This window comes from Pinus tabuliformis, chromosome 4_1, assembly GCF_031772625.1.
Source record: "Pinus tabuliformis cultivar Carrire ecotype Pingquan chromosome 4_1, CPIR1, whole genome shotgun sequence".
Taxonomy (NCBI): domain Eukaryota; kingdom Viridiplantae; phylum Streptophyta; class Pinopsida; order Pinales; family Pinaceae; genus Pinus; species Pinus tabuliformis.
This window is the reverse complement of record NC_142303.1, coordinates 238,719,867-238,791,955: the sequence shown is the minus strand read 5'-3', so window position 1 is coordinate 238,791,955 and position 72,089 is coordinate 238,719,867. Positions and strand designations below refer to the sequence as shown.

The 72,089-nt window shown below is 36.2% G+C and overlaps 1 protein-coding gene and 1 pseudogene across 1 annotated transcript; both read left to right on the top strand.

The window, feature by feature from the left end:
• Positions 1 to 16,643: 16,643 nt before the first annotated feature.
• LOC149175145 (pectinesterase 2-like) lies at positions 16,644 to 64,291 on the top strand. The gene is made up of 4 exons (XM_089421055.1): positions 16,644 to 16,804; positions 16,998 to 17,912; positions 62,664 to 62,752; positions 63,518 to 64,291. Exons 1-4 carry the CDS (start codon positions 16,644 to 16,646, stop codon positions 64,201 to 64,203), a joined length of 1,851 nt encoding a protein of 616 aa, XP_089277181.1. The 3' UTR covers positions 64,204 to 64,291.
• LOC149175146 (protein DETOXIFICATION 33-like) lies at positions 55,299 to 56,759 on the top strand (annotated as a pseudogene).
• Positions 64,292 to 72,089: the final 7,798 nt, after the last annotated feature.

Sequence of the window (72,089 nt, the reverse complement as noted above, 5' to 3'; positions counted from 1 at the left end):
CAGCCAGACTTTGACATGAGTACTTCTCGACCAGATTTGGGAATCAGTCCTTCTCAACAGGATTTTGGTGTCAGCCCAAGGAAAACTACACCCGAGATAGACCCAAATCAGCAAGAAATGTATGATTATATAGAATCCTTGGAAAAAACAGCCACAGGTCCAAGCACTTCATCCACTCGACCTCACACGGCACAAGAAGCTCTAGTCCAATCGTTGAAACAAGAAGTTTATGAATTGGAGGTCTTAAATAGACATATTAAAAATGAAAATGAAGCATTAAAGGAACAAAGCAGATTGGGCAAGATCATTCATGACAACACTATGTTACAGCCGGGGCTGTGGCAGAGAAAGAACAGAAAATTGAAGAAGAAGTGCAAGAGGTTGAGTAAAGCACTTATCAACCTCAAATTCAGATGCTTGCTGAGGAAGCTTAGAATGTTAGCAGTACCAAGGAAGAGGAGAAGAGGGCTGGATGTGCTGGGAGAGGTGTCAGAGCATATGGATTGAAGAGAGGATGATCAAAATTTTAGTTGCATGGGGACATGCAACACCTTCACAGTGGGGGTATGTTGAGCCCTGAACTTGCATCTTTCCTATACACTTTCCTAGACTCTTTCCATTCACCTGGACCTCCTAAGCTATCAACATCATTGCATATTAACCATAAAACAACATTTAAAGTTGTTTTTAACTATGTTTTGTGTCTGCTGTTTGAATTAGATTTTTGCTCATTGAGTAGCGGAATCTTGTCACTTTCCACATCTGCTTCAACTTTCCACAGTCGTTTTTGTTAAAGTCTACATTGCAGGTGTCTTCAGGCAAAGCGAGCCACATGGGCAAGTTGGAAATGCCGTGGACATGGACCGAGTCCTATTGGCTCAGTCGGATTCATCAGAGGAGGCCATGGTCAACAGTGGTCAAGCGGTGGTCAAACAGAAGAGCCCTTTACGGCAACAAGACTCCGTTTCCAAGCACGTGAAATATTTTCGTGGCCATTTCTAGATTTCTGGAGACACGCTGACACCTGTAGGCTGTCCACGATGTAAATCCAATAAGCTATCTTCAATAGATTGCATCACCTCGGCAGCCATGATGCTAGATCCATGGACGCTGTCATTCACGTGTTCTCTATCAGCATAGTTTATAGGAAAACAGTTATGTAAACTTTTGCTATAAATACTGCGTTTCTATACGCATAGTTGTTAGTATTTTTGAATATATTTTTGCTGTTAAAAAACCCACTGTGCCATGACACTAGTTTCGTTGTTATGACTGCGTTTTGAAATAAATGAGAAGACTCTGTTTCTAAGCATAATTCTTGATTGATAGTTGTTGCCCGAGGTTGTGCAGAGGGCCCCTGCACATGCTGAGGTTTTATTCTTTTGTTGTTGTACAGATTTATGTAGTGTTTCTTTAACTCTATTACATATATTCCACAGTTATTCACTTATGTACATTTCATTTACCATGGTACTAACGCTTCATTCTTGTTCATAATTTTACATGTTTTGTACATTGCTGTTAATGATAATCAGTGTTTATGTTCCAGATTACAGTAGCCACCCCGGGCATTTGCATAAAGTTTTCACAATGACTAATGACATGGAATCAGTCTTTCTGCTGACTTACTTTTCTTAGCTTTTAATTTCAGTTCTGTTTTGTTTATTTTAGTTCTGTTCATTGGCTTTATTAGTTAGCTTAGATATTAAATTGCTCATATCATTGTCATTTACCTCCGAAAGCCATAGCGAGACTAATGGCGAGGGATTGAAGTATGAGTGTGTAATTTGATATTAGTTTACTTTTCTGCAATTAGATATCAGATTTCTCAAGTTGTTGATGATTACCTCCGAAAGCCATAGTGAGACTAACTAGCGAGGGGTTAGAATATGAATTGATGTAATTTGATTTTAGCTTTACTTTACTTGCAATTTTTTGGATTTATTTGAGTACAATAGCTTAATTCATTTCTTTTGTATGTATACAGCAACAGGGATAATGGTTTCATGATCAATAGTTCACTGTTTGCTTGATTAGAATAGTGGCATATTTTCATTTTCTTTTGAGAAGTTATTTCATCATTAGTGTGTTCTAAGACCCTCTAAAGTTTGAGGTTTTGGGAAATCATTATAAAGGACATAATTACCTTGAAAATTCATATCCATACTTGTCTTTTAGAATTTCCATTCCACATCAGGAGATAAACAAAGATAAAAACCCCCAAAGCAAAATAAAAAGTCAAAAACGAAAAAAAGTAAGAAGTAGGTTATCTTGCACATATAGTGCGCCACACTTCAATAGTTTACGACTACCAGATTGAAAATTAATATAGCAATTTAATACACTCTAAATTGACCAAACAAAAATCTCATATTGGCTCTATTCACACCGATAATGGAAAAGAATACACTTCAAATGAATTTGAAAACTATCTTCGCCAACATGGGATCAAACATCAAACAATTGTGCCTTATAATCCCCAATATAATGGAGTAGCTGTAAGAATGAATAGGACAATCTTAAATATGGTTCACTCCATGATGTTTTTCAAGAATGTAAAATTGATATATTGGGCTGATGCAGTTCTATGTGTTGTATATGTAAAGAATAGATGCCCATATAACGCTATTAGAAACAAGACACCTTATGAAATGTGGTATGGGCACATTCCTTCGGTACAACATTTCAGGGTCTTTGGTTCCACCTCTTATGTGTTGATACCAAAGTTACATAGAAACAAAATTGGTGCAAGGAGTCATAAATGTTTCTTCTTGTCGTATTCAAACACCTCAAAAGCATACCGTCTCTGTGATGAAGTCAATAATTTTTTTTTTTTAATCTAGAGATGTAATCTTTCTTGAATCATCCAAAGATGATAATGTTATTGAGTGACAACTTGATTTCTTTGATAGGTTCACAAATGTGAAAACATTTCAATAATTTTCTAATCAGATTCCACATCTTGAAGGGGGTATTCCTATACTGGATCAACCTATGGAATCTTCTTCCAAAGCACTCTCTTCCCCACATGAAAATCCAACCACTAATGATACTTTGAGCAATGTGATTGACATAATTGGGAGACTTAATCTTGATTTAGTCCCAACTCAATCAAATGAGCAGCCTAGACCATCTCAGAAAGGTCCCCCAAAGTGGCTGACAAAGACACTTGAAAGTTTTCATCTTGATGAGGTTGGAAAGACAGGAACAATAAAATCAAAAAGGAAAAATGGAGGTGATGTAGATGACTCTGATTCACCTGTTGATATGGATGTTTCTTATGGTTGTGAATTGAATTTGTCTACAGATTTTGAACCAACTTCCTTCAAAGAAGTTGCTTCTCGTGATGAATGGAAAGGAGCGATGCGAAAGGAGTATGATGCCTTGATAAAGAATGGAACTTGGAAGCTGATTGATTGTCCATTGGGAACAAAACCAATTGGCTGCAAGTGGGTCTACAAGAACAAGTATAAACCTGATGGATCACTTGACAAGCACAAAGCCAGGATTGTGGAAAAAGTTTTTGCACAGAAGGAAGGGGTCGATTATGAGGAGACATTTTCCCCCACAGTAAAATGGGCTACCATCTGGACACTCGTTGCCCTAGCATCTCAGAACGGTTGGAAAGTCCATCAAATGGGTGTAAAAATTGCTTTCTTGAATGGAGATCTAAAAGAAAATGTTTTTATGTCCCAACCTAAAGGATTTTCTGTGAAAGGACATGAAAATAAAGTATGCAAAATTTTGAGATCCTTGTATGGCCTCAAGAAAGCATCGCGAGCCTGGTATGAGAAATTAATTGAGCATCTTCTGAAACTCAATTTCAAAAATTATGATCTTGATGATGCAACTTTGTTTGTCAAGAATGTTGGAAAAACGGTTGTATATCTTGTGGTATATGTAGATGATATTTTGATGAGAGGGAACAATGAGAGCTGCATTGCATCCATAAAGAAGGAATTCAGGAAAGGTTTTGAAATGATTGGTTTGGGCTATGTTCATTACTATCTTGGTATTGAAGTATCTCAACGTCCAAAGTCTATATTCCTTTCTCAAAAGAAGTACATTGGAGATCTGTTGAACAGTTTTGGCATGACTGAATGCAATCCTCTAACTAATCCAATGGAACAAAACTTAAAGCTCACATCCATTGAAGGAAAATAGTTTGAGGACGCAACAAGGTATAGACAGCTTGTAGGAAGTCTCAACTACCTGACTACTACCAGACCAGGCATTTCGTTTGTTGTTAGAATCCTCTCCAGGTTTATGAAAAATCCTTGTGAGGGACATTGGTCAGTCGTAAAAAGTGTTCTAAAGTACTTGAAGGGAACTCAAGACTTTGGACTCAAGTATAAATAGGTGGGAAACTTTATTTTTATTGTATACTTTGATTCAGACTTCGATGGAGACAAAGAAACTGGGGTATCTACTTCTGGTTATGCTATGAGTCTTGGATCAGGAGTTGTCTCATGGAGATCACACAAAAAATCAGTTCCAACGGATTCCACAACAAAGGAAGAATATGTGGAAGTAACTGAGGCAACAGAAGAAATTGTGTGGCTCAAGAAAATTCTGGAAGATTTGCAGGTAAAACAAGTACATTCGACTCCACTCATGATTGAAAACACCTCTACAATAAAGTTGGCCAAGAACCCAAAGTTCCATGATCGAATGAAGCACATCAATACAAAATACCATATGATTCGACATCATGTTGAGGCCAAAACAATCCATCTTCGCCATTGTTCCACTGATGAGAAGATTGAAGACATATTCACCAAAGCGCTTGGAAGAGAAGAGCTTGAAACATTCAGAATGATGCTTGGACTCACCAACATCCCTTTAGATTAAGGGGGCGAATGTTGACACCTAATCATAGGGATTGGGTAAACATTTGTCAATAGTGTAAATAATAAGTAAGGGAAAAAGAAGAGTCATCGGGAGATGAAACTCAAGAGTCACTCCCTCATGTATATAATTATGAACATCCAAAATGAATAAACAGATTCTCATTTGAGGAGTTACCTCCTCACCTGACACTAGCCATTCATGATGAGATTCATTGAACCAATTTGATATAAGGAAGGATAAGGAAAAGATGGATTCTTCCTCATATTTCCTTGACAAAGCATCAACCATTGTATTTATTTACATTTTTTATCCATGATCCCATAATCATATTCAAACATCCTCATGGCCCGCTTATGCTACTCTAAGGACAATAACCTTTGTTCTAGAAAAAAATCAAGCTACAATGGTTGGTTTTGATTTGGAAGTTCCTTCCTATGAGATATGGGTGACAAGTCTAATTGCATGAACGATGGCATCATATATTTCTCATAGGTAGATTCTATCAAATTACAATCACACAACTAATTACTAGTGAATGCAGATGGATGTCATTTGTGCATCAACACCATGCTAATACCTTTTACAAAGGCATCACATTCCAAGACAAAAGTCTTGGTGAAGTTACACACTACTTAAACTAGAGAAGTGTATATGTTATACTCTAAAGTTGACAATGCCTACATAGTGGTTTTGCTGCATTCAAAGGAATAAATTTATAGTGGGGTTATTAAGGAGGTAACACATTTTCCATAACTTACGACATACTTCTTAAGTAATAACTAATAATTATAGAGAAACCATAAAGCTCCTTAAGATCTTGAAGCATGATATTAAGCTCTAAACAAAGCCCCTTCAATCAAGCTACCTTGGAATTTTCACTACAACTAATTTTTTGGAAAGCTTCAAATATATTTTTTTGGGGAAAATGAAGATAAATATCTAGGTACATGTGGTAAAATTTCAAGTCATGATCCATTATACTTTTTGAGATATAGTTTGTAAAAGTTGAGGTTTGTGACTACTTTTGAAATCAATGTCAATAGCCATCTTGAAATTTTTGTTGTAAATATTTTATGGAGAATTTTCAAACTGTCATATTTCATTATCTTGAGTAGAAATAGAAAATCCCCTGTGATAAAAAATTAGGTTTTGTTTCGGTGTACCTTCTAACATATAATTTATGGAAGTTCACACTCTTGACTAGTCCTAAAATTAGTATGAAATGAGTTGTTTGAAAATTTATGCTATAGCATTCTTTTAATGCAGATATATAGACTTTGAAATTTCAAAATTTTAATAAAACATATCTAAGGACATATGGTAGAAATGTATTTTTCTAAGATGCTATAATTTCTTAAATATAAATTGTGGAAATTAGGGTCTTAGTAACTAGTCCAAAACCTAGTCTCAAATAGATGTTCTTGGTAAAACTATTATGTATCTAGAACTTAGAAAGTGAAATTTGAGCTCCATTGGTTAATTTGAATAAAATATGTAGTATAATATTTTACGTCAAAAATACATAACTATATTTGAAATATTGAACAAGTGGCAGTCCATACAGGTTCACTATTTGGAAAGGGCCAAGAATCAACAAGCCTTGAGAAGTTACCATAAATTTCAATTGGAACATAAACGTTTGTCTAGACCTATGGTATTGTAGAGATGACATATTCAAGTACTTTTGGGAAAAATTATAGACCTAGAAAGGCATAAATTTTAGAGATACATCAAGAGAAATTTTAGCTTCATAAGAATCTCGAAATCAGGTTTTTAAAGATATGTAAATTACCATCAACATAGGTTTTGATTAGAAGATCTATTTTTTCTCCTTAAAAATGTGATAAAGAGTAAAAAGAGGATTATTATTATTATTCTTATTTCACATGGTAAAGCGTGCTAAAAAAAATTATACTCTTGATAAACATTTACAGATCTCAACCATGACTCAGGAAGAAAGAAACTATATTTTTTCACTAGCTATCCAAATCGAAGAAGCAATTTAATGAATTGATTGTTAGGTCAATACAAATTAATGATTTGAATGATAATAAGGAACAAATGGATAAAAATATGGATGAAAATATTGATTATATGGACAAAAAATATGAAAGAATTGAAAATGTTAATGTCCCTCACGTTCTTGTGTACTATAAAAGACATATTCCATAAAGGAGATATACGAATGTAAGGAAATTATGAATATTTGTAGGACATAAATAGTGAATCTTATAACCATGGTTATTCATCACCTATAGGTCCACATCATTAGAGGTTCCATGCAGGAGAAGGGAACTACTTAAATCCCATGATTAATATGAGGAAATTTGATGGTAAAGATCCTATGGCATGGATATTCTAGATGGAACAATTATTTTATCCACATGAGGTTCCAAATTTACAAAATGTAACTATTGTAGCCTTGTATTTGGAACCTAATCAATTTTTTTGTACCAATGGATTTTTATATATAAAAAAAGTCTCGGTCTCTCATGATCCATTTTTATGGATGAACTAAGAGAACATTATGTGGATATTAAGTACAACACATTATTTAGTACATGATAAATCCTTGAAAAAAATCCAATTACAAGGAACATTCAACAAGTAAAAAATCTTATTCTTAGTGTCAATGATATTCTAAGGGATAATTGATTAGATCTCTTTTGGGCACATTAGTGGAGAACATATAGCATGAGGTGCATCTCTTCAAGCCTACATTCCTACAACATACTTTTAGTATGGAAAGGAAAGCAAAAATTAAAAATATGTCTAGTATAAGGCCTAGGGGGATTCACTCAATGAACCTCTAACATATCACATGCACTCATGGAATACTAAAAAATACCTTTAATTTGACTACATATTGGAAAATACCTCTAAAACTCAAATTATTTAACCCTGTACCAATACGAACCCAATACACCTTCCCGATTTAAAAAACCCCTACTTTATCTTGAGTGTGCTACATGAAGGAATTTGGAAGGCTAGATCTGCATTCACTAGTTTTGTGACCAAATTTATTGCATATGAAACACTCAATCTCACTCATTAGTGGAGAAAAATAATTATTTCCATTTGCATGCAAAATATTTGGACATTGAGTAACTCTTGATCTATCAACATATCTTCTAGGAAACATCTTCAACCTACAATTTATGGCTTTGTATCTAAAAATATTACATGCAAAACAATAACCATAAAATAATGTAGGATACCAGACCTTTTGTTGCCATGATGGAGGTGTGAAATTTTAGGATCTTGCTTGCTTCACTTGTTGATTTTATGATTTGACTTCAGCTTCATTCTTTTGCTCATTCTTGCTATTTGTTGCAACAATTTTTGTTTGATTTTCTTTTCCTTTCAAAGCATATGCATAGTTGGTACTTGGCTGATCTTTGACATTTTGTAGAGGGGGCTTAAACCCCAAACCAATTTTGTCCTCTGGTGACCTTTGCATGTTGAGGATATTTTGTAAGGTTTCATATCCCTTGACGAATTTATGATTGGGGCATGCTTTAGTTTTTTTTTTGTTAGATTGGCCTTTAATGCAATAATTTCTTCCTCAAGTTTGTGACAATTCTCTTTAGATTATTCTAGCTGATTGGTGAGCACATTCTCCTTCCTTTTTCTTCTTCCAATTCTCTCTTTAAACATATGATGTCTTCTTCATGGGTGCATGCAATGGGAGCTCCTCCAATATGTTACTTCAAATATTCATTTTCTTTCTCCAACTCAGCTAGATTATTTTTTTTAGCCAAAATGTTTTGCAACAAATTTTCCTTGAATTTCTTAAGCTCATCCAACTGGGTCTTCAAAGAATTATCAACCAAAGAAGGTTTATTCTACTTTATCTTGCGTATTTCTTATTTCAGCAGCTTGTTTTTGTTTCTAGATTTGCGTATCTCATCAAGTGCATTAATGAGCTCACCTTCATAATCAATCTCTCCATCCTCAAAATCTGATTCATCTTTGGACTCAAAGCCCATAAGAACACATTCAGTGTTCTCTTCTTCTTCTGATGAATATTTCTCACTAATTTCATCTGAAGTAGTAGTTTATTCTTTGGAGTAGTAACTACTTCTCTTTTGAGATTTAACTTTTCGAAATTTCTGAGTTTTATCCTTGCTCTTCATATCCTTCTTATTTTCCTCCTTTTTTATTTTCGTGTGTGGAAATTTTGCAGCAAAATGCACAACTCCTCCGCATTCGGAACTCTTGAAAGGAAGCATGCCTTTATATTTTCTGGAACCTCTCTTTAAATTATTGGAAAACTTAGAAAATTCTTCATCAGATTCACTACTGGAGTACTCTTCTTCTTCCTTGATTTTCTTTGGAAGTTTCTTGATATTTTTGGTAATACCCTTAACCTTCTTATAGGCCTTGAATGTATCTTCACTAGATTCAAATTTCTCTTCTACGATACACAACTCATAAGCGGTATGAATTCCAAGCAATTGCTCCATAGTGAGAGTACTCAAATCAAATATTTCCTCAATAGAAGAGACCTTAGGGTTAAATATTGCTAGTAAATACCTCAATATCTTTTGAATAATGACTTCGTCTTCAAATTTTGCATCAATGCTCTTGATCATATTGTTCATTGTTTCAACTCTTCGAAATTTTTTTCATCTTCTTTAATTGTTAAGCTCTCAAACCTCATCCTATAGGATCAGAGCTTCACTTTATCCACCTTCTGATCACCTTCATAGCTATTTTCAAGTTTGACTTTTATCAGCTCATTGTCACCAAGTGTTGCAATGAAGTCATTTATGGCTTTAACATTGTTTTGAAAATTCTTCTTTTCATCAGTGTCTAAATAAAGAACATCAAGAACACCATATCTAGATACCACATCAGAGAAGACCTTACAACCTAAACTCATGTGATGCCCCTACATTATCATCTTCCATACGTTATAGTTTTCAACAGAAAAAAATGGATCCATAAAAAATGATAGATGTCTAATCCTCTTAACACCATTCTAATTCAAGACTTCATAAACTGTTTCGATAAGTTGTGGAAAGGGCTAAAATTACAAGACTAAGTATCTCCTCATGCACTCTAGGTCACAAAGATGGGTCCAATGGTGGATATGAGCTCGATGATTTCAAGGTATTACGGGAATATCGAAATAGAGGCTAAATATTTAAGAATATAGGATGTTTTCCATTTTACCATAAATTCATAGGTGGTAATGATAAAGTCATGCTAGAATTCATAATTTCTTTAATCGAATTAGGGCACAAGTTGGTGATTATGGTTACAAGTGACAAAAATATGTATAGTTGGATCTACATAATTTTGAAAAAAAGGGGGAAAGTGGTTTGATAACCAGGGAATAAAGGAATACTATTGGAAACAATTGTTAAAAAAACAAGATCAAGCAATGAGATATATAAAGGGAATTATAAGGAAATTGTTGAAGAGGAAATGGTGAGTCATCATGTTCATCTTCCAAAAGAATAACTTGTGAAAGAAGTCATGGCCTTATTTTCTTTTACCAGATGAGGTTATTGATGCATTTTTAAGCAAACAAGAAGACCCATTTTCTATTTTATCTATTGAGTAATCTATATAAAATTGCTAAAGGAATCCAAAGACACCTTAGGAATCAAAAAATAATTTAATATCATTTTGGCTTAGTAAAAGTCATAATTGAAGATGATTTACATAGAAAAAGTGATACATGGGAGGATTTTTTTTGTAAGAATTCACTTTATAAAAACTCTTGTTGAAGCATAGCAGCAAGATGGGAACCTTGGTTTTAACATGTTTGACGTTTCAAAACCAAAAAAAAAGAAACGTAGTTTCAAAAAAGGAAGAGTTAAAAAATTGAACCAAAAAGTGAGAACAATGATTTGAAACCTGAGGAGATAAAGGTTTCAAATGTTTGAAAAACTATAAGTCCAAAAGGAAAAGGCTAAGGATTTGAAATCAACAGTAGAAGAAGAAAATAAGTGTTTTAAACCCCATCCTATAAACAAAGAAGTGATTAAAATGAAAAATAGGAAATACCCCTTTGATGTCATTCCTTCTATTGACAGAAGAGCCACAAGAAGCATTACGAGAAATAGGGGAAAACAAAGGAATGATGAAAGCTATGTTTAAGATAACTAGGGTAATGATATTGAAGGTTTTTTAGAGTAATTGAGCATAAAAGCATAAAAGGGTGATAAATTTACTAAAATATTGGTGAATAAATTCAGGACAAAGTCTACTTCAAACACTTCATGAGGATTTGTTAAATATATGACAATAGATATAGATGAAAATAGAGTAATATAACCTAAATATTTCACAGTAGTAGACCTTGTAGAAAACTTTACAAATGAAGAACCCATTGGAGATTTTCCAGTTGAAGAACCTATTTAGGAAGAAGACGTTTTATCCACGGCATCAGAGGTACATAAAACAAGTAAAATTAAATGATTGAAAATATAGACTCGGGAGTTAGAATTACCATACGTGTACTTAAAGAATCAAAACGCAATGCTCAAAAGTAATGTTGAAATGTTATAAAGAGAGAAGGAAATACCCCTTTGATGTCATTCCTTCTATTGATAGAAGAGCCACAAGAAGAATTACGAGAAATAGGGGAAAACAGAGGAATGATGAAAGCTATGTCTAAGATAAATAGGGTAATGTATTGAAGGTTTTTTAGAGTAATTGAGCATAAAGGCATGAAAGGGTGATAAATTTATGAAAATATTGGTGAATAAATTTAGGACAATGTCTACTTCAAACACTTCATGAGGATTTGATAAATATATGACAATAGATATTGATGATAATAGAGTAATAGAACCAAAATATTTTACAGTAGTAGACCTTGTAGAAAACTTTACAAATGAATACCCCATTGGATATTTTGTGTTTAAAGAACTTATTTAGGAAGAAGAATTTTTATCCACTGCATCAGAGGTACATAAAACAAGTAAAATTAAATGACTGAAAATATAGACTTAGGAGCTAGAATTACCACACATGTACTTAAAGAATCAAAACACAATGCTCAAAAGTAATCTTGAAATGTTACAAAGAGAGAAGGAACAACTGAAAGCATAAATGAAATCATTATCTAAATAATTCAATAAATGGTGCAAGAAAATCCAAAAAATAAAGATAGGAAACAAGAAACTTAAGATTAAGATGAATATACAAAAACATAAGAAGAAAGTTGAAACATCTCGCTTGGAAATTATAGTTAATGCTTCAGAACATGTTTGAAGTCTTGATATAACGAATTTTTAAGTTTTGTAGAGAAGGACAAAGTATTTTTGGGATAAAATAAGAAACTTTGTTGTGTGAGGAAATTAAACACCTTCCATGTGGTGGAGATGCTGGGTCCTCATTTTCAACACCTTCATCACTCTTTTTTCCACAATTTTGTCTTCTGAACCTATAACATTTAATGTTTCATAACACATTTTCACTCCATTTTGTCATCATGCCTTCCATTTACAAGATAAGATACCAGGAAATAATTACAAGGTGAATTGTCTATTTTCATACAATTTTCATCTTTTCATGTATAATTTAGGTTATAAAACTTACTAGTAAGTCACTTCAAGAATATGTGATTCTCTATTGGTCATCTATTTTAGAAAATAGTTTGTGGCGGATTCATTATCTTCTATTGTTGTGGATATCCAAAGGAGAGAAAATATCTTCGAGGAGATCATAAATGATATGAAGATGGACATGTGTTCTTCAGCTAGTTTCTAGAGTAAATAGATAAGTAGAAGATATCAGGTAAAGCCTAAGTCAACAGGAATTTCAGGAAATACAATGTACCACATCTGCATAGATCTGATTATAGAATCACCTTAAAGATTTATATATGGACTTGAATCAACCAATCATAAATATCATAATAGAGGTAATGATTTTGTGTAATTATGAAGGAAATTGAAGAAATATTTTTCTCTATTTTTATGAATACTTTGTTCTATAGTTGTGTTTAGTTTGTAAATTTGTAGGCTTTGGGATGACAATGATATTGATAGATCAGTTTAGAAAGAACTTGAATGCTTTATGAAAAATATTATTAAACATTAATGATAATATATCTATCTAAGAAGTCATTTTTAGTATTGTTAAAATTATGTACTTTGTTTCCTGAATAATTTAGTACAAACACAATGATTCATGTTTTTCATATGTTTCAATTCTGAAGAAGTGTGCTAAGTTAAGTTGGGTCTATAATGTTTCTTACAATGAAACCTGAATGGGTAGGGACCTCTATGTAATGATACTCATTTCTTAATTGAATTTTACTTAATTATTGATTTATGTTGTAGTTTGTGTTCATGTTGTAGCTTTGATGTATTTATTGTTTACAAATTGATTTGATGAATCTTTACAATTTTTTTATTTCAATATTGTTTTATGTTTTTAGGAGAGCTACAAGAAAGTTGATATATGGTTGCAATTGAAAAAATTACTTTTTTGTTATTGTAAACTAAGTCATCATTTGTATTATATGATTAAAAGTTGTTGTGGGATGTTAAGCGAAGTAATTATGTACATGACAAATTTGATTAAATCTTCTAGCATGTTATCCTATTGTTTTCAAAGTTACCATTGAGTAATTAGCCTTTAGAAATAACTACATCGTACACAGATAATGTTACTTTATAATATTATGATTCTATTTAATAATTAGGTGAAAGGAATTCAAAAGCAATTAAGCTAACAACCATACATTGTTAAGAAATAACACACATACCTAATAGGGAGATACTTGAAAGTAAAAATAGATCATGATAATTTGAAGTACTTCTTAGAATAACAATTATCTTTTGAAGTGAAACAAAGAGGAATTACAAAGAAGCTAGGTTATGACTTTAAATTTGTCTAAAACAAGGAAAATAAAAGATTGTGAAATATGCACTTTAATAAAAAGAGGAAGACATAGAGGGTTTGGTATCCACTATTTCCATTCCATAATTAGACTAGGTGGAAAAAGTAAGCACAACTATAGGAGGATCTAAGTGTGTTAGATAAATTCATGTGGAGGAATGATTTGTTGTCGTATCATGACCACATATAATTATGCAAGAATTCCATCTTAAATAGAATGTCCTTTTGGAAATTCGTTGTTCTTCAAAACTTATCATTGTATTAAGAAGGTCTTCTTCTAGAAAGGTATTAAATGTTATGTTCAAAAGTTTGTAGTTGAATATGTCATTTTCCATAAGAGAGATGATCAATACCCTAACACTCCTACAACTACCAACCATACCAACTCTACGTTAGCTTTTGGCAGAGAATGATACCCATGTCATGTTTTCTCTGAAACCATTTTTTGCACTCCTCTATTTCTACCATTTCACCGGAAAACCATGGTTTAGGATTCTATGTTGTTTACAACCCTATCCATCGAATTCCACTTTTTGTTGGAACATTGATGTGTATGATTCTATTTGTTACAACCCTATGCATTTATTTCCCTCCTTCCTCTCCTTCTCTCCACCATTACTACAACTTTAGTTTTAAGTTGTCTCATTTCTGTGTGTCGACCACCAGAGGAAGAGGCCATTTCTCTTAGAGATCACCCCAATATACACCTAACATTTGGATCCATGAGTTGGCTTGAATCTACCTTAATGAAGGCTTATTGAACCAAGCCCCTCCTATTACATTTTTACGTGACAATTGGAGTGTTGATAACCCCTCACATATAACCTTACAAGCACTCCTCTATTTAAGATGTCCTAGGCACTGGTCTACAATCAATCCAGAGGCTATCTCTAGGGAGCTTTCTTTGTCTGCTGCTGCACGTGTAATATTTAGCTACAACAAGATCGGTGAAGCAAACAAGATTTATTTTACTTTGTTAGATTGAAACTACCTCACAGTGATATTGGTTCATGTGTGATATGGAATGAAATTACAATCCTTAGATCTTGTAATCCATGTGTTAGTTAAAGAATTGATTAAAATAATAACATCACATAGTAGATCTAAGTTTAACTTATATCTGAGCATGTATGCGTATGGGATATATATAACAAATTTAGCATATAACCTAGAAGTAGAAGCACATAAATAATTCTACAAGTGTGAAATAGCTTTTCTTCCCTTCTTCTCACATTCCTTTTTTATTTGTATATTATCTAAATGTTTTATTATGAGCACATACATATTAATTCACATGAATTTCACTTTCATGTGCCACATGCACATGATCTATAAAAAAAGACATTACTGAGCATTAACAATTTACTTATTAGCATTAGAAGACTCTACTATACTTTTTTCCAGTTTGATTTAGGAAGTTTTTGATTTGTATATTGTCTAAATGTTTTGTTATGAGCACATACATATTAATTCACTTGAATATCCCTTACATGTGCCACATGATGTGTAAAAAACACTTTAATGAGCATTAATGATTTATTTATTAGGATTAGAAGACTCTACTATACATTTTTCCAAATTTATTTAGGAAGTAGATGAGGGGTGCCATCATAGAAATTATTTATCTAACATGAACATGTCAAGGTCTCTTTGGTCGAGTGGTTAAGGCATGTGTCTGCTAAGTACATGGGTTTTCCTCGTGACAATTTGAATCTCTTATGTAGTGTTTTCATGCTTTTCAATAGTTCAGATCAGTAATGACACAATTATATTAGATATTTATTTATTATTTTTTTATATATAGATATCACATTATCGGAATTGGTAAAAGGCATTGGTAACCTTTGATCTCTCAAAAGAAGATATTTTGGGAAATCACAATTCTTGGAATATAGGATAATTTCGTTAAACGTAATTCTCACTGTCACTTTTATGGTAGAGAATATTGTTTTTTGTATGTTGATTAAGTAATCTTGTTAAAATGCTTCCACGTCATAATTCTCATTAGCACAAAGTTCTCATGGGGGTCTATCATTTCTTTTTCAATGTTTTACATTGTAGGCTTCGAGAAAAGACAAAAGATAAATGATAGGAAATATATATTTTCCTTCTTGTCCCTTTGTATATTTTATTATATAATGCATGTCTTTAACACATATTCATTAACCATTGTTTTAGTTATATATTTATTTGTATTTCTTTTAATTATACTATTTCGCTCCTCTGCATACCTGTTGCTAAAGTTTCAATAGAAGTATAGACAAGTAAATAACTTTAAGTCTTGCTCTTGAAATACAATGGTGATGATATATGGCTCACTATGCATCAGGAGAGAGGGAGAGTGGAAATGGGAGGTCCCCTTCATGTAAAGGGCCAAACATATTTGCGTACTGTAGTAAGCATGAGTAGTGAGCATGAGTGACAATTATGATAGATTCTAACTTACTCAATGATTCATGCAAACAAAGTTTTGGTTGCCCCAATGTCAAGATACATTTTATGGCAAGGTAGGATCAAATACTAACATGTGAGTCAGTATCAATCGGTAGTGAGCACCAATTCCACATATTTTGACTTTTTGATTATGGTTCCCCCATGTTTTGGTGGTCAACATGTTATTATAAAAGTGTTTGGTGAATAAAATGTCAGGCTAATGTCGCATTAGAGATTTCTTTAGGGAATGAGAGAATTCAAAGTAGGTTGGCGGCTACTTATACAGATACCCTTACTCTGCATTTTCAAGTCTGGTTTTGGCAAATGTGTTAGGCATGAAATTTCTATTGGCGATGCCGTGTTAAAACGTCAAACTGATGAGTGTACGATATCAATGAAAGTAGAATTGGTAGACTGCGCCATCAATATTTGTTTGAGGTAAAAGAAGACAACTGGATGAGGAGGAAGATAATCCATCCACTTGCGTCTGTCACATGGAGGGACCTGTGTGGAGGCCATGGATATGGTCACAATCTTCTGCGTTGTCAGAAAATATTCTGATGCGTGGACGGGCATGTGTGGAGGCCATGGATGTGGCGATGGAAGACGCCCAAGGCAGTGCAAGATATGTGCCGCCTCAGTTGATGTGGCATCGGTAATCGATCCGTGCAATGATTCGGAGTTGGTGAAAAGCATATAGGTTATTTGTTCCAACATCACCTCTTGCATATATATATATATATGTGTGTGTGTGTGTGTGTGTTTTGTGAGAGAGAGTGAGACAACAGTTTGTTGATACATTACATTGCAATTAAAAGAAAAGTAATTCATTCTGCAATGGCTTTTAGATTTAGGTTTAAGGCTTTGGTTTTCTTTATCATATGTCTCGTGTTTGTCCATATTGAATGCGATGAACTGACTCATCGTGATTCTCTTAAATCTACTAGCGACGTGACATTGGATCCGAAATTCTGTGTTTCGACAATGTCGAGCCTGTTTACTGGATCACTACAAGCAAATTCCATAGATCTCGGTAGGATGGCTCTCAAGCTAGGCATTACTGAAGGAAAAAAAGTGTTGCAAATATTTTCTCGTGTGCCACGATTGGCATTCAAAGGCAAGCAACTCGATGCTATTGAAGATTGCATGCAGTTGTATGATCTAACGTTGGACGACTTGAGCAATTCCTTGTCGAATGTTACTCCTAATTCTTTGAAATGGAGGCAGGTAGTTGACATTCAGAATTGGCTTAGTGTAGCTCTTATTAATCAAGTTACCTACCCCCAAAGCCTTGAGGAGGCTAGTGGAAGCCTGCAAAATATTTTGACTAAGTGGGTGCTTAATATGTTGCGAGTTGTGAGCAATGCTTTGGCTCTTGTCAAAAACATTTATGTCGTTGGTAAAGATTCCAATATTCCTCCTGCACACAACCGACACCTGTTATCCAATCCAAAGAGTCATGATCAAGTTGATGTAGTCGATGATGATGAATTTCTTTCACATTATGGAGTCGTTAATGATGGATTCCCTTCATGCTTGTCTGCTTCAGACCGAAGGAGCCTTCTTCAAACCTCTGAAGAAGATGACGGTGCTTTAGACGAGAATGTCGTCACCATGGCTCAGGATGGCAGTGGTAATTATACCACAATTACTGACACACTCAATGCTGCTCCAAACAAAAGTTCAGATAGATATGTGATACATGTTACAGAGGGAGTCTACCAAGAATACATTGAGGTGCCCAAATGCAAAACAAATATTATGTTGGTGGGAGATGGTGTTGAAATGATAATTTCAACTGCAACAAAAATTAAATAGCGACAACAAACTCTTTTTCTCTTCCTTTGCGATGTGATCTTATCGCATATCGCAAATCGCTGCATGCCTCGTTGTTTTTTTGTTACGACCTATGTTTTCTACGATTGCGATCTTGTGATGCGATCGCAGATCACATATCGCAACTTTCGCCCATTGAGCGTTAAGCCCTCCGCTTTTGTATCCGCCGATTGTGATACTGCAATACAATATCATCGCACATCGCACATCGTCGCTTCTCACCTCACCTTATCCCCCGATAACGTTTTCTTTTGCGATGCAATCCCACCGTTCATCTGTAGATCTAACGACTGAGATTTGTTCTCGCTTGTGTTCGCCACCGCCATGCCTTATTTATGTTTTAACCTATTTTTGTGTTCCCGAAGAAGAAAGAAGGCCTTGCGCCATAACTGCTCTCCAACAACATTAAAGAAGAATGGCCGAGAACACGAGGGACGAGCCTCGAGCAGCCAAAAACATTGAAAGGTTATGGGTTTCATTTACTTTTTACTGTGTCTACCCCAGAAGGACAGCAGAGCACCAGAAAATGTTGATTTGTATCAGAGGCCCATGTTAGATTGTAAATGTGGTTGGTGGTCCATTATGACACCTCCACGCATAACCTAGCAGAGATATTCTTTTTAATAGATCATATATATACCTAGAACAACAATGTAACAAGAGGTTAGAAAGTTAGTGGTGAGTTGATGAGAGTTAGAGCACAACAGTGTAGAACGCAGCAGTGTAAAGAAACGTTTTACACAGTAGTGTTGTTGTAATCCCTCTGATAGAGGAAGACAAAACCTTTTGTAACAACAATCTTTTAATGAATACAAAGTTTTTCTGTGTGTTGTTGAAAACTTTGTTCTCTAGCAAAACAATTTTTTTTAGTTTTCGCTGTGTTAAGATCTTGTGTTCAAAACAGAGCATTGTTCTCTGTTCAGTCCTTTTGTTTTGGAATTTACAAGAAAATTCCCAACATTGGTATCGGAGCTTGTCTAGGCTCTTTGAAGGTGTCAAAGAAGCTGAAGGAAGGATTTTTTGCTACAGCAACTTCTCCAGCAGAGTGAAGACTCAGTCAAAAATCCAAGCTATTCCTTAAGCCAGTTATTTAAATACTTGATTGTATTTGAAGCCTAGCTTAGAGTGCAAGAATGGCTGACTCCAGCACCAGCACCAGCAATAGCATGGGTATGCAGCTCCCACTATTTGATGGAAAAAATTATGACTATTGGGTTATAACAATGAAAGCCCTGTTTGCTTCCCAAGATTTATGGGAAATAGTAGAAGATGGTTTTAAAGAACCAGCAAATGAAAATGAGTTCAATAGTCTAACTCAGGTAGAGAAGGATCTGTTGAAGAGCTACAAGAAGAAGGATTCAAAAGCCCTCTTCTTCTTGTATCAAGAAGTGCATGGAAGCGTGTTTCTGAGGTTAGCAGCAGCTAAGACATCCAAAGAAAGGTGGAAAACTCTCAAGACAGCCTATCAATGCATGGAGAAAGTGAAGACCGCAAAACTACAGTTGCTAAGGAGAGATTTTGAAAAGTCTATGCATGAAGGAGTCTGATAATATTGAATCATTCTTCACACATGTGATTGGCCTGGTCACACAGATAAGGACTCATGGAGAAGTTCTTGAAGAAAGGACGATTGTGGAGAAACCATTGAGGATCCTACCCTAAAAGTTCGATGTGATTGTCACCACCATAGAAGAGATAAAGGATCTCACAAACTTTTCAGTTGATGAACTACATGCATCACTGATAACACATGAGCAGAGGTTGAGTAGAAATGAAAACTCATCTCTAGAACAAACCTTGAAGACCCAGATGTCATTTGGAAGAGAAAGACAAGGCAGAGGAAACAAGAGAGGAAGAGGCAGAAGCCAAAACAGAGGTGGAAGAAACAACCCAGCAAATGCTCAATAAAGGGGCAGCAATCCAAATCAGAACCAAGGCCATGGTAGCAGCCAACAAAGTGGACAACATCATGCTCAAGGACAAAGGTATGAAAAACCCAATGTCCAATGTTATTATTGTAACAAATATGGGCATTATGCAAATGAATGTAGGAAGAAGCAGCATGATATGAACAATAGATCTAGTGCAAATATCACTAGAGAAAATATCAGCCAAGATAATGTGTTGTTAGCTTGTAATATGGCTGAAACAAATAGTGAAGATATATGGTTTCTAGATTCCAGTTGTAGTAACCATATGACAGGAAACATAGCCCTATTTTCTGCTTTAGATCAGAGTGTGAAATCACAAGTCACACTTGGGACTGATAGTAAAATTTCTGTTATGGGAAAAGGAGAAGTAGAAATATTTACAAAGAAAGGTGAAAAGAAAACCATAGCAGATGTCTATTATGTTCCTGGAATGAAGTGTAACCTCTTAAGTATTGGACAACTTGTTCAAAAGGGTTACAATGTTTTCTTTGAGAATGATGTATGCACCATTATGGATAGACCACCCAACAAACGTAGTATTGCTGAAGTAAAAATGACGAGGAACAGAATATTCCCTCTCAGAAGAAGGGAAGATTTGAAAAATAAAGAAGTAATTGCAGCAGTTACCCAAGAGGCTTTCCAAAGCATACCAAAGGATGAAAATTGGTTGTGGCATTTGATATTTGGGCATCTCAACTTTGGATGTCTTAGCTTGTTGAGCAGAAAAGGAATGGTAAGAGGATTACCATTGATAGAGAAACCGGACAACCTTTGTGAAGGTTGTATCTTGGGGAAACAACATAGAGAAAGTTTTCCATTTGGGAAAAGCATAAGGGCAAAATCACCCTTAGAGATTGTCCACTCAGACTTATGTGGACTGATGCAAACACCATCACTAGTAGGCAACCAATATTTTCTAACATTCATTGATGACTTTACCAGAAAAACTTGGGTCTATTCCCTAAGAACAAAAGTGAAGTGTTTGAAAAATCTCGAAATTTCAAAACACTTGTAGAAAATCAAAGCGGGCTGCATATCAAAGTTCTAAGAACTGACAGAGGAGGTGGGTATATCTCCAAGTAATTCCTACGGTTTTGTAGAGAAGATGGAATTCACAAGCAATTTATAGCTAGGTACACCCCGCAGAAAAATGGAGTAGCTGAAAGAAAGAATAGGACAATCATGGACATGGCGAGGAGCATGTTAAAGGAAAAGCATTTGCCAAATGATTATTGGGCTGAAGTTGTACACTGTGCAGTATATATTTTGAATAGATGCCCAAAAAAAGCAATCATAAACAGAGTGCCGAAAGAAGCATGGAGTGGGAGAAAGCAAGGAGTCACCCACATGAAAGTTTTTGGATGTGTGGCTTATGCACACATTCCAGATCAGCTAAGGAAGAAGTTGGACAACAAAGGGGAGAAATGTATTTTCATTGGATACAGTGAGGAATCCAAAGCATACATGTTGTATATCCCATCTACCAAGAAGTTTTTTGTGAGCAGAGATGTTTAATTCATTGAGGAGGAAGCTTGGGATGGAAGCATAGAGAAAACAGTGAATGTTAAAAACTGTTTGTCTCATGATGAAAATGATGAGGAGATGGCTAAAATACATCCCCAAATAGCAGCGCCAAAAACACAAGGACAACAAGGGACACCCTTGAGGAGAAATGAATGTTCTTCTCCAAGCACACCACAAGGAGGAAATTCAAGTGCTTCTTCAAGCACTTGTACACCAAATGAAAGAGGTAAGAAATTCATAAATTTAAGTGATATTTATGATGAAGGTATGAATTCTTTGTTTGCTTAATATTGTCATGTTGATGACCCTATTCATTTCGAAGATGCAATTAAGGATAAGAAATGGATAGAAGCTATGGATGAGGAGATCAATGCCATAGAAAGAAACAAGACATGGGATTTAGTTGAACTACCAAAGGCAAAAGAAGTCATTGGAGTTAAATGGGTCTACAAGACCAAGAGCAATGTTGAAGGAAAAATAGAAAGACACAAGGAAAGACTGGTTGTCAAAGGATATAAGCAGCAGTATGGGAGAGATTATGAGGAGACTTTCACACCGGTTGCTAGAATGGAAACAGTGAGAGCAGTGTTGTCCATAGCAGCAAAAAACAAGTGGAAAGTTTACCAAATGGACATGAAGTCAGCATTCCTAAATGGAGTTTTAATGGAAGAGGTTTACATTGAGCAACCTCTAGGCTATGTAAGAAAAGTTCAAGAGCACAAAGTGTGCAGATTGAAGAAATCTCTTTATGGGCTAAAGCAAGCACCAAGAGCATGGTACAATAGGATAGATTCCTATCTACTGGAAAATGGATTTGAAAAATGTGAGGGAGAACCCACTCTCTACATCAAAGAAAATGATGGTAAAATTCTAATTGTTGTGTTATATGTTGATGATGTTATCTTCACAGGTAATGATGAATATCTCATTGAAAATTTCAAAGCAGTCATGAAAGAGGAATTTAAAATGACTGACATGGGTTTGCTGAGATACTTCTTAGGAATAGAAATAGATCAAAATGAAAATGGAATTTTTATTTCACAAGCAAAATATGTTAATGAAGTATTGGAAAGATTCAACATGTAGGACAACAAGGCAGCAATCACTCCCACGGTGATGGGATTAAAACTCATCAAAGAGGATAGCAGCAAGGATTTTGATCCTAGTTTGTACAAGAGCATAGTTGGCAACCTAATGTATTTGACTGCAGCTAGGCCAGATATTATGCATGTTGTTAGTTTAATTTCCAGATTCATGGAGAGGCCAAAAGAAACACATTGGCAGGCAGCAAAAAGAATTCTGAGGTATGTTAAAGGTACTATAAGATTTGGAATTTTATATACTACTTCAGAATGTTCAAATTTAGTTGGATACATTGATAGTGATTGGGCTGGAAGTGTAGATCATCAGAAAAGCACATCCGGTTATGTTTTTCACATGGGTTTAGGAGCCATTTCATGGGCTTCTAAAAAACAACCTATTGTAGCGTTGTCTACAATAGAGGCAGAATATGTGGCAGCTACAGCAGCAGCATGTCAAGCAGTTTGGATGAGAAGGATGCTTATACCAAGAGCAAACAAATGCAACTGTGATTTTTTGTGACAATAGCTCCGCTATAACATTATTCAAGAATGTTGTGTTTCATAAGAGAACAAAACACATTGACACAAGGTTTCACTACATCAGGGAATTGGTAAACAATGGAGAAATCGTTTTAAAACATTGCAGAACTCAAGAAAAGGTTGCAAACATTCTGACAAAGCCACTGGAACATAAAAGTTTTGAGTATTTGAGGAAATGTCTGTGTATGACTGATAACCCAGCAGTTGAAATTAAAGGGGAGTGTTGAAATGATAATTTCAACTACAGCAAAAATTAAACAGTGACAACAAACTATTTTTCTCTTCCTTTGTGATGTGATCTTATCACATATCACAAATCGCTGCATGCCCTGTTTCTTTTTTGTTACGACCTGTTTTTTTTCCATTGCGATCTTGCGATGCGATCGTAGATTGTGTATTGCAACTTTCGCCCATTGAGCGTTAAGCCCTCCACTTTTGTATCCGCCAATTGTGATATTGCGATATGATATCATTGCACGTCGCACATCGCTGCTTCTCACCTCACCTCATCCCTCGATAACGTTTTCTTTTGTGATGCGATCCCGCCGTTCATCTGTAGATCCGACGACTGAGATTTGTTCTCGCTTGTGTTCGCCACCGCCATGCCTTATTTATGTTTTAACCTATTTTTCTGTTCTCGAAGAAGAAAGAAGGCTTTGCGCCATAACTGCTCTCCAACAACATTAAAGAAGAATGGCCAAGAACAAGAGGGACGAGCCTCGAGCAGCCAAAAGCATTGAAAGGTTATGGGTTTCATTTACTTTTTACTGCGCCTAGCCCAGAAGGACAGCGGAGCACCAGAAAATGTCAATTTGTATCAGAGAACCATGTTAGATTGTAAATGTGGTTGGTGGTCCATTATGACACCTCCACGCATAACCTAGCAGAAATATTTTTTTTAATAGATCATATATATACCTAGAACAACAATGTAACAAGAGGTTAGGAAGTTAGTGGTGAGTTTATGAGAGTTAGAGCACAGCGGTGCAAAACGTAGCAACGTAAAGAAAAGTTTTACACAGTAGTGTTGTTGTAATCCCTCTGATAGAGGAAGACAAAACCTTTTGTAACAACAGTCGTTTAATGAATACAAAGTTTTCTGTGTGTTGTTGAAAACTTTGTTCTCCAGCAAAACAATTTTTTTTAGTTTCCACTGTGTTAAGATCCTGTGTTCAAAACAGATCATTTTTCTCTGTTCAGTCATTTTGTTTTGGAATTTACCAGAAAATTCCCAACAGATGGCATAAACTCCACTATGATCATTGGAAATAGGAGCGTTGTGGATGGACGGACAACATTTCGCTATGTAACAGTCGATAAGCTATTTTTCTCATTTTTCTCATTATGCTTTTAGTTCTTCCTTTGTCGCGATCAAGACCTTATGTGAGGTTGAGGTATTTCTAATTTTGACAAATCTGTTATCTATATACTTCATGAATCCAACAGATCCCTGCTTACATTTGCTCTTTTTTTCTTCTGACTATTTTTTATTAGTCACTCTGACATACTTATGTTATAAGGCAGATTCCCAAAATAATTCAGAATCTGACTGTCTAGAGAGGTCAATTGTGGATTGCAGATTCTGGGATATTCTTAGAATCTGATAGTCTGGAAAGGTCAATTGAATCTGGAAAGGTCAAACAATATTCCAGAATATTTTCAGAGATCATAATTTCCTAAAAATTGTCTAAACACTTAAAGCTAGATCAGTTGGGTATTTATATGTAGATTGCAAATTCGATGAATATCCTAGAATTTAATGATCACACTAGGGGTCAAACAATTAACCTATCCTGAATTTCAAATTCTCAAATTCTAAAATATTCCCATAATCCGTTCAAAGTTAAGAATTTTTGAATTTGTGTATCATGGAACTTATGAACATTCTTAGTGTAGCTTCGTAAGGTTCTTCTTTATTTATTACAACTTCGTTGTCTTCATCGGTTACTATACAGTCCCTTTGGCTAGAATTTTTCTTTTATGGTTGCACTGATTGTGAAATATTTGTGATCGCAGCTGTCGTGGGCCAAGGCTTTAATGCTCAGGATATCACGTTCGAGAACACTGCGGGACCAGAGAAGCATCAGGCTGCCGCCCTCCGAGTTGGGTCGGATCTATTAACATTCTACCGCTATAGCTTTAAAGGCTACCAAGATACTCTCTACGGACATTCTCTTTGACAATTCTATAGGGAATGCGACATTTATGGCACAATTGATTTATCTTCGGCAATGCCACAACTGTGTTTCAAAGCTTCAATCTATTGGAAAGAAAACTGATGGATAATCAAAAGAATTGTTTTATGGCTCAAGGAAGAGATGATCCAAATCAAAACACTAGAATCTTTATTCAAAACTGAAACATCTCTGCTGCGCTTGATCTAGCTCAGGTGAATAGCTCTTTCTAAACATTCTTTGGAAGTCCATAGAGAAACTACGCTCGTAGGGTTTATATTGAATCATATATAGATGATGTCATCGATCCTGCTGGTTGGCTACAATGGTCGGGGCACATTGCTTTGACGACGCTCTATTATGGCAAATATATAAATTCAGGACTTGGCACAAGAACTACAGAGCGAGTTCAATGGCATGGATATCACACCATGAATATTTCTGATGCTCAAAAGTTCATGGTGGCTAATTTCATTTCTAGTGATGCATGGATAGAAGACATGCCCTTCGATGCAGCCTTAGATTAACAAGAATGACAATATCTTGTTGTATTCATCACTATTGTATTCGTCACTAAGAGCTACTTGGCAGCATTCAAGGGGAATTCAACAACAACAAGACGAGCATTCAAATTATCTCCATTCATTGTTTCTTAATTTCAAGTGTAGCATTCTTTATCAGTTCAACTGTAGAATTATTTATTTCGAGTGTGATGCAACCATAAATAATCTACGTTAAAGCCTTTGATTCAAGTCTATTCATACAGGCTCTCTTGGCCGAAACCTCAGCCTAATTCCATGATCGTTGTGCTGCACTCGATACAAATTTGTTGAAAATAAGTTTCTTGTGGTAATGTTATCTTTTGGATTTATAATATCAATTTTTTGGCTCTATTAATCTAAGAGTTCATATTCCTAGGGTATAATATTATTCATAAGGTTTATAATATTAATCTTAAGGTTTATTTGTCCATTAGGTTTATAATATTAATCCTAGGGTTTATAATATTAATAAAAGGGTTTATAGCATTAATCATAGGGTTTAATCCTTGGATTTATTAATCTATTTGGTTTATAATATTAATCCTAAGGTATATCAAATTAATGTTAGAATTTAATGTTTATTTTAGGTATTATAATATTTATCGTACGGTTTATATCCCTTGGGTTTATAATATTGATCCCTTGGGTTTGTGGAAGATACTATCTCAATATGAAAATCAACCATTGTCAATCATGTTCAATCATACTCAACCATGGTCCAACGTCACATTGTGACAATGATTGTTTCAATATTAAAATCAACAATGATTAATCATGGTCAACCGTAGCCATTTTTGGTGAGTCATGGTCAATCATTAGGGTTTAATGTTAATTTTGGAGTTTATAATATTTTTCTTAGGGTTTAAATCCTTTGGGTTTATAGCATAAATCCCTTGGGTTTGTGACAAATATGATATCAATATGAAAATCAGCCATCATCAACCATGGTCAATCAAGGTCAACCATGGTCAATTATGGTCATTCATGGTCCAACATGACATTGTGACATATATTGTCTATATGAAAATAAACCATGGTCAACCATGGTCATCAATTCTCAACCATGGCCAATCATGATGAACCATGGTCAATCATGAGGAACCATGATTGACCATGGTCAGCCATGGTTGATCATGGTCAACCATGGTCTAACATCCCATTGTGACAAAGATTGTCTTGATATGAAAATCAACCATGGTTAGTCATGGTCAACCATGCACAACCATGGCCCAACTTCACATTGTGACAAAAATTTTGTCAATATGAAAATCAACCATGGTCAATAATCATGATCGCATTGTGACAAAGATTGTCTCTTGGTCCAATGTCGCATTGTGACAACGATGGTCATCCATGGTCTCACATCACATTGTGGAAATTATTGTCTCAATATGAAAATCAACCATGGTCAACCATGGTCGACCATGGTCGACCATGCTCCAACGTTAAATTGTAAGAAAGATCGTCTAAATATGAAAATCAATCATGGTCCACCATGGTGAATCATGGTCAACCATGGTCAATAACCATTGTCACATTGTGAGAAATATTGTCTCAAGGACTAATTTTGCATTGTGACAACCATGGTCAACCATGGTTAACAATGGGCCACCGTCGCATTGTGACAAATATTGTCTCAATAGGTTTATAATATTTATCTTAGGGTTTACATAACTTGGGTTTATAATATTAATCCCTTCAGTTTAATATTATTTCCTTGGCTTTTTAGTATAAATCACTTGAGGTTATAATATCAATTCCTTGGGTTTATTAACCTAAGGGTTCATATTCCTAGGGTATAATATTATTTATAAGGTTTAAAATATTAATCATAATAATGATCCTTGGGTTTATAATAATGGTCCTAAGGTTTCTAATAATGATCCTAGGGTTTCTAATATTGATCATAGATTTTTATTCCTAGTGTTTAATTTTAAGCCCATTGTTTATAATATTAATCTTCAGGTTTAATATTAAAACCTTAAGTTTAAAATACCTTAGGTATTTAATAATAATCCCTTGGGTTTATGAACCTTAGAGGGTTTATATTCATATGGTTTAATATTAATGGTGGGGTTCATATGTTTTAATACTAATTGTGAGGTTTAATATTCATATGGTTTAAGATTGTCTCTTGGTCCAACGTCACATTGTGACAACAATGGATGTCCATGGTTTGACATCACATTGTGACAAATATTGCCTCAATATGAAAATCAACCATCGTAAACCATGGTCTAACATTGCATTGTGTGAGAGATTGTTTAAATATGAAAATCAATCATGGTCAACCATGGTCAATAATCACGGTCACATTATATGAAAGATTGTCTCAAGGTATATTGTCACATTGTGACTGCCATCGTCCACCGTCAGATTATGACAAAGATTGTCTCAATATGAAAATCAACCATGTTCAACCATGGTCCAACGTCTCATTGTGAAAAAGATTATCTTGATATGAAAATCAATCATGGTCAACCATGGTCCAACGTCACCTTGTGACAAAGATTGTCTCAAAATAAAAATGGGCCATGCTCAGCCATGTTTCTTTTAGGGTTTATAATATTTATCTCTGAGTTTAGAGGTTCCACGCAGGAGCAAGGAACTACTTAAATCCCATGATTAATATGAGGGAATTTGATGGTAAAGATCCTATGGCATGGATATTCTAGATGGAACAATTATTTGATCCACACGAGGTGACAACTTTAAAAAAATAACTATTGTAGCCTTGTATTTGGAACCTAATCAATTTGTTTTGTACCAATGGATTTTTGTATAAAAAAAATGTCTCGGTCTCTCATGATCCATTTTTATGTATGAACTAAGAGAAGATTATGTGGATATTAAGTACAACACATTATTTATTACATGATAAATCCTTCACAAAAATCTAATTACAAGGAACATTCAATAAGTAAAAAAGCTTATTCTTAGTGTCAATGGTATTCTAAAGGATAATTGGATAGATCTCTTTTGGGCACATTAGTGGAGAACATATAGAATGAGGTGCATGTCTTCAAGCCTACATTCCTACAACATAGTTTTAGTATGGAAAGGAAAGAAAAAATTAAAAGTATGTCTAGTATAAGGCCTCGGGGATTCATTCAATGAACCTCTAACATATCACATGCACTCATGGAATACTAAAAAATACCTTTAGTTTGACTACATATTGGAAAATACCTCTAAAAATCAAATTATTTAACCCCCTACCAATACGAACCCAATACACCTTCCTGATTAAAAAAAACCCTACTTTCTCTTGAGTGTGCTACATGAAGGAATTTGGAAGGCTAGATATGCATTCCCTAGTTCTGTGACCAAATTTATTGCATATGAAACACTCGATCTCATTCATTAGGGGAGCAAAATAATTATTTCCATTTGCATGCAAAATATTTGGACGTTGAGAAACTCTTGATGTATCAACATATCTTCTAGGAAACATCTTCAACCTACAATTTATTACTTTGTATCCAAAAATATTACATGAAAAACAATAACCATAAAATAATGTAGGATAACAGACCTTTTGTTGCCATGATGGAGGAGTGAAATTTTAGGATCTTGCTTTCTTCACTTGTTGATTTTATGATTTGACTTCAGCTTCATTGTTTTGCTCATTCTTGCTAGTTTCAACAATTTTTATTTGATTTTCTTTTCCTTTCAATTCATATGCATAACTGGTACTTGGTTGATCTTTGACATTTTGTAGAGGGGGCTTAAACCTCAAACCAATTTTGTCATCCAGTGACCTTTCCATGTTGAGGATATTTTGTAAGGTTTCATATCCCTTGACAAATTTATAATTTAGGCATGCTTTAGTTTTTTCTTCTGATAGATTGGCCCTTAATGCAACAATTTCTTCCTCAAGTTTGTGACAATTCTCTTTAGATTATTCTAGCTGATTGGTGAGCACATTATCCTTCATTTTTGCTTCTTCCAATTCTCTCTTTAAACATATTATGTCTTCTTCATGGGTGCATGCAATGGGAGCTCCTCCAATATGTTACTTCAAATATTCATTTTCTTCACCCAAATCATCTAGATTATTTCATTTAACCATAATTTTTTGCAGCAAATTTTCCTTGAATTTCTTAAGCTCATCCAACTGGGTCTTCAAATAATTAACCAAAGAAGGTTTATTCTACTGTAGCTTGCATATTTCTTCTTTCAGTAGCTTGTTTTTGTTTCTAGATTTTCTTATCTCATTAAGTGCATTAATGAGCTCACCTTCATAATCAATATCTCCATCCTTAGAATCTGATTCATCTTTGGACACAAATTCCATAAGAACACATTCAATGTGCTCTTCTTCTTCTTCTAATGAATATTTCTCACTAATTTCATCTGAAGTAGTAGTTTATTCTTTGGAGTAGTAACTACTTCTCTTTTGAGCTTTAACTTTTCGAAATTTCTGAGTTTTATCCTTGCCCTTCATATCCTTCTTCTTTTTCTCATTTTTTATTTTCGTGTGTGGACATTTTGCATCAAAGTGCACAACTTCTCCACATTCGTAACTCTTGAAAGGAAGCATGCCTTTATATTTTCTGGAACCTCTCTTTAAATTATTGGAAAACTTAGAAAAATCTTCATCATATTCACTACTAGAGTACTCTTCTTCTTCCCTAATTTTATTTGGAAGCTTCTTGATATTTTTGGTAATACCCTTGACTTTCTTAGAGGCCTTGAATGTAGCTTCCCTAGATTCAAATTTCTCTTCTACAATACACATCTCATAAGCGGTAAGAATTCCAAGCAATTGCTCCATAGTGAGAGTACTCAAATCAAATATTTCCTCAATAGAAGAGACCTTTGGGTTGAATATTTCTAGTAAATACCTCAATATCTTTTGAATAATGACTTTGTCTTCAAATTTTGCATCAATGCTCTTGATCAGATATTCACTATTTCAAATCTTCGAAAATATTCTTCAATAATTTCATATTCTTTCATTTTCAAGCTCTCAACCCAGTTCCTATAGGTTTGGAGTTTCACTTTATTCACCTTGTTATCACCTTCATAGTTATTTTCAAGTTTGTCCCAAACTCCTCTAGCTGATTTGCAATGCATGACTTGTATCAACTCATTGTCACTAAGTGCTGCAATGATGTCATTTATGGCTTTGGCATTGTTTTGAAAATTCTTCTTGCCATCAGTATCTGAAGAAAGAACATGAGGAACACCATATCTACAGACCACAGTAGAGAAGACATCAACACCTAAACTCATGTGATGCCCCTACATTATCATCTTCAATAGGTTATAGTTTTCAACATAAAAAATTTGATTCATGTAAATCGAGAGATGTCTTATCCTCTTAACACCATTCTAATTCAAGACTTCATAAATTGTTTCGATAAGTTGTGGAAAGGGATAAAATTACAAGACTAAGTATCTCCTCTTGCACTCTAGGTCACAAAGATGGGTCAAATGATGGATATGAGCTAGATGACTTCAAGGTATTACAGGAATATCCAAAGAGAGGCTAAATATTTGAGAATATAGGATGCTTTCCATTTTTCCATAAATTCATAGGTGGTAATGATAAAGTCATGTTAGAATTCACAATTGCTTTAATGGAATTGGGGCACAAGTTGGTGATTTAAGGTTACTAGTGACAAAAGATGTATAGTTGGAGCTACATAATTTTAAAAAATAGGGGGAAATTTGTTTAATAATGAGAGAATAAAGGAATACTATTGGAAATAATTGTTTAAAAACCAAGATCAAGCAATGAGCTATATAAAGGGTATTCTAAGGAAATTGTTGAAGAGGAAATGGTGATTCATAAAGTTCATCTTCCAAAAGAATAACTTGTGAAAGAAGGCATGGCCTTATTTTCTTTTACCATATGAGGTTATTGACGCACTTTTAGGCAAACAAGAAGATCTATTTTCTATTTTATCTATTGAGTAATCTATAGAAAATTGATAAAGGAATTCAAAGAAACCTTAGGAATCAAAAAATAATTTAATAACATTTTGGCTTAGTAAAAGTCATAATTGAAGATTATTTACATAGAAAAAGTGAGAAATGGGAGGATATTTTTTGTAAGTATTCAGTTTAAAAAATTTCTTGTCGAAACATAGTGACAAGATGGGAACCCTAGTTTTAATATATCTGATGTTTCAAAACCAAAAAAACAAAGCAAAAAAGTGTCAAAAAAGGAAAAGTTAAAAAATTGAACCAAAAAATGATAACAATGATTTGAAACCTAAGGAGGAGATAAATGTTTCAAATATTTGAAAAACTATAAGTCAAAAAGGAAAAGGCCAAGGATTTGAAATCAATAGTAGAAGAAGAAAATAAGTGTTTTAAACCCCATCCTATAAACAAAGAAGTAATTAAAACCAAAAACAAGAAATACCCCTTTGATGCCATTCCTTCTATTAAAAGAAGTGCCACAAGAAGCTTTTTGAGAAATAGGGGAAAATAGAGGAATGATGAAAGATATGTCTAAGATAACTAGGGTAATGATATTGAAGGTTTTTCGAAGTAATGGAGCATAAAGGCATAAAAGGGTGATAAATTTATGAAAATCTTAGTGAATAAATTCATGACAAAGTCTACTTCAAACTCTTTAAGAGGATTTGATAAATATATGACAATAGATATTGCGTTATGAAACCATCTCACAAAAAGATAGAAAAGATAGATCAATGCCTTAGGAATAAGCATCTTCGAGGGGGAAACCTCCTTTACATTACACAAATGAACAATTCTTGGATGATTCAAATGACAAAACCTCCTTTCTATATATACGAGTCTACGGGGTCACAATATTACCAAGCTGACCTAACAATAATAATATAAAGGCACAATAATAACAATAGAGGGATTCTATGGGGCACAATAATAACAATATGGGGACAATAGGGGCACAATAATAACAATAAGGGATACAACGACAATAGTGATGGGGGGATCACTAATATTATAGGAACCTCACATGCTCCTCTTCTTCAGAAAAGTGTTGTCCTCAACGCTCGAGTAGTTCTGGATGCTTCTGTATAAAATTCTCATCCTCCCATGTGGAATATTCAATGGGTAAGTTCTTCCACTTGATGAGATACTCTAAAATTGATCGATTTCATAGCTGTCTAGCTCTTGTTTCTTTGATTGCTTCAGATTCCAATATGATTTTTCCTTCCTCATAAAGTTATGGCAATATTGTATGAAATGGAAGCTCACCTATAACCTTCTTTAAGCATGAAACATGGAAAACTGGGTGCACTCGAGAAGCTGCAGGAAGCTCCAATTTGTATGCCATAGTACCTATCTTTTGCAACACCTTGTACAGACCATAATACTTTGGTGATAATTTGTTATCCTTCTTAGCTTGCTTGAGGGACATTTGTTTATATGGTTGTAGCCATAGGAATACCCAATCACCTACCTCAAAACTTATTTCGCTGCGATGTTGATCTGCTTGTTGTTTCATTCTATTATGTGCCAAGGTGAGGTTATCCTTTAAGAGTTGGAGAACTTCTTGCTGATGCTCGATGTGATCTTCCACTACTTGAACCTTAGAATTTTCTCTTAAATATGATGTGATGGATGGTGGATGATATCCATAAAGTGCCATAAATGGGGTCATTTTTGTTGCAGTATGGAAGGAAGTGTTATACCACCATTCAGCCATAGGCAACCATTTGACCCATTTTGTTTGTTTATCAGATACAAAGCAACGAAGATATCCTTCCAAACATTTGTTTACTATCTCAGTTTGCCCATCAGATTGAGGATGATAAGATGAACTATGAGCTAACTGAGTACAAAGACAAGAAAATAATTCTGTCCAGAAATTTCCAGTGAAAATGGGATCTCTGTCACTTACAATAATCTTGGGATTTCCATGTAGCTTTTGAATTGTTTCCATAAATGAAGTAGAAATTGTACTCGATTTAAATGGATGAGATAATGCACAAAGTTGTGCATACTTGGTAAGTCTGTCCACTACCACCATGATAACACTCTTTCCTTCGGACTTGGGTAAACCTATGATAAAATCCATTGAAACCTCCTCCCAAAGTTGGCTTGGAATGGATAAAGGTTGTAGTAGTCCTTGAGTCTTAATTGTTTCAACTTTATTTTGTTGGCAAACCAAACATTCTGCCACAAACTTCTGAAAATCCGATTTAAGGCCATCCCAAAAAAAATCCTTCTTAACCCTGTGGTAGGTTTTTAGAAATTCTGAGTGCCCTCCTAAGGGAGAGGTGTGCAATTCCCTAAGAATTTTTTGTTTGAGTTGGGAATTCTTACATAGGTATAATCGATCCTTGTACCATAACAAATCATTTTTCTAGATAAATGTATCAGATGTACTAGGATCTTGTTATATCTTTTGAATGAGTGCCCACACTTCCTCGTCATTCTTCCATTTATCCCTTGCTTCGTTTATCCAAGTTGGTTGGATAATAGAAATGGCTCAAAGAAACGCTTCCACATCCTCATCCTTCCTTGAGAGTGCATCTGCCACAACATTTTACTTTCCTTTTTTGTAAATGATTTCAAAGTCATAAACCAACATCTTTGTGACCCATTTTTGCTGCTCTTCTGAATATAATATTTTCTCTAAAAAGTATTTAAGACTCTCATGATTTGTTTTTACCTTGAAGTGTCTTCCCATTAGGTAGGGTCGCCATTTCTTAAGTGCAAGTAGTATTGCCAACATTTCCTTCTCATAAATAGCTTTGTGTAAATACTTGCCTTTGATTGGACGACTTTCGAAAGCAATGGGTCTTTCTTCTTGCATTAAAACAACACCAATTCCATTTCCTAAGGCATCACTTTCAACAATAAAGTTTTTTGTGAAGTCCGGTGTAGTTAAGATGTTCGAAGGCCTTCATTGCTTCTGGAGTCCATGAAAATGCATCTTTCTTCAATAATGTTGTTAGAGGTGCTGCTATTCTCCCATAATTCTTAACAAACTTGCGATAATACCCTGTCAACCCGAGAAATACTCGTAGATGCTTTATGGATGTGGGGATTTTCCATTCATTAATGGTTTTAATTTTTCTAGGGTCTACCTTAACACCTTCGTGAGATACAATATGACCCAGATATTCCACCTCTTGTACTCCAAAGAAACATTTGGAGATTTTTGCATATAATTGTTTCTCCTCCAATAGTTTGAGCACCATGTCAAGATGTTGGACATGATCCTTCCAAGACTTGATGTAGATTAGTATATCATGAAAAAATGGTAACACGAATTTTCTAAGGAATGGTTTGAAAATGGAATTCATCAAACCTTGAAATGTAGAAGGTGCATTAGTAAGGCCAAAAGGCATGACCAAAAATTCATAATGACCCTCATGAGTTCTAAATGTTGTTTTTGGAATGTCTTCAGTCTTCATTCTGATTTGATGATATCCTGAATGAAGATCCAACTTGGTGAAGTAAATTGATCCATGAAATTCATCCAATAATTCATCAATGACAGGAATGGAAAATTTATCTTTAATAGTGAGCTTGTTGAGCTCCCTATAATCTGGACACATGCACCATGATCCATCCTTCTTGTGAACTAATACTACTGGAGCAGAGAAAGAACTTTGACTAGGTTGAATTATACCAACTTCTAGCATTTCTGCAACCATACGTTCAATTTCACTCTTTTGGACATAGGGATATCTGTAAGGCTTGATGTTTGGAGGAACACTTCCTGGAATTAAATTAATAGCATGATCATGATCATGAATAGGTGGGAGGCCCTTGGGATTCTCAAATACCTTGGAATGGTTGTCCAAGACTATTTGGAGATCTGGAGAAATGTATGATTTCGATGCGGGAACCTCTAGTGAACATAATTGTGCAATTATGCCTCATTGTTCTTTCTTTAGAAGCTTTTTCATTCCGTTAGAGTTGATTATCTTTCTCGGTTTCCCTGCGATACCCCTTAATTCAACTTCCTTTCCTTCTGAAGAGAATTTCATGAGAAGTTCTTGAAAATTAAAAGCTATTGTACCCAAGGATTGTAGCCATTGGACTCCTAGTACAACATCAACCATTGGAATGGAAAGAATTGGGCTATTCAATACATATTCTCCCATGGGTAGCTTTATATTGAGGCACTTTCTTGAGCAATTTGTGCTTCCTCCACTTGCAACCATCACTTGACACTCTGGTGTTGGATATAGGAAGCAATTTAATTCCTTGGCTATCTTACAATGAATAAAATTATGGGTACTTCCCGAATCAATCAACACTATTACCTTTTTATTCTTGATATGCTCTACTATCTTAATAGTTTGAGGAGTGGTAATTCCAGCCAATGCATTACAAGATATGGTCAGATTCATTTCTTCTTTTTCTAGGGTTTGTTCCTGGTGTATATCCTTTTCTTTTGACATTTCTTGTTCCTTTTCTTCCTCTTCTTCACAATCTATGTAAAATAATTTCTTCTTGGCACACTTATGACCTTTAGTGTATTTTCTATCACAACTGTAACAAAGCCCTTTTGCTCCTTTTTCTTCCAATTGTTGTGGTGTCAAACTTGTAGGTTGTGGATGTCTAGGGGAAGTAACACTTCCATCTTTATGATTGTGAGTGGTAGTGTTAATTTTAGGTATGTTCTATGCTAGAGCAATTTATTTCAATTTCTTTTCACATTAGCAATCACATCAGCATAAAGTAAACTGCAGATAGAACATAAATATAAATCGCAGAAGACAAGCCAAGACAAGAGGAGACAAGATGTGGCGCTAGCCAGGGACAAACCCCAATGTGGGGAAACCCTTGATCAATTCTTCGTTTATGCTCTTCAAAGTTCAACTGAGAAAGTGAGAGAGATAGTACATTTACAATAGAAGTCAATCACTTTGACTTTTGATATCGGCATGAGATCAGTTGAAGACATATTGCTTCAACTGATTCTCTTAGGTGACTTGTCCACCTATCATAGTGCTGCATCTCCTCTATTTGCAACACATTACCATGTGACACCTTGTTGTACTGTCACATGTGTTGAACCTTGTTGACTGAGCTGCTCTCATATTCATGTTGTTTGTCATGCTGCATCTTCCATGGTCATATTCATCATCAAGCTACCCATGCTCATGATCTCATTCATCATTATACTACCCATGCTCATATCATCCTGCATCATTATGCTGCCCATGCTCATATCATCATGTTTCTTATTATGCTTCCCATGATCTTATACATCATCCTGCCTTCCTTTGGAGACAGATGCTCTGGTTGTTTCGGCAGTTCCTGGTAGTTTTGGCTTTTCCAGCAGTTCCGACAGTTCCAGCATTTTCGGCTTTTTCGGATTTTCTGGCTTTTATGGCTTTTATGGTTTTTCTGGTATTTCCAGCTTTTCTGGCGTTTCTGGCTTTTTCGGCAGTTCTGGCTTTTCCGGCAATTCTGACAGTTCCAACTTTCCTGGCTTTTCTAGATTTTTCAGCTTTCCTGGCTTTTCCAATATTTCTGGCTTTTCTGGCGTTTCTATCTTTTCCAGTAGTTCCAGCTTTTCCAGCTTTTCCGACAGTTCTGGCTTTTCTTGCTTTTCTAGATTTTCCAACAGTTCCAACTTTTCAATGACTTCAAGGCCTCTTCTATTTATACTAAAATGTAGAGGTTGAATAGACATGATTGTTGGGCTTCTGAGCCTACATAAGTTTCTAGCTGACTTAACAATTTTTCCATAACATAAATAAATTCATGACTTCATAAATACTTATCGAAATCGGATGATCTTTAGATCAATGGACTACACCTCTCAATGAGAGGGATCCAATAAAAATATCAGCTGCCATAAATAATATGACCCACATGGAGTTTGGCCCTAGTTGCCAATTTTAGCACTCCCTCTCAACTAGGGACAACTCCATCTGCTGATCCATATGTCCAACTGTACTATCTCTGCTATCAGTGCCCTGCACTACTCTTCTCAGATCTTCTAGCTCTACTCAGCTCTGCTGGCTTTGCTCTACTCTGCTCATCTATGTTGGCTCTGCTCTGCTCTGCTAGCTCTACTCTACTCTACTCAGCACTACTAGCTCTGCTCTGCTCTGCTCAACTCTACTGGCTCTGCTCTGCTCTACTGGCTCTGCTTAGCTCTATTGGCTCTGCTCTACTCAACTTAGCTCTACTGAACCAAGAAGAAGAAGAATTGATCGAGGATGTGTCATACCATTCTCCACTGACCCGAAGTCAGTCTCAGAGTGTGTACAATTGGTCCCAGACCAGTCCTCAACCGACCAAAAGTCAGTGTCATAGTAGGTACAACTCCTACCACTGGTCCCATACTAGTACTCTACTGACTTGAAGTCAGTCTCGGAGTATGTACCATTGGTCCCAGACCAGTCCTCAATAGACCCGAAGTCAGTGTCATAGTGGGTACAACTCCTACCACTAGTCCCAAACTAGTATCAGTGATCTCGGACCAGTATCATTGATCCCAGATCAATGAAGCTCATCTTAGCATAGGGAGTACGGTAGATACAACAATGCGTCCATCAGTACTACTATGGTCCTTATCCTCATTTCCCTGCTCATTGATCAGATGAGAGGTACTTCCCATGAGTCCCAGACTACATGGGTAGGATGCCTCGACAGGAGAACTTAATCAATCCTGTCCTCATAGGAGAACTAGTCATCCCGCTACACAATCGCCATGGAGAACACATCATCCAGGCATCACAGGAGAACTAATAATCCTGCTACACAATCGTCATGGAGAACACATCATCCAAGCTTCACAGCAGAACTAATCATCCTGCTACACAATCATCATGGAGAACACATCATGCATACATCAAAGGAGAATTAATCATCCTACTACATAATCGTCATGGAGAACACATCATCCAGACCTCACAGGAGAATTAATCATCCTATTACACAGGAAAGCGAATCATCCTGTCCCACAAGAGAGCGAATCATCTTGTCCCATAAGAGAGCGAATCATCTTGTTCACAGGAGAGCGAGTCATCCTGTCCATAGTGTTACACAAAAATATCGTCACCATGATTATTTGCAGTCAGTATGGGTCTATCATCACTTGTACTGTCCTCCTGAGCAAGTCTAAGACCTTAGCTCTTCAAATCAAGCTTTGGAAATGGGAGAAAGATGTTAAAAATCAATGTAACTATGGTTCCGCACTTTCTCTCATGGTCACCTGCGGTCCCGCACCTTCTGTGTACAAAAGCTGCGTACCTACCTGCTCTGTCCCTAACGGTGTAGGTGCGGACCCCTGTGAAAGTCAAAAGGTGCAAGTTTTATCTTAAAAAACTCACTTTGGGTTAATTCTAGAGTTTTCTAGAAGGAATTTTGACGTGGATTGTTCGCTCTGAGGTGGTTCATGCATCCCAAAAGAGAAGGAGCTAATCCCTTGACTAAAGGAGCTATCCCTTTGAAGGAGGGCTTTATCCCTTTTAAGGATGACCTAGTAACTTCCCTCCATTGCACTATAAATACAGGCATTGGGGTGAGGACTAGAGAGGTTAGAAGCTGAACATTTTGAGGGTAAATGCTGGCGAAATTAAGACTTCCTAGTTGAGCTTAAGAGGAGAGATCACATACCTTTTTGGCTTCATTGGGGAGTGAGTGAAACTTGTCAAAGTAGAGGAGACTTCTTGTTGGATCCTGGGAGGAGCTTGTACAGTGTCAAGGCAAAGGTTGTAAAGTTCTTCTTCTTTTGAATTAATACAATCAAACTCATTTTTCTCAACAAGTATCTTATGTTATTTGTTTCATGGACTCCTTGACTTTCATGTTAAATATGTTTTATGCAATTGGCTTTTCAGGTGCTATTTAATTTGTTTGCCTTGTTTGTGTTTGCAGATTCGCGAAAAGGAGCTCATTTGGATCAAAGGAGCGAGGGCATCCACAAGCTTGCGTTGGACCAAAGGTAGGCCCTAAAAACACTTGTTTGCTATTGTTTATTAAAGCATATTTAGAGAAAGATAGTGTCTGGTTGGTTTGCTTGTCATTAGGTCTTATTTAGATTCTAGGAAGGTCTATCTTGTCCGCAAGATTGACTTATTCCGTGTGACACATAGGAGAGCGAATCATCTAGTCCCACAAGAGAGCAAATCATCTTGTCCACAGGAGAGCGAATCATCCTGTCCACAAGAGAGCGAATCATCCTGTCCTAGTGCACACCACCAGGGGAGGATGAGTCACCCTATAGTCATATGTTGCTCCAGTAAGAGCCACAAGCCCCCAAAGCTCCCAGAGATCAATGTATACAACATGCAGGACCCTTGTACAAGTGTCTCTTGACGACTCCAAGTCCTTCGGGAAAATCATAGATTTGATCTTTCCCCTGGGGCTTAAATAAAGTGTAGCGACCTATACATCATCTCATGGTGATGGAGCTTCCTTGCTCATAGACTTACCATATCCCAGATAAGGTAGTATCAAATGTCTATCTGCTGGAGCAATCGTTGAATGCGAGATTCCTCAATAATCGAATCCCACCTCTTGGTTGTCATAGAGAATCACAGTGGTATAAACAGCTCACTTGAAGAGCTTCCCCAACTAGGCAGCTTCATATGAGATCATACTCGTAGATATGTATCTAGTCTCAGCAATGCTTATAACAACCGACTTCTGCTTCCTACTCATCCATGATATCGAAGCAGAATCCAAAGAGAAACAACACTAAGAAGTGCTCTAGTGATCCTCCACACTGCCTGCCCAATCAGCATTTGAATAATCATGCAGTTTCATATTTCCGGCAATGTACCCCAATCCATGAGAGATTGTGCCCCAAAGACATCTTAGAATATTCTTGGCACCAATCCAGTGAGGTTCAACCAAATATGAACTCACCATGCTAACTGCAAAACATATGTCCAGACAGAAGTTCACCAAGAACATCAACGTGAATTAGTTTATGAGACTGAGAGGCATTTCCCAAATCTGGTTTGAAATCAGTACCATATAACTCCTCAAAGTTAAGATCCTCGAGGTAGTCACAAGCTTGCAGTTCACCATTCCACATCTGGAATCCAACCCCCTCTTACTTCTGCAAATGAGAGGGTCTACACCTGTTAGAAGTAGGTTGTCCTCATAAGGTGCTGGTATGAGAGGTCTATCATCCACAACCTTCAGATGGTTTGGATTCGTTTCACTCCTAGGGAATCTCAGCTTTATCAGACAGTTATCGATCCTCTCATACTATGCCCGGGGTGTTTTGCGTCAAGCCATAGAGGGCTTTCTTCCACCTGCATATGTGAGATTGCTGATTATCAATCTCGGACCCCTTGGGTTGTTCCAGACCTGTGGACCTGCAACATGAGGGGAATGGCCCCGTTGTAAGATTTTCCTTTGGTACATCTCAGACATGTACTTTCATGCTCCTTTTGAATTCAGGCATCCCTGTCACCATCTGAATCACAGACCTTCAGTGATACGTGAAAATGGACATCGTCCCCAATGGACTTCCTACAATCATATACAACCCTGAACTCAAAAACATTGAAAATTATATTTCCAAACATGTACCTTTCCATCGATGAGTGCCACCTTGAAACCTTTGACTTCCATTTCCGAGATGGACACCGGGTTCTTCTTGTGATCAGGTACATAAAAGTGATTCGAGGTTCCTTGCTTTCTTTGAAGAGTCGACCATTTCCTTGATGATCTACATTACCTTCAGACACTTCTTCACATAATGGCCAAACTTATTGCAACCAAGGCATTCACCTTTCCTTCCACCATTAGATCTGAACTTCCCAATGAAGTGATATTTAGATGGGCCATCAGAAACTTCCACTATGCCATTCTGATAATATGTTCTACTTCGACTTCACCCTTTGTGAACTTAGAAGAGAGATGTGGAACCCATTGATCCTTTTGTCTTTTGTGATTGCTCCTTCACTCTTGCTTGGGCATTGTCTTCACCTCAGCTCTGATACCATGTTAATTTTAGGTATGTTCTATGCTAGAGAAATTTATTTCAATTTCTTTTCCACATTAGCAATCACATCAGCATAAAGTAAACTGTAGATATAACCTAAATATAAATTGCAGAAGACAAGCCAAGACAAGAGGACACAAGATGTGTTGCTAGCTAGGTACAAACCCCAATGTGGGGAAACCCTTGATCAATTCTTCTTTTATGTTCTTCAAAGTTCAGCAGAGAAAGTGAGAGAGAGAGTACATTTACAATAGAAGTCAATCACTTTGACTTTTGATATCGGCATGAATTCAGTTGAAGACATATTGCTTCAACTGATTCTCTAAGGTGACTCATTCACCTATCATAGGGTTGCATATCATCTATTTGTTGCACATTACTGTGTGACACCTTGTTGTACTGTCACATGTGTTGAACCTTAATGACTAAGCTACTCTCATCTTCATGCTGCTCATCATGCTGCATCTTCCATGGTTTTATTCATCATCAAGCTGCCCATGCTCATGATATCATTCGTCATTATGCTACCCATGCTCATATCATCATGCATCAATATGCTACTGATGCTCATATCATCATGTTGCTTATTATGCTGCCCATCATCTCATACATCATGCCGCCTTCCTTCGGAGACAAATGCTCCGATTGTTTCGGCATTTCCCAGTAGTTCCGGCTTTTCGGGAAATTCCGGCATTTCCAGCAGTTTTGATAGTTTCGGCATTTTCGGCTTTTCCGGCTTTTCCAGCTTTTCCATCTTTTCTGGCTTTTCTGGTATTTCTGGCTTTTCTGGCTTTTCCGACAGTTCCTACAGTTTTGGCTTTTTCGACAGTTCCGACTTTTCTGACAATTCCAGCAATTCCGTCTTTTCTGACTTTTCCAGCTTTTCTAGCTTTTCCATCTTTTCCAACTTTTAAGGATTTTTTGGCCTTTCCGGTATTTCCGGCTTTTCTAGCGTTTCCGGCTTTTGTGGCAGTTCTAGATTTTCCGGCAGTTCCAGTTTTTCTGGCAGTTCTGACTTTTCTGTCTTTTCTGGCTTTTTCAACTTTTCTAGCTTTTCTGGCTTTTCTGGCTATTCTGGCTATTCTGGCTTTTCCGGCTTTTCTGCCTTTTCCAGCAGTTCCGGCTTTTCCAGCTTTTCTGGCTTTTCCTTAGGATCTCTCCTCCTACTAAAACCCAAATACAAGTAGAGAGAGGAAGAGATCCAAGTGTGTGTAGAAATGACTTGAAGTCCTCTTCTATTTATACTAAAACGTAGAGGTTGAATAGACATGAATGTTGGGCTTTTGAGCCTACATAAGTTGCTGGCTGACTTAACAATTTGTCCATAACATAAATAAATTCATAACTTCATAAATACTTATCGGAATCAGATGATCTTTAGATCAATCTTACACCTCTCAATGAGAGGGATCCAATAAAAATATTAGTTGCCATAAATAATATGACCCACATGGAGTTTGGCCCTAGTTGCCAATTTTAACAGGTGGGCTTCCTTGTTGCCATAATTTTTCTTTCCATTTTTCTTGCCAACCTAAATGCCTTCTCTAATGAATCTGGTTCCCAAAGGTGAACCTCATGTTGGATGTTATCTTTCAAAGTCCCTTATGAGCACATCGATCCTATGCTCCTATGGAATATATTTTACCCGTATATTCAATTTTTGGAAGTCTTCAATGTACTCCATCATTGAACCCTTTTGTTTGAGATTTATCAATTGGCTAAAAAAAGTGTTTCTTTTTGTATCCTCATAATGTGTTATCATTTCATCCATAAAAATAGCCCAAGTGACAATTTGTTTACGAGAGCAAAGCCATCGATACCATACAAGTTGATTTGGTTCCAAATATAAAGTTGCAATGCGTACCTTTTGTGTGTTTTTCACATTATGGAGATCGAAAAATTGCTCCATCTGTAGTATCCATGTTCCGAGATCCTTGCCATCAAAGTTCCTCATATCGATCTTTGGAACATGGTGGTTCTTCGATCCAACATTAGAGTCTATGAAATCATGATTAAAATTTATTTTGTTCTCATCCTGAGTTTCCTTTACTACCCTTTCGCAATTAGTAAGCATTCCTTGTAGAAGCTTTGTCAAATCTGTTTTCAAATTTGTTTACAAATCTTCCATGCCTTTCTTTAAATCATCCCTCTTAGCTTCCACATCATCCATCTTATCTTCCATGCCATCCATCTTAGTTTCCACGCCATCCATCCTTTCTTTAAACCATCCATCTTATTTTTTGTTACCTTTTGTGTGAGTGAACTTTGTTGCACTTGGTTTCATAATATTGATATATCATGTTGCATTTCTTCCTCTTCTTCATGAGTCATGCTAGAGCTTTCATGTTGCTTACTAGGTGTTTCCATTTTTTTTTTCAAGGCATCAATTACCGATATTAATGCTTCACTATGCCCCTTGAATTCTTTCAAACTAATTTTTCAAACCAAGCTTAAGAATTTTTTTTAAAAAAATACACACCTTCTTTTTTTCTTTGTAAGAGCTCGATGTTGAATCTGATGTACCTCTAAATTTTGGATCTCCCAGTTATGAAATCATTACTTGCAGTATCTCTCTACATCCTCTTTCCAATGCCACCAGTCTGATCGAAATTGGATTCTCCAAGGAAGAGTTATGCCAAATCTCCCATGTTGACTTGATTATAGAATAGTTCAGTAGAGCGAACTGGTACGATGTGCCACATGTCACTGTTTCAACCTTAGGATTTGAAAACAATACATCGAAAACTACAGTCCATCCTCGTTCTACAACTTCTTACGAAATTTCAATTTGATGCTTACAGAGAAAGTTACAACGATTTTCCCAAGGTCACCTGTTTAGGATGTAATTTGAGAGCCTGCAGAAACCCTAAATGTCTCAGATTATATCTCCGAAAATATAGCGAGACAAGATCTGAAATTCAGACCCGATGTTCAAACCACTTTCTTCTCAAATGGGTTTTTTTCAGCTTCTGAAAATTCGTAGTGAATAATTTATAGCAAAACGTCGACGATGACCTGTTTTAGATGAAATTCTAGAGCTTGAAAAAACCCTAACTTCCTCAGATCATATCTTCGAAAATAAAGTGAGACATGATCTGAAATTCAGACCTGAGCTTTAGCATGATTTATTCTCTAATGGTTTTGGTTTTTTTAGCTCTAAAACATTGCAGAAAAAAAAGTTATAGCGAAAATTCCACGATGACCTGTTTGGAGCAGCGAAACCCTAGAATCCAAAGCTTTGATACCAAATGCTATGAAACCAGCTCAAAAAAAGATAGAAAAGATAGATCAATGCCTTAGGAATAAGACTCTTCGACGGGGTAACCTCCTTTACATTACACAAATGAGAAATTCTTGGATGATTCAAATGACAAAACCTCCTTTCTATATATAGGAGTCTACGGGGTCACAATATAACCAAGCCAACCTAACAATAATAATATAAAGGCAGAAAAATAACAATAGAGAGATTCTATGGGGCACAATAATAAAAATATGGGGACAATAGGTTTACAATAATAACAATAAGGGATACACCGACAATAGTAATGGGGGGATCACTAATATTATAGGGACCTAACATATTCATGAAAATAGAGTAATAGAACCTAAACATTTTATAGTAGTAGACCTTCTAGAAAAATTTACAAATGAAGATCTCGTTGGAGATTTTCCAATTGAAGAACCTATTTAGCAGGAAGACTTTTTATCCACTACATCAGAGGTACATAAAACAAGTAAAATTAAATGACTGAAAATATAGACTCAGGAGCTAGAATTACCACACATGTACTTAAAGAATCAAAACACAATGCTCAAAAGTAATGTTGAATTGTTATAAAGCGAGAAGGAACAACCAGAAGCATAAATGAAATAATTATCTAAATAAGCCAATAAATGGTACAAGAAAATCCAAAAATAAAGATAGGAAACAAGAAACTTAATGTTAAGATGAATATAACCTGGATGTGGGTGCCTTAATTACGTGTTAATGCTGGTGCATGCGAAGTGGGCAGCTGGCATTCCACTGAGCTGGTTCTGGCGGTTCAAGGCAGGTGATTAACGGGCATTAATGGATCATCGGGCTCGAGGTATGCAGGCAAGTGATTTCAGTATGGCGCGCATTCACCACGGCATATTTGCTCCGAGTTCTTCAGGCATTGGCATATTTGCTCCGGGTTCTTCAGGCATTGTTCTCCTCTGGTGGTTATGTCCTCAGCGCCTCTGCGCAGCCCAGAGAATTTGGAAGCCCCCCTGGCTTCATAATTGGTCTCATTCTGCCTGCTTCAGGTATATGGTTCTGGTTCTTTCCGACGGCGTCTGGTGTATTGAGTGAGTCTTCTCCATTTGCATCCAGTCTATTGATTTCGTCTCGCCTGTCTCTGTAAGGTGTTTTGATTTAGTCTTTTTTGAAAGTGTCTGGTTCGGGCATTGGGTTCATTCAGTCTTTGTTTGGATTTTTCTTGTGGTCTATTCTATCTACTGCGAGCTCTATATTTGGGTCTTTAGTACAGAGGTCTGGGATTTGAACTGGGTTCAAATAGCCTGTGTCTGGCTGCTTCACTCTCACTTTCAGTCTCCTGGCTCCTTCATTCCGCAGATTTATACTGTAATGGCCCGTCGTCGCGGCATCCCCAGGCGTGGCAGTAATTCAGGGTCCCGTGGAGGCTCTCGGGGTCATGGTGGCTCTATCCCTCAACGTATAACTCCGTTAGCCTCTGCCTCTCCATCCTCTCCGCCCTCTGACCATTCTAGACCTACCCTAAATAGTTCATTTCAAACGACCCGGTTCAAGTTCAGAAGTAGGCTTAACAAGCCTCTTATCTCAGCTACTATAACTGTTATCTTCTCGGAGGAGGAAGATGAGCTTACAAGCTCGGATGAAACCTCCAAGGAACAGTCTCATTCTCAAAATTCTAGTGATTTTCAGGGTAGCTTGGTTGGAGTCGTCCTCAATGACTCTGCTGCGTTGCACGAAGAGGGCCAACAGGAAGACTTTCGCCCTCAGCCAGCTTCACCTCAAGAGCAAATTATAGCTTGTGAGCCTGCGCGCCTCTCTGGAAGTGTTCTGAACCTTGTTCTTCCTCCAGAAGGCAGCATGATGGAAGCTGAAGATAATGTGATGGTAACCTGGGTAAGCTCCCCCAACCAGGCAAATGAGAACGCTACAGACTCGCCACCGCAGGTTTAATTACTCTTGGCTTCAGCGACATGACAGCAAGTTATCTTATGATTTCTGGTTTTTGTGTGAAATTCTCAATGTGCATGGCTTCTTTTCTTATCAGCATGAAATTTTACAGTCTCCAGGACATAATTTTGGTTTTCCATCTTTTTGTAATAGTGACTGTAAAGGACAACATTTTTGTAAAAGATCAGCTCCTTCTGAAGCTTCGATCTTATATAGCTCAGTTTAGTTTTGGGTCTCTCAAGCTTACCATAATTCTCACTTCTATGATTCTCATTTTTGTAAAAAGAAGGCAATGTGCTACCTGCAACAGTCTTTTTGATAGAGGGCAGGCTACAGCCCCCTCAGAGGTTCAAACCTCTTTGTAAATATTTTTTTCCTTTAATCTTAATAGAATAGTCTTTATACAGAAAAAAAAAATATTAAGATGAATATACAAAAACATAAGAAGAAAGTTGAAACATCTCGCTTGGAAGTTATAGTTAGTTCTTCATAACATGTTTGAAGTCTTGATATAATGAATTTTTGAAAGTTTTGTAGAGAAAGTCAAAGTATTTTTGGGACAAAATAAGAAATTTTGTTGTATGAGGAAATTAAACACCTTCCATATGGTGGAGATGTTGGGTCGTCATTTTCAAGACTTTCATCACTCTTTTTTCCACAATTTTGTCTTATGAACCTATAACATTTAATGTTTCATACCACATTTTCACTCCATTTTGTCATCATGCCTTCCATTTACAAGATAAGATACCAATAAATAATTACAAGGTGGATTGTCTATTTCCATACATTTTTCATCTTTTGATGTATAATTTAAGTTATAAAATTTACTAGTAAGTCACTACAAGAATATGTGATTCTCTAGTGGTCATCTATTTTATAGCATAGTCTGTGGCAGATTCATTATATTGTATGGTTGTGTGTAGCCTAAGACAACGGGAATTTAAGGAAATACAATGTACCACATCTGCATAGATCTGACTATAGAATCACCTCGAAGATTTATCTATGGATTTGAATCAACCAATCATAAATTTCATAATAGAGGTAATGATTTTGTGCAATTATGAAGGAAATTGAAGAAATATTTTTCTTTATTTTTAGAAACACTTTGTTCTATAGTTGTGTTTAATTTGTAATTTGTAGGCTTGGGATGACAATGATATTCATAGACCTGTTTAGAAAGAACTTTAATGCTTTATGAAAAATATTATTAAACATTAATGATAATATATCTATCTAAGAATTCATTTTTAGTATTGTTAAAATTATTTACTTTGTTTCCTGAATAATTTAGTACAAACACAATGATTCATGTTTTTCATATGTTTAAATTCTAAAGAAGTGTGCTAAGTTAAGTTGGGTCTATAAAGTTTCTTACAATGAAACCTGAATGGGGAGGGACCTCTATGTAATGATACTCATTTCTTAATTGAATTTTACTTAATTATTGATTTGTGTTGTAGTTTGTGTTCATGTTGTAGCTTTGATGTATTTATTGTTTACAAATTGGTTTGATGAATCTTTACAATTTTTTTATTTCAATATTGTTTTAGGTTTCTAGGAGAGGTATAAGAAAGTTGATATATGGTTGTAATTGAAAAATTACTTTTTTGTTATTGTAACATAAATCATCATTTGTATTATATGATTAAAAGTTGTCATGGGATGTTAAACTAAGTAATTATGTACATGACAAATTTGATTAACTCTTCTAGCATGTTATCCTATTATTTTAAAAGTTACCATTGAGTAATTAGCCTTTAGAAATAACTACATCCTACACAGATAATGTTACTTCAGAATATTATGATTCTATTTAATAATTAGGTGAAAGGAATTCAAAAACAATTAAGCTAACAACCATACTTTGTTAAGAAATAACATACATACCTAATAGGGAGATACTTGAAAGTAAAAATAGATCATGATAGTTTGAAGTACTTCTTAGAATAATAATTATCTTTTGAACTGAAACAAAAAGGAATTACAAAGATGCTAGGTTATGACTTTAAATTTATCTAAAACAAGGAAAATAAAAGATTGTGAAATATGCACTTTAAGAAAAAGAGGAAGACATAGATGGTTTGTTATCCACTATTTCCATTCCATAATTATACTAGGTGGAAAAGGTAAGCACAAAATGGAAGCAATGTTAGAAGAAATTCAAAATCACTTTACAGCTATAGGAGGATCTAAGCGTGCTAGATAAATTCATGTGGAGGAATGATTTGTTGCCATATCATGACCACATATAATTATTCAAGAATTCCAACTTAAATAGAAGGTCCTTTTGGAATTTCACATTTTTACAGCAAGGGGACATTCACGGTTCTTCAAGACTTATCATTGTATTAAGAAGGTCTTATTCTAGAAAGGTATTAAATGTTATGTTCAAAAGTTTTTATTTGAATATGTCATTTTCCAAAGGAGAGATGATCAATACCCTAGCACTCCTACAACTACCAACCATACCAGCTCTACACTAGCTTTTGGTAGAGAATGATACCCATGTCATGTTTGATCTGAAACATTCTTTTGCACTCCTCTATTTCTATCATTTCATCATAAAACCATGGTTTAGGATTCTATGTTGTTTACAACCCTATCCATCGAATTCCACTTTCTGTTGGAACATTGGTGCCTAGGATTATGTTTGTTACAACCCTATGCATCTATTTCCCTCCTTCCTCTCCTTCTCTCCACCATTACTACAACTTTAATTTTAAGCTGTCTCATTTCCGTGTGTCGACCACCAGAGGAAGATGCCATTTCTCTTAGAGATCACCCGAATGTACACCCAACATTTGGATCCATGAGTTGGCTTGAATCTACCTAAATGAAGGCTTTGTTGGAAATAATACTCAGAGGGTGGGGGGGTGGTTGAATCAGTATTAGGAAATCACTAACTTTTTCATTTCCATACTTAGATTCATATACGCTACTTCAGTTAAGGGAACCCGCGTGTACATGCAACTTTGTTTAATGCAACTAATGTATATCCAGTAAACTTATGATTCAGTTAATCCATTATATGTTGATCTTTAATTAGTGCATCAGAACTTCATTAACCATATGAACAGTAAAGAGGTGTAGTAAAATAGAACAGATCATCACACATAGGAAGCACACATGAACACCATGATATAAGGTGGAAACTCAATGCGGGACAAAAACCACCTGCTGCTATTTTCTTTAAGATAAGAAAAACCTGTTTACAATCTTGTACTGGTGCAGACTCATACCAGTACGTAAGCACCCACCTGCAGAAGGCGACAACCTTCTCTCATTCTCCAGCTACTACTGGAACAGAGCTATAACCCCCTAGCTCTTGTACTAGCTGATCCATTTACTAGTACGTAGGTGCCGGCCTACTGAAGGCTACAACCTTCTTGATTCATCACAACACCATAATATGAAGGCCACGTTTCATCCAATTTTCATATTGGACCCATCAACAACATTGAAGCACAAAATCAATCACCACTGCAATACAACCATCAACTACACTTGCATCATTCATTTCTGAATCACCAAACACTGAATCACTGAAACCCTGTCAACAAAACACAGTCACCAGAACACAGGGCAGAACACAGAACTCTGCAAAAACAACCAGATCCAACTGCAACTTCAAATATCATATCTCAGAATGTATACGCTACTATGATGAACCAAACCAAAGTGTATACGCGCTTCTACCAAAGTCAACCCGTGTACATATCTGCAAATATTTGCTCATAACTTTGCAGCTATTCCAAACATCAGTCATACCCAAATCATAACATTTATACAATAAAACATGCATCAATAATTCAGATCTAGTCTATCCATGATAAAACCACATAATGATAATGCATTCCAAGCCTTATGATCTCGATCCATCATCCATCATCAACCGCATAGGTGCATCCTTGGTTTAGATCAAGCAAAGCATCATAAACCCATAACCAGCATACTAGATCTCACACTTCATCAAATATTCAATCCTTGCACCCTTGCACTTTGGCCTAATGTTATTCTTCTCCTTATATAGGTTTAGGCTTCTCTCAATACCATGGTCCAAAACCACGTAGGACCAATACCTTGGACCCAATATCTAGGGTCAATACCTCAGACCAAATACCATGGACCAAAACTTAGTTTTCCGACATGTACGCACCTTTTCTTCTGTGAAAGTGCATGTGTACATTATACGTGCCCTTGTATATAGTGAACCCGTGTGTATAGACATCCCTGTCACAAAGAACTTGCGTATACCTCTCTGATCATTCTAGTCGTACTATGATCTGTCATTTGAGTGAGTTGCCATCAAGGACAACACCTGTATCATACCTATATCATAATGCCAAAAAGCTTATTGGAACCAAGCCCCTCCTATTACATTTTTACGTGGCAATTGGAGTGTTGATAACCCCTCACATACTACCTTACAAGCACTCCTCTATTTAAGATGTCCTAGGTACTAGTCTAGAATAAATCCGGAGCATGTCTCTAGGGAGCTTTCTTTCTCTCCTGCTACAGGTGCGAGATTTAGCTACAACAAGATCGATGAGGCAAACAAGATTTATTTTACTTTGTTTGATTGAAACTACCTCACAATTTTATTGGTTCACCTGTGATGTGGGATGAAATTACAATCCTCAGATCTCGTAATCCAAGTGTTAGTTAAAGAATTGATTAAAATGATAACATCACATAGAAGATCTAATTTTAACTTATATCTCAGCGTGTATGCATATGGGATATATATAACAGGTTTAGCATACAACCTAGAAGTGGAAGAACACAAATAATTCTACTAGTGTGAAATAGCTTTTCTTCCCTTCTTCTCACATTCCTTTCTTATTTATTTATTATCTAAATGTTTTATTACGATCACATACATATTTGTTCACATGAATTTCACTTTCATGTGCCACATGCACATGATCGGTAGAAAACACATTAATGAGCATTAACAATATACTTATTAGCATTAGAAGACTCTATTATACTTTTTTCCAAATTTATTTAGAAGTTTTTGATTTGTATAGAGTCTAAATGTTTTATTATGAGAAAATAATTATTAGTTCACATGAATATCCCTTTCGTGTGCCACATGATGTGTAAAAAACACATTAATGAGCATTAATGATTTGTTTATTAGTATTATAAGACTCTACTATACTTTTTTCTAAATTGATTTAGGAAGTATATGAGGGGTGTCAACAAAGAAAGTATTTATATAACATGAACATTTTAAGGTCTCTTTGATCGAGTGGTTAAGGCATGTGTTTGCTAAGTACTCAGGGTTTCCTCGCCAGAATTTGAATATCTCACACAATGTTTTCATGCTTTTCAATAGTTCAAATTAGTAATGACACAATTATATTAAATATTTATTTATTATCTATTTATATATAGAATATATCACATTAAAGGAATTTGTAAAAGGCGTTGGTAACCTTTTATCTCTCAAAAGCAGACATTTTGGGAAATCACGATTCTCGGAATACAAGATAATTTCGTAAAACGTAATTCTGAGTGTCACTTCTGTGGTAGAGAATATTTTTTTACATAGATCGATTAAGTAATATTGTTAAAATACTTCCATGTCATAATTCTCATTAGCACAAATTTCTCATGGGGGTCTATCATTTCTGTTTCAATGTTTTACATTGCAGGCTTCAAGGAAAGACAAAACATAAATGATAGGCAATATATATTTTCCTTCTTGTCCCTTTGTATCTTTTATTATATAATGCATGTATTTTAACACATATTCATTAACAATTGTTTTAGTTATATATTTATTTGTATTTCTTTTAATTATACTATTTTGCTCCTCTGCATAGTTGTACTCTGCTAAAGTTTCAATAGAGGTATAGACAAGTAAAGAAATTTAAAGCTTGCTCTTAAAATACAATGGTGATGATATATGGCCCACTCTGCATCAGGGGAGAGGGAGAGTGGAGATGGGAGGTCCCCTTCATGTAAAGGGTCAAACATATTTACGTACTATAGGGTTTTGGAGTGAGCATGAGTGACAATTACGATAGATTCTAACTTAATAATTCATGCAAACAAACTTTTGGTTGCCCCAATCTCGAGATACATTTTATGGCATGGACATGTCGATTGCAATTGCAATCACAAAGGTTCCCTCTTATTTGTGCCACTCCCATGATCAAGAGATACAAAGAATTATTGACATAATATATAAGCTCAAGCCACATATTTTTGAGATATTCTAAGAAAAATGTTTAATAGAGGTGATCCATAGACATCCATAGTCAAATCCCCATTCCAACTCGTTGATTGATGGGCCAATTAGAGGCTATCATCTTAGAAAAATTGTGCAATAACATGTAAAATAACTTGGATGAGAAAGTGTCAAAATTTTTCTTGATGATTTGAGGCACTTGTGAATAACTGCAAGCGAAGGGGAAGATGGGTCATTGCAGCTCCATATGGAAGATTTTTATTTACTACAAGTTGTGAATTTTTGGGTATGGGGCTTGAAGGATCACTTATTCCATAATAAAATCTCTTTTAAGATGAATATTGAACCTATGATTTAGAACCTTCTTATGACATACCACATAATTGGGGATGAGCACAGGGTTATTCAAACATTAGGTTCATTCTAGATTGTCATATTTTCTTATTGATATGTGTTGTCTTGTTTGGCATAATTGCAATGTTTAGCTTGAGTAGAATTAGTTCAAAGGTTTTGTGGCATGTGTTACACAAGAATCTTTCTAAGAAATGTTGCACAATTTACTCCATCTGGGGGAAGGCTAGAGCTTGGAGTAAAGTGTGAAGAGATTGTGGAGATTGCGACAACTAATTTATTGCAGTAGTCATGTTTCCAATTAGCAACGCCATTGGAAAATTTGCAGCACTCTGTGATGTTTCCTTATAATGGTGTTGGCATGAAACATAAAGTTGCCAAAATTGTGCTTGCTATGAAGGAATTTGCAATAGGTAAGCTAACAATAAAGGAACATGCATAGAATTCCCGAAACATTTTCTTTGCCAAAATAATAAGCTTCAATAGATTTTAGTATTACAAATGGAAAGTTTGTAGTTATATTATCTATGAAAGTCATCCCCAATGCCTTATCTCTGGTTTGTAGTATGATGATGCATTACCAAGTTTTAATGAAATACTACAATTTCATGAATATCTTTGTAGGATCAGTCAAAGTGGTTTGATCTGTACTCAATAGCATCAGGGAAGGACCTGAGCCATGAATATTTTGGTTTGTGATTGAACATGGAAGAGCGTTTTGATAGATGAGGGGGTGGTTTCATTGAATTAAAGTCTATAAATGGTAAGGATAAGATTTTCTATTTTTTGATTCCATATCCATAATTGTGGAGTAACAAATGTTGTAGGAGAAGATGTTTATAAACTCAATACAACAGATTGGAAATCAACATGCAATTTCAAAAATGAACTCAAAAGTTCATCTCATAGCAAGTAGAGAGTTCATATATATTCCGCCTCTATTTCAAATGCTATTGTATATATATTCCAAGGGTCAAAATAACCCCAAAACAGTATGGGCGTGTCCTTAAATCTTTTAGTGCAAATGATAATAAAATAACCACATATAACATCCATATGAAATCTATCATTGCTTGAACATGAAATACAAGATACACTGAAATAATCGCATGTAAAATCCATATAAAATCTATCATTTTTCGAAAATGAAATACAAGATATATGTGAAAATAAATAAAAAACCGAAAACTAAAAAAATAAAAATATTTTTCTAGTTTTGTGTAATCCCCAAACTACTATTACTTAATTAATGTCTTTCCATTACTTGATGTTTGTATCTTTGAAAATGTTATTACTTAATTAGGTCGATAGGCCTTCCTTTGAATCAGTTTAGTAGTCTACACTTTCATTCCCTAATTGACATCTTGATCTTCTGTTGTTTGACATTTGGCACAATTTTTTCTCTATCCTATGATTAACATTTGGACCTTCTACTGTTTAACATCTGGCACAATTTTTTCTCTATCCGCTTGACATCTGTTTCCCACAGGCATCATTTTTCTGGGTTTCTCCACATCTGGTTTGGTGGCATTATTCCTTAGCTCTCTCTAAAACATGGTTATACCGTGCACGATAAACAAGTTCGGTGCATTTACATTATGATGAAATGTAAATGACGAGGCAGCACGAGAAACTTGGATAGAATCCAAAAAGCTGTGGGCTATTTCAGGCCCTGTGATTTTCACTGCTCTATGCCAGTATTCACTGGGAGCTATCACCCAGACCTTTGCTGGGCATTTGGGTACTATTGAACTAGCTGCAGTGGCTATCGAGAACTCTGTTATAGCAGGGTTGGCCTTCAGAACTATGGTGGGCCAAACTAAAAACCATTTTCTATTGGTAGTTTTTCTGTTTGTTTCAGTTTTGTAAAGTTTGACTTGAATTGAATTGCAGCTTGGCATGGGCAGTGCACTGGAGACACTGTGTGGTCAAGCCTTTGGAGCAGGGTAGATACACATGATGGGAGTGTATATGCAGAGGTCATGGATTATACTTCTTGTCACAGCATCAGGCTTAAGCCTCATTTACATTTTTTCACCGCCCATATTGAAGCTCTTTGGGCAATCTGATGAGATTTCTGACTTGGCTGGGAAGTTTGCCATCTGGATGCTTCCTCAGTTATTTGCCTATGCACTAAATTTTCCAATGCAGAAGTTCCTTCAATCGCAAAGAAAGGTCATGGCCATGGCCTGGATCGCTGCAGTGGCTTTAGTCATACACATTTTCTTGAGTTGGCTCTTTATTTTGAAGCTGGGATGGGGTTTGCCAGGAGTAGCCATAACTCTCAACCTTTCATGGGTGATAGTTGATGTGGGGTAGCTGATATATATAATGTCGGGTGCCTTTCCTGGTTCATGGACTGGAATGTCACAGTTGGCATTCCAGGATTTTCCTGCCTTCATCAGGCTTTCCTTGGCTTCTGCTGTGATGCTATGGTTTGTTTTCTTCGATCATTTATTGCTATGCTCTCTGGTTTTACTGTTTAGTTTGTTCAAATCTTAGCAAAAGTACTCGTTCTGATCCTGTACTCTTTAATTAGCAACCTGGAGTTCTTGTATCTTATGATATTGGTCATTTTAGTTGGGCGCCTGAAAAATATAGAAATTGGAGTGGACTCAATCTCCATTTGGTATGATAATTTGCTAAATCATTTCCTGTATCTAATATTCTTTATTGGTACATCAAAGTTACAGAGTATAGTAATTATCTTACTGGCAACCATTATGCCTTTGCAGTATGAATTTGAACGGATGGGAAATGATGATAGCCCTTGGATTCAATGCTGCTGTCAGGTATGTTGGGTGGTTCCAGTTCTTCCCTATGATAGTCTGATTGAACTGAATAAAATCATTTGAGTCGTGCCCAAAAACCAGAGTATGACGATCTCTATCTGTATTCGGTTTGTTCTGCTGCAGTGTGAGAGTGTCGAATGAACTTGGAGCTGGGTGCCCAAAGGCTGGACAGTTTGCAGTAGTGGTGGCGACCTTGACCTCACTAATGATAGGAATAACATGTATGATCATTATTTTCGGCACCAGAAATGAATTTCCAGTGGCTTTTACGAATAGCAAGGAGGTTATGCATGCAATATCCAAGCTAGCAACTTTGCTTGCACTGACAATGCTTCTCAACAGTGTGCAACCAGTTCTATCTGGTAAGATCTTTAATAATTTATTTTCCTATCCTTCTTGTTAGAATTTCACAATACTGTTTGCATAGTGCAACATGTATAAAGTGAACAGAGTCCACTGGTTTGAGACTGTATTGAGGATTTTCTGTTTTTTCCTATCATTAATTTTCTGAGTAATTTTTTTTACATTCTGTATAACAGAGATGCAGCCTATGCTTTTATAATAAAATTACTGGCCATGAGATCCATTTTCAGAAAACCTTTTCTTGACCCCATCTATATTAGCGATATTGAAGAAAAACTATAATAGTCATTTTGTTCAACACATACTTACAAGCATAGTTCAGTAAGAATAGTTAGGTTTCTCATAGTGGTATGGAAGAGGACTCACATGCTACAACATCTTAAGATAAATCCCAAGGTGTTGTTGCTGTGACTATACAATCAGTAATGCCAGTGGGTATCTATTAACTACTAATTGGCTAGGTCTGGTATTCGATGAGACCAAGATGGATGAACATTGAAATACCTTCATGGTCCCATCTATTGGGGGTTATGCTTGCTTCAGTGGTAATTAGGGAGATAATATAGAACTTAGAGACTATTGGGCTGAGAATAAGTGTTTGCTCCTCTGAGTGTATTTACAATGTTCTTGAGCCTCCCAGTTACTACTGCTGCCTACCTCCTCTTATAAAAATAATACTAATAAACGGGTCTTATTGCATTGCAAGAATGTGGCGTTTAGGGATGCGTTGTGTAATCTACTGATTGTGCAGAGCTTTATAGAATGGTGATGGATGCTCTGCATCATACTTACCTTGTTTGAAAAATTATTCTGAATCTCCTAGTTCGGAGTCATTGAACCTTTTTTCATCTTTCCCCACTGGCCAAACTATGACTCAACCTGCACAATGCCCCACCTCTTTCCTCTAAGGTCTTCCTCAGCTATGATCCCATGACAATCAATTATATTGTTAAGAGTTGATTCTATTTTTATTAGGGCACTGAATTTCTCAGTGGTGATATATCACTTGCTTTTCTTTTTGGCAATGGTGAGACTACATCATAGTCATGTTTAAAAATAACACACGAATAAGGTTGGGAATTGAATGGGTGAATTAACATCTAAGAGTGCCTTAACCACGCACCTGATCACCACTTATCCAAAACCTGTGACATCTGTAAAATACTTGGAACAAGCATTGCCAGTAAAGATCCTCCAACTAAGCTACCAAAAGGATTAAACTGACTGCTGAAACCCATATGTTCCATTTCTTCCATGACTGCTGCAATAGGGATGGCATGGATACATATTTCTTCAATTTCAACAAAATGTTTGTCTTGAGCAGATGGCAACCAAAAAGTTAGAGACATTCATGACTTAGCATTTACTATCTCACTTTTTGCCTTGTAGAATGTCTTTTCTGGCCTTAAGTTGTTTGCGGAAAAAAGGAGGGATTGAATTAACCTCTTGTCTAGCTTCTTCAACCCGCTTGTTTTCTTTTGAACATTCAGCTGTGCTTACTATTCCCATGTTCTCTACTAGAGAATGCACTTGAAAATATATGTTACTATTAGGATGTTCATGCCCAGTCCTATCATTAAGATCTTTGATCTTCCAATGATCCTCATCAACTGATATTGCTGGTTTCTTGTTCATTACACCTTCAATAGTTCTCCTATCATTCAATATTTCAAGACAAGATGCAACTCTAGCCTCATAAGAAGAATCCAAACCAAGGGAATCAGAAAGCTTTACATCAACCCAACTATCCTCATCACTGTTGGGAGACTTACCTTTAGTAATATCTTTCGGAAACTCATTCAGATCCCTCTGCAACATGTTATGTGGGATCCTTGTCAAATATTGCCAAATTCTGCGTGTGAGCTAATTCTATGTAAGATTCCTTGACCTCCTCAAATGCCCGAGTTCTATCTTCTTCCATTGAATGTAGAGAACTGTTGAAGGACCTTTTCCTGAGGCTGGCCCTATTAAGTGGGTCACCTTTTCCTTCAGAAATAGTTTCTCCTTCACAGTTGGAATCGTAAATCCCTGTAGCATTTTCACAATGGACAATGCTTACCATTGTCACTATGAAGCTCTAACAAACTGTATAATTCATGCAACTGGGTAGTGCTTCTTAAGCAAATGCTGGTCTTTCCATAAAATTGACTGCACCAAAAATGACATCCATAGATTTAGAGAAGCCTACACCACTGATTGAGAAAATCAAATCATGAAACTCTTAAAGAAACTCCATTTCTAATTTTTCATTTCTAGGCAAAACAAATGGAAACATCCTCCTTATGATCAAAATCCCAACACCCAAACATCTGTCAAATAAAACTTATTTATCAGCACGTGATAGACCAACCAAGACTTCAGGCAGAAACATTTAAATTGTTAATACTTGCAAAAAAATAATTCACCAGGATTCCAGAAAGTTGGAATCTAATAAAATAGACTAGAAACCACCCTAAAAAAAAATCCATTCACCAGGAATATAATCAAAGCTTGATAAATCAAAACATGATTAATATTTCTGTAGCTCTAATATATCATACACCATAAAATTTGTCATGTTTAATGTGCTTCGGCCATCCTGTGCATCAAGATATGTATAGCTGAGATTCTTGGGGGATTTCACGTGCCTTAAGAGTGTCTACATTTTTAAAAATTTTTTTTTTCAGTAGTTGTACGTTTGAATGAAAACAATTCATTTTTTCTGTTCTGCTCTCTTAATTCCCTTGGTGTTGCCTTTAAAGCATAATTATTGAGAAAACCGTATAAACTAGTTAGTGAGCCTTATGAAAAGTAACAATGCTAAACCATAGAAGCCCGCTTGCTCATATATGAATGTTGCATTACCCAAATTGAATTTGAAGTTTTCTTGATGCAATATCTATAGGAGTCGTGAGTTTTTTCATTTAGTAAATTACTCTAGGTAAGTTAGCCGTCAAGAACCAATCAACTCCTAGGACTTGGAGAACGAATAACAGGTTTGCAGGTTCTTCAGCTGTCTAAAATTTGGAATATACATGTGATCTGAAGTTGTGGAATTTGTCATGATTAACTCAATGACAAGCATTGATCTGTCATATGATCATACTGACTCCTGAATTCCGTAGAATTCTTGGAATCGATATCATTTTTTCTCTTCTGAATGTTTGCATGTGTTCCTTCATCCTTACCAAATTATTTAGGGCCGCTTATATGCCACGTACCTTTATAAGCTCTTCACTTGTAGTTACATTTCCCATAGGACCATCATTCCAGGGAGATACATATTTAACTTTCTTAACACCGTGATTCTTAACATTACTTGAAGCACATTTTTAACCGAAATGGCTAGATTTATAGCTTATCTTATGACTTACAAAGGAGTACACACAGTTTAGTTGCCAACAACTACCCAGTCTGCAAAATATATAGGTCTCAAGCACCATTGTTATTCAATCCTAATACAGTTCTGAAGATCTCAAGGCAGTTGCAGAATGACTCCTTCCAACTACACACGGATATATAAGGGGTTCTGACATTGGAAGTGGATATGATTTTCCTTGCCTTGCAATTGGTATAAGTAGAAACTGTAACCATGGATATAGCATTCTACTCTAGTATTTGATCGCTAGTGTGCTTGTGAGTTACATTGGAAAATGTTTCTATAGATAAGGGTAGGAATTTGCTACAATGATCTCTTGCTTTTTCTCCAACTGCATTCTGTAGATGCTCCAACAGTATAAACATTATATATTAAATCCGCATATATTATAAACATATTAAATTTCCAAACCATACATCAAAGGAATCCAACAATGCTCAGAAAGTTTTAGTCTAAGCCACCCACCTTGTTAGAACTCCACTACTATTAGGGGTTGATTTCTTCTAGAATATGTAGCTACTTATCCTTGTACGCGGATTATGGTGACAGTAGGTCATGGTGACACCTATCAAGGTTGTAGTACTTGTAATTTTAAAATCTAAAAGAAAGGTGCAAAGATGCAAGACAAAACGTAACTTTTAGGGTTTCTTTTTATGATTCTTTCTTTTTATCAGCAATGTGCTTTTTAAGTTTGTAGGGTCTATGTGCATCCCACATTAGAAGACTGGAAACACCCACTCTAGGTTGAAAATAGTTAGCCTCTAGGAGGTGGCCAGGAAAGAGTTTAGAAAGTTTTCCATGAGATTTTTGCAAGTTAGCTTATGATCTACAAGAGCATTTATGGCTTGGATTCTTCAACAACTCTAGTATTTGATTGCTAGTGTGCTTGTGAGTTATGTTGGAACATGTTTCTATAAATAAGGGTAGGAATTTGCTACAATGATCCCTTGATTTTTCTCCAATTGCATTTAGATGCTCCAACAGTAAAAATATTATAAATTGATTTTATATATTTTTAAATTAGGAAATATTCATTTTCCGTGAAGGTAAGAAAGGTAAAAATACTTTTTCTATATTATTAAATTTATATAGGTGATTTTAGCTTAAAGTTTACGAATCTGAGAAAGATTAAAAATTATAATTAATTAGGGAACAAATTTAATATTTCCATTATTTAAATCAATTAAGATTTGAAGAAAAATTGAATTCGTATTATATTTTTGTTTTTTATATTGAAATTTGATTATGTTTTTGTCTTTTACATGGGGATTTAGTGGAAAATTTTGGTATTTCTTTAGTGTATATAAGAAGCATATTGTTAGAGTGTTTTTGCAAAATTAAATAAATATTATCAATTATATTATATTGTATAGTGTGTTTTTTATGTTGGTAACTTAGAAGACATTGTATTATAGAAAATGTACACAAATTACATGCATATGAGCTTTATGATGTACATAGATTACATAGAGAACGACCAAAAGAACAAAACAAGAAATGTAAATTTAGGTTGGAAAAACTTGTTTAGATGTCGAGAAGATTGTCAAATTCATGGATATAATATTTTATGTGTTATTTTTCATTATCAATCTCTAATCTCATGGATAGAATCTTTTATCTGTTATTCTGCATTATGATTTTGAGTAAAGTGATCTACGATGTACTATGAACACCTGCAAATATGCTTTGCTACCTTCAATGTGAAGCTCAAAGACAATTGCATCATTCAAAATTCAATATTCTAAATCAAAGTTCATTTAATACTTGATTATGGAAACCAAAATACATTTTTTTCAATTTAAAAATCTTATCGGTCTCTCTTTGCACCTTTTGGGACAATTGCTAGTTAATATATTTCCATTAATTGATTTCTGTATCTTTAAAAATGCTATTACTTAATTAATGTCTTTCCATTATGTATCTTTGAAAATGCTTATGACAAGGTAGGATCAAAGACTAACATGTGACTCAATATCTACAGGGAGTGATCACAAATTCCGCGTTTTTTTACTTTTTATTATCGTTCGGGGATGTTTCGGTGGCCTCTTTCTTCGGCAGGTTAAAACTGTGGTCAACATGTTATTATAAAAGTATTTGGTGAATAAATGGCAGGCTAATGGCGCTTTAGAGAGTTCTTTAGGGAATGAGAGAATTCAACGTAGGTTGGCGGCTACTTACAGAGATACCCTTTCCCTGCATTTTCATGTCTGGTTTTGGCAAATTCTGCCTTCTAAACTATGTACTGCATTGTGTGATAAAATCTATTTTATAATTGAATTCGTTAGACGCGAAATTTCTATTGGCGATGCCGCGTTAAAACGTCAAACGGATGAGTGTACGACCTCAACGGAAGTAGAATAGCTAGGCTGCGCAATCCATATTTGGTTGAGGTAAAAGAGGTCAACTGGATGAGGCGGAAGATACTCCCCACAGGCTGCAAGTTACGTCCATCCATCCACTTGCGTCAAGGCTGTGGATATGGCCAGAATCTTCTACTTTGAGAGCAAATATTCTGTCGCGTGGAGGGGCCCTGTGTGGATGCCACAATTTCTGTCCCTTGGGGGGGCCCTCTGTGGAAGACGCCCAAGGCGATGTAACATACGTGCCGCCTGAGTGGATATGGCATCGGTAATCGATCCGCGCAGTGTTCCGGAGTTGGTGAAAGTCGTATAGGTTATTTGTCGCAACATCACCTCCTGCTCATAGATATATATATATGTTTTGTGAGAAAGAGTGAGACCACAGTTTGGTGGGAGATGGCATAAACTCCACTGCGATCACTGGAAATAGGAGCGTTGTGGACGGATGGACAACATTTCGCTCTGCAACAGTTGGTAAGCTGTTTTACTCGTTTCTCTGGTTATGTTTTTAGTTCTTCCTTTGTCGCGATGAAGGCCTCGTGTGAGGCTGAGGTATTGCTAATTTTGACAAATGTGTTATGTATATATTGCATGAATCCAACAAATCCCTCCTCACATTTCCTCGTTTTCTGTTCTGACTATTTTTTATTAATCACTCTGAGAATTACCTGGCTTATGTTCAATAACATCATGGACATCCTTGCAGAATCCCAGAATAATTCAGAATCTGGCTGTCTCGAGAGGTCAATTGTGGATTTCAGATTCTGGGATATTTTTAGAATTTGGGATATTCTTAGAATCTCATAGTCTGGAAAGGTCAAACAATTGACCTCTCTCAGATTCCAGAATATTTTCCTGAGGTCATAATTGTTTAACGAGGTCATTTCTTAAAAATTGTCTAGACACTTAAAAGCTAGATAAGTTGGGTATTTATATGTAGATTGTAGATTCGATGAATATCCCAGAATTTGATAGTCACGCTAGGGGTCAAACGATTAACCCATCCTCAACTTCAAATTCTCAAATTCTAAAATATTCCCATAATCCGGTCAAAGTTAAGAATTTTTGAATTTGCCTATCATGGAATTTAAGAAGGATATGCCACTTTTGTAAACATTCTTAGTGTAGCGTCTTCTTTATTTATTACAACTTCGCTGTCTTCATCAGTTACTATACAGTCCCTTTGGCTGGAGTTTTCTTTTATGGTCGCCCTCATTCGTGAAATATTTGTGATCGCAGCTGTCGTGGGGCAAGGCTTTATCGCTCGGGATATCTCTTTCGAGAACACTGCGGGACCAGAGAAGCATCAGGCTGTCGCCCTCCGAGTTGGGTCGGATATATCGGCATTCTACCGCTGCAGCTTTAAAGGCTACCAAGATACTCTCTACGCACACTCTCTTCGACAGTTCTACAGGGAATGCGACATTTATGGCACAGTTGATTTTATCTTCGGCAACGTTGCAGCTGTGTTTCAAAACTGCAATCTATTGGCTAGAAAACCGATGGATAATCAAAAGAATTGTTTTACGGCTCAAGGAAGAGATGATCCAAATCAAAACACTGGAATTTCTATTCAAAACTGCAACGTCTCTGCTGCGCCTGATCTAGCTCCGGTGAATAGCTCTTTCCAAACATTCTTGGGAAGGCCATGGAAAAATTACTCTCGTACGGTTTATATCGAATCATATATAGATGATGTCGTCGATCCTGCGGGTTGGCTGGAATGGTCGGGGGACTTTGCTTTGACGACGCTCTATTATGGCGAATATATGAATTCGGGACCGGGAGCAGGAACTGCAGAGCGAGTTCAATGGCCTAGATATCACACCATGAATATTTCTGATGCTCAAAATTTCACAGTGGCTAATTTCATTTCTGGTGATGCATGGATAGAAGACGTGCCTTTCGATGCAGCCTTAGATTAACAAGAATGACAATATCCTGTTGTATTCGTCACTAAGAGCTGCTCCCTGAGCATTCGAATTATCTCAGTTCATTGTTTCTTAACTTCAAGTGTAGCATTCTTTAGAATTATTTATTGATTTCAATGTAGCATTCTTTAGAATTGTTGAAAATGTAATTTCAACCGCAGTGGACCCGTGGAGCAGCAGTTAATGCACCCAAAACCGCTCAGCAAAACCACCAGAGCCGCCTTTAATCATAAAGTAGTTTCCGTATAATTGAGGCTGATACAATTATACTCAGCCACTTGGTCTTCCATATACGTCAGCAGGACTGACATTTCGGAGCCTAAAGTTTAGCACAAAAAGCCTCCCAAAATCCTCCACCGCCGTCCGATCTGCCTATTGTTCTCCGCAGTCCATTAACCAAAGTAGCATACCAACCTGCATTAAAAATTATGAGTGGAGTAAAATTCAAGTTTCGTTGACCGCAGGTTTTTATTAATGCATTTAATAAATTCTCATAAGTGTAGGTAGTGTATTTAAGTATTTAATAAATCCTCATAAGTGTAGGTGGTGTATTTAAGTTTTATATACTGCATATATTATTATACATCAAAACGTGTTATAGTTTCTTTTTGTTGGGGCGTTGACCATGGTAAAAGAAATGAACCAGAAACACACGGTGAGAAAAAGGGAATGAAGACTTGTGAACGGTGTGGGGGAGCATAAAGCAAAACAGTGCAAAACATATGAATAATGAGGGGTTGAAAGGTATTTTTTTGTGTGTTGCTCAAACGAATGGAAGAACTCACAGTAATATGAATGACTGTGAATTTTTATTTTTGAAAATGAAATGCAATATAAAATTTTACAGCATATGAAAAAATTGTTTTACAACAGTATGTGTAAAATAGTTTTACACCAGTAAATGTAAAAGGGGTTTTACAATAGTTTTCCTCAAAGTTTTCCTCAAAGTTTTCTTTTTGTTACTGCTGAAACAGTCAGTGTTTTAAACACACAGTCAAGAATTTAAAGCATAGTTGAGGATGCAAGGAATGGCTAGCACCAGTACTAGCATGGGTATGTTTAACACCCAGTTCCCACAATTTAATGGGAAGAACTATGACTACTGGTCAATAACCATGAGAGCTTTATTTGTCTCACAAGATCTATGAGAGCTTGTTGAATATGGGTTTGAAGAACCAGCAGATGAAAATCAATTTAACAACTTAACTCAGGCAGAGAGAGATCTGCTGAAGAGCAATAGGAAGAAGGATGCAAAAGCCATTGTATTGTTGTATCAAGCAGTGGACCAGAGTGTGTTTCCAAGGATAGCAGCAGCTAAGACATCCAATGAAGCATGACAAACCCTCAAAACAACTTATCAAGGCATGGAGAAAGTAAAGACAGCAAAACTACAGTTGCTGAGGAGAGATTTTGAGAATCTGAGCATGAAGGAGTCAGACACCATTGACTCATTTTTCACACATGTAATTGGTCTGGTCACACAGATAAGGACTCATGGAGAAACCCTTGAAGAAAGGAGGATTGTGGAGAAACTGTTGAGGGTCCTACCCTCAAAGTTTGATGTGATTGTCACCACCATATAAGAGACAAAGGATCTCTCAAACTTTTCAGTTGATGAGCTACATGCATCACTGATAACACATGAGCAGAGGTTGAGTAGAAATGAAAACTCATCTCTAGAGCAAGCCTTTAAGACCCAGATGTCTTTTGGAAGAGGAAGAGGTCAAGGCAGAGGAAACAAGAGAGGAAGAGGCAGAAGCCAGAACAGAGGTGGAAGGAACAGTCCAGCAAATTCTCAAGGAATAGGCAGCAACCCAATTCAGAACCAAGGCCAAGGCAGCAGCCAACAAAGAGGACAACATCATGCTCAAGGACAAAGGTATGAAAATTACAATGTCCAATGTTATTATTGTAAAAAATATGGGCATTATGCCAGTGAATGTAGGAAGAAGCAACATGATATGAGTAATAGACAAAATGCAAATGTCACTAGAGAAAACATCAGCCAAGATAATGTGTTGTTAGCTTGTAACATGGCTGAAACACACAGTGAGGACATATGGTTTTTAGACTCACCATATGACAGGAAATATAGCTCTCTTTTATGCCCTAGATAAAAATATGAAATCAGAAGTCACACTAGGAACTAATAGAAAATTTCTGTTATGGGAAAAGGAGAGGTAAAAATATTTACAAAGAAGGGTGAGAAGAAAACCATAGTAGATGTCTACTATGTCCCTGGAATGAGATGTAACCTCTTGAGTATTGGAGAGATTGTTCAAAAGGGTTACAATGTTTTCTTTGTGAATGATGTGTGCACCATCATGGATATAGCACCCAGCAAAAGATGCATTGCTGAAGTGAAGATGACAAGGAACAGGATGTTCCCTCTTAGAATAAGGGCAGATTTGAAAAACAAAGGAGAAATTGCAGCAGTCACCCAAGAGGCTTTCCAAAGCGTGCCAAAGGATGAAAATTGGTTGTGGCACTTGAGATTTGGACATCTCAATTTTGGAAGTCTAAACTTGTTAAGCAGAAAAGGAATGGTAAGATGATTACCATTGATAGAGAAACCGGACAACCTTTGTGAAGGTTGCATTTTGGGTAAACAACATAGAGAAAGTTTTCCATCAGGTAAAAGCATAAGGGCAAAGGCACCCTTAGAGATTGTCCACTCAGACTTATGTGGACCAATGCAAAATCCATCATTAGCAGGCAGCCAATATTTCCTAACATTTATTGATGACTTTACAAGAAAAACTTGGGTATATATTCTTAAAAACAAAAGTGAAGTGTTTGAAAAATTTCGAAATTTCAAAGCACTTGTGGAGAACCAAAGCGGGTTGCATGTAAACGTTTTGAGAACTGACAGAGGAGGTGAGTATATCTCCAAGGAATTCCTACGATTTTGTAGAGAAAATGGAATTCACAAACAGTTTACAGCTAGGTATACCCCACAGCAAAATGGAGTTGCTGAAAGGAAGAGCAGGACCATCATGGATATGGCGAGGAGCATGCTAAAGGAAAAGCATTTGCCAAATGATTATTGGGCTGAAGCTATAAATTGTGAAGTTTACATTCTGAACAGGTGTCCTACAAAAGCAACCATGAACAAAGTGCCGGAAGAAGCATGGAGTGGGAGAAAGCAAAGAGTCACCCACATGAGAGTTTTTGGATGTGTGGCCTATGCACACATACCAGATCAGCTAAGGAGGAAGTTGGACAACAAAGGGGAGAAATGTTTTTTCATTGGATACAGTGAGGAATCCAAAGCTTACAGGTTGTATATCCCATCTACCAAGAAGTTTTTTGTCAGCATAGATGTTCAATTCATTGAGGAGAAAGCTTGGGATGGAAGCATAGAGAAAACAATGAATGTTAAAAACTGTTTGTCTCATGATGAAGATGATGAGGAGGTGGCTGAAATGCATCCCCAAACAGCAATGCCAACACAAGGACAGCAAGGGACACCATTGAGGATAAATGAAAGTGCTTCTCCAAACACATCACAAGGAGGAAATTCAAGTGCATCTTCAAGCACTTGCACACCAAATGAACGAGGTAAGAAGTTTAGAAATCTAAGTGACATTTATGATGAAGGAATGAATTCCTTATTTGCCTTGTATTGTCATGTTGATGATCCTATTCATTTCGAAGAGGCAATTAAAGATAGGAAATGGATAGAAGCTATGGATGAGGAGATTAATGCCATAGAGAGAAACAAAACATGGGATTTGGTTGAGCTACCAAAAGGTAAAGAAGTCATTGGAGTTAAATGGGTCTACAAGACCAAAAGCAATGCTGAACGCAAGATAGAAAGGCACAAGGCAAGGTTGGTTGTCAAACGATACAAGCAGCAGTATGGGAGAGATTATGAGGAGACTTTCGCACCGGTTGCAAGAATGGAAACCGTGAGAGCAGTGCTGTCTATAGCAGCTCAAAACAAGTGGAAAGTTTACCAAATGGACGTGAAGTCAGCGTTCCTAAATGGAGTGTTAATGGAAGAGGTTTACATTGAACAACCTCTAGGCTATGAGAAGAAAGGTGAAGAGCACAAAGTGTGCAAATTGAAGAAAGCTTTTTATGGGCTGAAGCAAGTGCCAATAGCATGGTACAGCAGGATAGATTCTTATCTATTAGATAATGAATTTGACAAGTGTGAAGGAGAACCCACCGTCTACATCAAAGAAAAAGATGGTAAAATTTTAATTGTTGTCTTATACGTTGATGATGTTATTTCACAGGTAATGATGATCAACTCATTAAGAATTTTAAATCAGTCATGAAAGAGGAATTTGAAATGACTGACATGGGTTTCTTGAGATACTTCTTAGGCATAGAAGTAGATCAAAATGAAAAAGGATTTTTTATCTCACAAGCTAGATATGTAAATCAAGTGTTGGGCAGATTTAACATGCAAGAATGCAAAGCAGCGATCACTCCCACACTAATGGGATTAAAACTCAGCAGAGAGGACATCAGCAAGGATTTTGATCCTAGTTTGTACAAGAGTATTGTTGGCAGCCTTATGTATTTAACAGCTACTAGGCCTGACATTATGTTTGCTGTTAGTTTAATTTCCAGATTCATGGAGAGGCCAAAGGAAGCACATTGGCAGGCAGCAAAAAGAATTCTGAGGTATGTTAAAGGTACCAAAAGGTTTGGAATTTTATATACTACTTCAGAATGTTCAAATTTAGTTGGATACACTGATAGTGATTGGGATGGAAGTGTAGATGATTGGAAAAGCACTTCCGGTTATGTCTTTCATATGGGTTCATGAGCCATTTCATGGGCTTCTAAGAAGCAGTCCATTGTAGCATTGTCTACAACAGAGGCTGAATATGTGGCAGCTACAGCAGCAGCATGTCAAGCAGTTTGGATGAGAAGAATGTTGAGGAGCTTAGGCCAAGAGCAGGCAAAAGCGACAGTGATTTTTTGTGACAATAGCTCAGCTATTGCATTGTCAAAGAATTCAGTGTTTCATAAGAGAACGAAACATATTGATACAAGGTTTCACTACATCAGAGAATTGGTGAACAATGGAGAAATTGTCCTAGAACACTGCAGGACTCAAGAACAAGTAGGAGACATTTTGACAAAGCCATTGGATCAGAAAAACTTTGAATTTTTGAGGAAGTGTTTGGGTATGACCGAATGCCCAGCAGTTGAAATTAAAGGGGAGTGTTGAAAATGTAATTTCAACCGCACATCAGTGGACTCGTGGAGTAGCAGTTAATGCACCCAAAACTGCTCAGCAAAACCACCAGAGCATATCGGACCGCCTTTGATCATAAAGTAGTTTCCGTATAATCGAGCTCGATACAATTATACTCAGCCACGTGGTCCTCTATATACGTCAGCAGGACTGACATTTCGGAGCCTAAAGTTCAGCACAAAAGGCCTCCCGAAATCCTCCACCGCCGTCCGATCTGCCTGATCGTTCTCCGCCGTCCATCAACCAAAGTAGCATACGAGCCTGCATTAAAAATTATGCGTGGAGTAAAATTCAAGTTTCGTTGACCGCAGGTTTTTATTAATGCATTTAATAAATCCTCATAAGTGTAGGTAGAGTATTTAAGTTTTATATACGGCATATATTATTATACATCAAAACGTGTTATAGTTTCTTTTTGTTGGGGCGTTGACCATTGTAAAAGAAATGAAGCAGCAGAACACACGCGCGGGTGAAAAAAAGGGAATGAAGACTTGTGAACGGTGTGGGGAGCATAACGCACAGCAGTGCAAAACATATGAATAACCAGGGGTTGAAAGGTATTTTTGTGTGTTGCTCAAACGAATGGAAGAACGCACAGTAATATGAATGACTGTGAATTTTTATTTTTGAAAATGAAATGCAATATAAAAATTTTACAGCATATGTAAAAATTGTTTTACAGCAGTATGTGTAAAATAGTTTTACACCAGTAAATGTAAAAGGGGTTTTACAGCAGTAAAGGTAAATGGTCTTTTACACACCAGCAATGTAAATTCTCAGGTGGAGACAGAGTTTTGTTGAATGTTTTTTTGGTGAATCCCTCTCAGTAAAAGAGGATGAATATGTATCAGACATTTTATTTTAATGAATAGAAATCATTTTCTCGGTGTGTAATACTCTGTTCTCAGTCAATTTTTTTTAAAGATTCCCTGTGCAAAGGATCCTGTGGAGTGAAAGAAACAGAGCATTGCCTCTGTGTGTTCAGTTTTATTTGTTTTTGGGATTTTACCAGAAAAATCCCCAACAAGAATTATTTATTGATTTCAATGTAGCATTCTAGTGCGATGCAACCGTAAATAATCCAGAGAACCAATAACAGTTAAAAATAAGTTTCCTCGTAATGTTATGCATTTGTTTGATAAGTATTATTATTGGTAAGCGATGAGTTTCGTACCAATTTATTGAAGTAAGCGGTGACTTTCATTTCTTATTTTAATCGACGGTCCAGATAAATCCTAGAAGGAATATGTCGATATCGAAGGAAGGTATATCTTTCGTCTAGTCCATATCGATGGTTGATGCGTTAAGGCACCCCAAAACAATCACTTGGCTTTGTTTCCACGGATAACTAATTAGGCTTCATCATGCGTGCACCAATCACGTTACTATTATGTTTGGCTAGCCCTTGTGTTTTCATAACATGTTACTATTTTGTTTGGCTAGCCCTTGTGTTTTCATAACATGCATGAGGTTAGTATTATCTGTATTATGTGTTTTATTCTGTTTTTTCACGAGGGAAATTCAAGTTAAAAATAATTAATATGATTTTGTATTAATGGAGGAATGGTTACATAATTGTAACGTATCTCCTTAGTTTAGGATTTGATCCTAGAGTTTAGGAGTGTGGTTGCAACTTCCTGATTTTCAGAGTTGTATTTAATGATGTAATCTTTTCATTGATGGAAATAGAGTGTACGAGAGTGATCTATCTGTTTTGTGAGTGTAGTCTCCAGGTGCAGGCCACGCCTGTGAGCTACATCTCCTTCTCTTCAATTCTGTTCACATTTTATCTTGGTATCAAAGCTCAGATTGGGTGAGCCTGATCTTTTATCACCTTTGTGGCTAAAGTGCCTTTGTAGCTAGCTTGTTTGTGTGGTAGAATTGTCTGTGTGGCTTGAAGTGCCTCTGTGGCTGCGTGTACACAAGAGCTCTGTGCTCAATTGAGGAGGTGGATTGCAGAACACTTGGCTCGGACTTGGATCTTTTTTTTTTTTTGGGTAGAAGGGGGTTGGCGCGGGTTTCTGGCTCGGGAGCGTGCCAGAATTCTAGATTGGCGTGTTTGTTCGATTATTAAGCGCGCCATCGCGCCATAATACTGGATTGGCGCAGAATTTAACTGGGAAATCGCGCCAGACATTTTAACTCGCACCGATTTTATCTTGGCGTGGGATTTTCGCTCGGGAGAGCACCAACTCACCTTCAAGGGGATCTGCGAGAAGCCTCATCTTTGTTTAGCGATTTGCGAGGGGTGCAGATCGACAAAGTTGCAGATCTATCCGGGAGAGGCAAATCATATCAATTTTGATCAGATAAATTCTTCGACTGGATTGAAAACGCCGAATTTGCTCATTGGAGCAGGATTGCCAGACACTGTAGATTGGTGGCAGAGGTGACAGATCGATCTGACAGGTATTGTTTTTTGTTGTTGGGTAGATTCATTTTGTAGATCTGATCAGAATGAGTAATACGATGGAATCTTACCTTCACGAGTCTGGTAAACTTGATGGATCTAACTTCATGAATTGGAAGTTTAAGATCCAGACCTTGCTTGAGGGTGCAAATGCTTGGTCCATAGTTACAGGCGATGAGCAGAATCCGAACGTAGGGCCACAGGAGCAAGATTTGGAAAAACGAAAGAACAAGGCCAAAGTCTTGTTGAAGA

Bases quoted from the DNA above. Each gene is read 5' to 3' on its own strand.
- LOC149175145 (XM_089421055.1), top strand. From the start codon at position 16,644: ATGGAGGGACCTGTGTGGAGGCCATGGATATGGTCACAATCTTCTGCG. The intron at 17,913-62,663 runs GTTGGTGGGAGA...GTGAGACCACAG, and splicing joins AAATGCAAAACAAATATTAT to TTTGGTGGGAGATGGCATAA. The intron at 62,753-63,517 runs GTAAGCTGTTTT...TTGTGATCGCAG, and splicing joins ATTTCGCTCTGCAACAGTTG to CTGTCGTGGGGCAAGGCTTT.